Source organism: Archocentrus centrarchus, chromosome 3 (genome assembly GCF_007364275.1).
Source record: "Archocentrus centrarchus isolate MPI-CPG fArcCen1 chromosome 3, fArcCen1, whole genome shotgun sequence".
NCBI classification, from domain to species: Eukaryota; Metazoa; Chordata; class Actinopteri; order Cichliformes; family Cichlidae; genus Archocentrus; species Archocentrus centrarchus.
This window is the reverse complement of record NC_044348.1, coordinates 4,701,695-4,765,141: the sequence shown is the minus strand read 5'-3', so window position 1 is coordinate 4,765,141 and position 63,447 is coordinate 4,701,695. Positions and strand designations below refer to the sequence as shown.

At 39.3% G+C, this 63,447-nt stretch overlaps 1 protein-coding gene across 1 annotated transcript; it reads left to right on the top strand.

Annotated features, from left to right (window-relative positions):
* The first annotated feature begins 23,497 nt into the window (after positions 1 to 23,497).
* Positions 23,498 to 34,145, top strand: LOC115777384 (mucin-15). The gene is made up of 4 exons (XM_030725286.1): positions 23,498 to 23,877; positions 27,899 to 28,638; positions 30,878 to 31,048; positions 33,504 to 34,145. Exons 2-4 carry the CDS (start codon positions 27,918 to 27,920, stop codon positions 33,611 to 33,613), a joined length of 1,002 nt encoding a protein of 333 aa, XP_030581146.1. The 5' UTR covers positions 23,498 to 23,877; positions 27,899 to 27,917; the 3' UTR covers positions 33,614 to 34,145.
* Positions 34,146 to 63,447: the final 29,302 nt, after the last annotated feature.

The window sequence follows — 63,447 nt, the reverse complement described above, 5'->3', positions numbered from 1 at the left end:
GAGTTAGCAGTAGCAAAGACCACAGTGGTCGGGGAACTGGCTGCTCCAATTTGGGAGAAATATGGGTAAAAATGCAGAAAAACCACACAGTAGTATTGAGTCATATTTTGAGCAATGGCCAAGCTTGGACGAATTTTTTTGAGAGGTTTGGAATATGCAGGAGTGATGACAAACAAACCCATTTTATTGAGAAAAAGAAATGAAACTCTGCTGTATGTGCTTACAGTAAGTGGAAGATGAGAAAAGAAGGAAAAACTGCGCGATGCTTCACAATAAAATCAATCCCATTGTCACACAGAATTTGATCCATACACCCATACAGATTAGTATAAAGCATTGATTTAAAGTGCCTGATTATGAACACCACATCAGCCATCTTTGCAAACAACAGGATTAATCCAGTGCGCTGGGCAGATGGACATTTTTCACGATGCAGTAGGCGAAAATGAAGAGATGAGTCAGAATCGATATAAAACGGGCAGTTTGAAATGTTTCCAGATTAGAATAAGAACTGGTTTAAATAAGATGTGATTCATTTAACTGCGGTGAATCAGCCTGGCTGTATGTTGGGAGAGTTGATATGAACCATAGAATTGCTTGGACATTAACGGAAATGACTCACACAATATTGCGTTGCAGACTGGGTGTAAATCTCAGGCTGTGGTGGGGGAAGGCACAAACATCTCCACACCTACAATATGGCTCGATGGGCAGACCAAATCTTTATAAAAACAGCCACAGATAGATGGCAATTTTGGATTTCTGAACACAAACCGTAGTTGTAGATGAGTAAAAATCCAATTTAGATCAAAGAAGAGGTTTGTCTCTGTTTGGTCTGAGAGTAAGAAAAATAGACAACTCGGGACACGCCAATGTCAAGTCCAGAGTGTAATAAGATAGCTGCAACTGTGGCATGAGACATAGCTGCATACCAGCCTCCTGTGTTCTCTCCCATTCTGCTTGATGTGAGGAGTTAAGCTCTCCAGCTAAACACTGTGGCCTCAAGTGCAGGAGGATACATCTGTATTCCACATCTAGCCTGCAGCTCTTTCTTTCTTTCTTTTTTATTTTAAGCACAGAAAAAAAAAACACATACTCAAGCTGTTAGCACAGCAGCTGCTGTAGACATAGGCTAATGATGACTGGACTGACAAAATGGACACGGTCACTTAGAAATAACACAATGCACAGTGAGTTTTATGTGACATTAGAACTTCTGGTATAAGGGCCATACAACAGTAACAACAGGTTTCACTTCTTTTTTTTTTTTTGCTTTAATTCTCATTAATTAAGATCATCCACTTGCATACAAAATAGAAAAAGCTTAAACATCTTTATGCTTTATGCCATGCTCTTACTTAGTGAAACAAGTATGAATGAAGTAAGCATAAAGAACATTTAAAAAAACGGATCCCCTTTCATGACAAATCCTAGTAATAGACATATAAGTTTCATGAGACATGCAACATAAACATTTACTGTTGGAAAGAATGGGAAATTCCCTCCAATAGGTTTTTCAATTTCTTCTCCATATGTGCACTTTAACTTTATTGTCTTTGCATTAGGTGTGGAGCTGGTGCCTGTAGGCGATTGGGGGAAACAGCTAGCTCGGTTTGGTCCATAGGTGAAAGAAAAAGCTTTAGTGCTCACTGAAAAACTTGTTACACCTTTCTTGTTCAGTTGAACTTGAAGGGTGTCTGATACTGGCTTTTTTTTGGGCTACAAGCTACTTGTGTAACAGAAAACCCATGAGGTATCCTTTGGCATTGGTGCTTTGATGCACTGGCTGCAGTACTGTTTGATGCAGCGCAGTGACAACACTATTTCAAAAAGCAACAGTCCACATAAGGACTTTGTCAGCCTCTATTTGGGTAGATTTAGGAAAATATTGTCTTATGGGTTTTACATGTGCCAAAGTCTTAACCATGCATTTTGAAAAATGTTTTAATATGACATGTGATGATTTAGGTTCTGGTGTGACAAAGAGTCCAATAAAAATCTAACTGATTATTAAGACTGCTCCATTTGTGCCCCATCCATCCAATTTCTTCTGCTTGGCATTAGTGGGGGGTGGAGTCTGTCCCAGCTGTCACAGCCTGAGAGGTGGGTTACACCCTGGACAGGTGATCAGCCTGTTGCAGGGCTGACACATAGAGACAAACAACCATTTACACCCATTTACACCTACTGTACAGTCAATTCAGAATCACCAATTACGCTAACATGCAAGTCTTTGGACAGTGGGAGGAAGTAAGAGGAGGGAACCCCGCTCAGGCACAGGGACAACATGCAAACTCCACACAGGGGGGCTCCAGCCGGCCGGTGGATTCAAACCAGTGCAGCCCACTTCTCAAAGTTTCCCATCATTACCTGAGGCCGCATCAGTATGTCTCAACATAGCTGTTCAGATTGTGAGTGGACAGGGTGTGTGGGAATGTGAGCTGAACAATGTCTGGTTGGTATTTTTCAACCTCCTGAACCGTGCCTGTTTCTTTTACCTCGGGGAGGTTATTTTCCATGTTTGCTTGATACTTGATCCTGCTCTGCGCTGACAGGGATTGTACCAGACTGTGTCCTTCCGATTTCAGGCAGTGACCTCACGAAGCAGTGCTGTATTTTACATTTTATGAGCTTTGTACAGCCATGCTGCAGGGTCAGGGGGCCAACAGGTGCTGAACTGCAAGCCTGGCCTGTGGACTCGGTTATTGTTCTTACAGAGACGGGAGTTGTTATTCTTGACCGTGGAAACAATGGCAGATTTAAAAGCAGTCTTTCTATTTATTACCTCTCCAGAGCTTTACAGTACAGACATCTCTAACTTGTGAAAAGAGCACCCAGCCTTAGTTAAAATCCAGTCCACAGGCAACTATAACACTGCTGTTAGGAAAATGCTATAAATTAGATTTTTTTAAGATTCATTCTGTTTGCCTTCCACTTTATTTGTTGAAATACACATGTATCAAAAATCACACATCTGAATATATTCAGAGGAATTATTATATGGCCATTTTTTTAAAAAAAAAAAAGGAAGGTTAAAGTGAAATTAGTGTTTAAAATCTAACAGAAACCGCGGCTGTGCTGTAATGAAGCTCATGCCCTTACTGCCGTGGAGCAGGGCTCCACAGCATGTAATTACACAAGAAGACTTATTAGCCTCAGGAAAAGGTCACAGATGGTGGGAGTCTGCGCAAAGAACTTAAACTTAGCTTTTACACCCGTGACTAGTTAACACGAGGAAGTGCACTTGCGGTTTGTGGCATTAATTGTTATAAAGCCTCAAATTACGCTCAAAGAATCATTTAGGTGTGATTGGAGGGAATAACAGAAAAGATATTTTTTTTATTAACTTCTCATATTTTCCCCTTATTTCTTCTGTGGTTAACAAAGGAAGCGCTTCAGTAAAGGTCAGAGAACATTTAGAAAAAGGCTCCGAGTTGGATTTCTTCAAGATACCCTTCGGCAGGTGTGAGTGGGATCATTGTTGAGCTGCTAATAAAACACCGCTGCTGCTGAAGTGCTTTGATTAGAGTTGCTTTCGCTGCGAGTAGAGTTTTTAAAACTTTCACAGCACAAAGGAGTTTTTGAGTCCCCCCTTGAAACTCATGCCCCATGGACACTTACTTTTAGTGTGGGTGCATGCTTTCCACATGCTGTAAGCAGTTTGTGTGGTAGTTGGCAAGACAGCTGAGCCAGTGCGGTAATCTTTGGATCGTGCTGCTACATGAATGGTGGCTGAGGCTCTGTGCGTATCCTGACTGTCTGTCGGAGCGCCAGGCCACAGGAATGAATCCATTTGCGCCACTGTCTGCCTGTGAATGACACTATTAATGCTCACAGTGTGCTTTTTTCTTTAGAATAGAAATTAAGCTTCGGAACATGCGCTTCAAATGATGACCCTAAAGGGAGTATAGGTGGTGTTTCTGATATGCCATTTGGGATGTTTTGCAAAAAAAATTAAGCCAGTTACTTATTTACCTTTCTCACACATGCATGTTAAAACAACTGTTATAAATTTACTATAAAAATTCTTATTATATTTTTCAGTAGTGTGCATCCTGAATTTCAGACAGATGCCGGAAACAGGAACGGCATTCCTAGCCTCCAGTCTGACTGCCTGTACTAGTCATTAGGAGATTTCATCAGCTATTGAGCAACTAATTAAGCCATTCCTTTACTGAATTAGTTGGCTGATGATAAAGACGTTATTTATTGTACAGGGCTAGTTTGTCCAATATAAACAGTTGCAGGAAAAAGGTTTGTGAACCTTTTTGTTTTCTGTACTCCTGCCTAAATATACCCTAAAATATCATAAGACTCCAAAAATTAGATGAAGAGAACTCAGTAAAAGTGATCCAATGTCACATGAGTGAAAATTTACATAAGCCTCTAGGGTTTGCAGTAAATTTGAAGGTAAAATTAAATCCAGGTTGTTATCTTACCAACAATCATGTGTGACTGGGCATTATGTTTTAATAAATTAAAAAGAAAACGATTTTATCAAAGTGTGAGCTTCACAATCCATGATTTAGAAAGTGCATCATGACATGAACAAATTAGATCTCTAAGGACTTCACAGAAAGAAAGAAAAAAGAGTTGTTGCTGCTCATTAGGCTGACAAAGTTTAGACAGCAATCTTTCCTTTGGACTTCGGCAATCCACAGTGTACAAATGGAAGAAACTCAAGAACACTGTTTTCCTCCCTAAGGACAGAACACCTAATAAAAACAGTGTAATAACAAATGAAATAATCTGGCAGGTCACAAAGCATTTGGGTAACTTCTTGACAAGTAAAGGCCTCTCTCATATTGGCTGATATTAATGTTCATGACTGCATTGGATGGCTACAAGCCACTGATCTCCAAAAACAAGAGGGCTGCAGTTTGCTAAGGATCATATCAACTGACAGCTGTTTAAAAATTCTTTGGGCTCGTCCACATGTTGAGGAAGGAGAAAGCTGCATTTAAGCATAAGAACCATATCCTCTCTGTGAAACACGGCTGGTGACGCCTGGTTTTCTACATCTGAGTCAGGATGGTTTGCCAGTATTGAGACCAATGAATATGAAATAAAACCAGCAAATTCTGGAGGAAGCTGAAATAGAATCATGCAGCAAGACAGTGACTGTCAGCAAACAAGTCCTTCCACAAAAGAAAGGTCAGAGAAATAAGGATGTTTTGAGTGGCAAAATCAAAGGAAATTCAATAGAAATGCTTCAGAGTGGCCCGAAGCATGTAATTCCTGTGAGGAAATGCACCAACATGGGAGAATTGAAGCTTATCTGTGGGCTAAAATTCCTCCAGAAGACAAAAACTGTAACTTGTAACCAGGCAAATGATCAGGTTCCATCACAGGTCATGCTATTACCTATAATACAACTTACATAGCATGATTTCATTTTATGTTTTAATCATTTGAACCACTGACTACAGTTTCATCTCGTAGTTACATAATATTGGTTTGGGATGAAAAACAAAACAAAACAACACTACCTGTGAACAACTATAACCATATATTAGTAATGTTTCCTACATTTTAGTTCCATCTGGGCGTTCAGCCATTTAGTGTTCAACTCTGACTTTAACATCTGTGCTGCAGCTCCCCAGAGTTTACCCACTGTGCCCGCATCTTAATAAACCCACTTATATGGAACGGTCATTTGAGTAATTTTATATCAAGCTTTGTATCTCGTTCAACACATTGTTTTATTTACTTTGCAAGTTACCATTTTATATGCCGTGTCCTGCTTTATTGACACTGCGGCTTCTGACTTCTGTCCTGTATTTTTTGTTCTTTTCTTATTTCTGTTTCGCTTGAGGAGGTTATTTCTATAATACTGTCGAGAAATCAAAGGAAAACACCTTTTTTAACCGCGACTGTAAACACATTTTGGTGACACACAGCGCAGACTGTAGTTTTCAATGCAACTATAAAAAGGGGCGTATGAGGTAAGCATTGTGGTTTTGGTGTCATGAAACAAAGCTTTTCCAGTTCTGTTCCACCACAATGAAGAGGTGCCGCATACGCAACTCTTTCCATTTGTCACCATAACTCTGAGTGTCTCAAATGAAACTGAGCCTCTGAGACATTTCCTGGACACATTAGGTTATAACCTGGCAAGTCAAAGGAACATTTATGGAGAGTGAGCTAATCAGTGTGCAAATATTCCTTGACATGAACACTGAGGTATTGTAGAAGAAGATCAAAGATTGCGGCGAGGTTAGCCGGTGGCCTTTTTTTGTTCTGCACCGTTGTAAATCTCCAAATAACTGGCAAAGAGTTAATCCTCTCTGGCTTATAACACCTATTAAAATGCTGATGTAGGCTCAAACTTAGAAAAATCATGAACATCTCTAACACTGCTGGGAGGCAAGTGCAAGATTTTTTTCCCCATTACCCAGAGAAGTCAGTTTTAATGTGGGCAAACATCCTGAACCACAGAGTGCTTCAACAGTCTGGTTACATATTAAAGGTTTCTTTAAATAAACACATTAAATTGCTAATTATATATGTAAAAAATATCTAAAACTAGATTTTTCTTAACCATCACTCATCTTATGTATTTTATCCAGTTTCCTTTAAGGTCTACTTTGGGCTGCATGTGTATTTTTTGGAGGAAGGTTTCCAATAAAAACTGGATGCGGTAGCGTTTCATCTGCATTTGGCCTAATCCTGACATTTCTGGATATTACCGATGTAACTGCAGGAATTTCATGAGGTTAGGTTGCACATGTGACTTTGTTTCACCACATCTTCACAGATTCAACTGTTATTTTGTTCTCCTGACAACTGAGCCGGAGGAAGCCCGTGTTTCTTACTCTTCCACTTGCAGAAAGTGCTTTCATATAACTTGCTTTTAAGTCGGTGCAGAGTTTTTCAGTAGGTGGCAAGCTCTCTTCTTCATATTTGTAGGAAACCTGCTTTGGTTCACCCAGACACTCTAATAGAGATTGCATTTGGCACTTTTCTCCACTTTTGCATGCACATGTGCTGAATTCAAAGGGCACTTGGAAAGTGTATCCTCCGCCAAGGTCAGCGCCAAGGCAGCCTTAAAGAAAGTGATCCAACTCCATCTCAGATTTTAATGGCTTCCTGTGTTGCCCGTGTAAGCTCCACATCTCTGCCAAATGTAATGAATTCAGTGTGGTAGCTTTGGCGTAATCTTGTTGATAGACAAGAAGGCAAACAAACATTAATTATCACATACCTGATATGTTGCAATATAACATTGCAGCAGATTTCCCCCTTTTTGTAAGCCAAACAAATGTGAGAATAAAGAAGTCAGGCTTTCCAAGAAGTTATGCAGCCAAGAAAACAATGCATGCAAAAGAGAGAGAGAAAAAAAAAAAAGAGAAGCAAGTCTTAAGATGCAAAAAGAATCCCTATGTGACATATATGTTTTATCAGCAAAAGTAATGAATTGCATGGTGTATATGCTTATTTGACACCTACAGGGAAATGATTTATTCTGCTTGACTTTAAATGCTTTCTTGCTCAGAGAAGAACAGAACAGAAAGTGACGTGTGTGAAGAGAGTGAAAAATCTTACATCAAGAACTTCCAAGTAAAGCATTCCCAGCACGGATTGGACACACTGAATGTCCAAGAAATGTCAAAGGAACAGTGGAATTCAGCTGAATCAATTTCTTAGAGCATCTTTCAAGATATTTTCTCATAGGTCAAAAGCTGCTTGCCTGTGATGCATGATCCCATTTTCTGTGCCTGCGTCCTCTATCTGTCTCACTGTCTGTGCGAGTCTGGATTTTTAGGGCGGCAGATGTTTTAGCTCATGACTGGATGGTGATGTCATTGCTGGTGAAGAACTTAATTCTTCTGTTTTGGTCCGAGGAGGACTGAGCAGCTACGCTGAGGATGCCAGATGTATTTTGAGTTCTAGTTAATCTCCGTTCTATTTGAACTGCACAGCCATGTTTTATTCCTAATTTGTCAGTGAAATATTATAAAAGCATTCAAAAAGGATCTGATGTAAGACTGAACATTATAAATGATTAAAGATACAGTATAAGAAATACTTTAAGCTACTAATATAAGGTGTAAACACCTTCCAAACAGTTTAAGATTAGTTTTAGTTGACAAAACACAGACAAAGCAGTGATGCTTTAAAATGTCACGCTGCAGGCATCCCGTCCCAGCTTATGTCAAATGTGTTTTATTGGATGGGGAAGTGGGACTTTGCAGGTCACTGGGGTAAACTGAACACATTGTAATTTTTTTGGAGTCATTTAAAGCATTTGACACACTCGAATGAAGAAGTGTGAGGCAGTGAAGCTGCTGCACTCAGAGATATTGTGGTGAAGCAGATTTTGCTTCTTTCTGCTCTGTCGTTCTCTGTGCAACATGTGCAGAAATATTCGATCATTAATGTAATCGAAGCCGCTCAGCCACCAACAGCTGGTTTTAGTGACTCTTACAGTTACAGTGTAACTGACATTTTGTAAACTGTGACACGCTTTCATCAGGACTGCATATATGATTTAAGTGTTTCCTTTTTTTGGGTAGTATATAGATGTAAAGTACTTTGGGCTGCATTTCTGTATAAAAGTGAATGTCCTTGTGCTACTTATGTTTATATTGTTCTCACACTGATTGTTTGTTTCTGGCAGAAGGAACAACACGTAAAGGCTAATTTGACCTTTTTTGTGGTTATTGTTCTAGTTGTCACTCCTCACACTGACCCTGGATCCTTCAGGAGTGCTGCTTCTCTGCTTGTGCATGCCCTGGCTGCCTCAGTTCACCAGTCTGACTCCACTTCAGTCTTTAATTCTTGATTTGAGGTGTCATCTTTTTAAGCAACATTTTTATGGATGCCATTTTTTTATGCTGAGGATGTGTGAAAAGTGTTTAAAATTGACTTTATAATTAATACCTTGGGCCAACTCTATCAGCTTTTTGTGATTTGTAATTGCTATCATTATCTGATCCGGTTCTCGCAGTTTCATAAATGTCTCCAATAAAAATTCAAAGGATTCAACCTTTGATGAAAGTATGTTTAGCTTACTGTAGCTGCACATAACAGGAGCAAAATAGATTTTTAAATTGATGCACTCAGTCCTCTGTGATTCAGCATATTTAAGTCATATTATATGAATGTGTCCCATAATTCTGCTGGCCTGTGTTTCAGATACTTTACTTTATTCTACTACTTCTTTTGGCCGCTTTCTACGCCTGCTGGTTGGTAACATTTCAAGGGGCTGGTTCAAGCGGGGTTTCACACTGTCCTAGACTACTGTCTAAACAACAACCTGACCAAACCATCGTGTAAGTGGAGAGGTCAGTCTGTCACCGGTGGTGATCTACTGCCTGTGATCACAGGTGAAGTTGCTGGTTGATGCTGACATCTAGTGGTCGACAACACATCATCAATATCTTATCACTGCTGCAGGGGAAGACAATAGCAGAAGTGAATTACATAAGCATAAACCCCCCCCCCCCCCCCCCCGAGATGTTAAAAAGGTCAGGCCACTTTTTGCCCTCCCACACAATTCTGTTTACAGTGGCTGTTCATTATATTGCAATCAAGAATATAATAACTAAAAAGCTGCTTCACAGAGGGTCATCTCTTGTGTTGAATGTTCAGCAACATTGGTGTAGGTGGGTTTCCAGTTTCAGGGGTCATTTCATTACTGTTACACTGTCTTACAAAAAGGGATTAAATTCTGCACTTCAGTGTAAGCACACAAATGGTTTCATTAAGTGTTGTGTCAAAATAAACCCGAATAAACTGGTAACCCTGAAGATGGATTGCAGCTTGTGCTGCGGGCAGAAGTGCACAGGTACAGCGGATCAAATGAATGCATAATGTCTCAGAATTACAGACTTTTATTTAATTATATATTTTACCTGTGTTCAGAGTTGCTACTGAGTTGTGATTTTTGTAAATTATACATTATGTATTATGTATTACATTAAAATCAGACACACAGGTGCATTACAGTTTGTTACAAGGCTTAAAAATCCCACAGAGACATATTATGAGTTAGTCATGGCTTTTATCAGATATTAGTCACTGCCATTGTTCATGTTCAACATCCAGGCAGCATCACATGATCCTCTCAAACTGTAAGGTTTTGACAACTGACATCATTAGTGGGATGATGATAAGTGTATATATGAATTATTACTCTGATAGTTTCCATTCTTGGTTCAAAGCTCTCTTTGTCATGTGTAAATAACCTGGAAACTGTCGGTTCCTGTGATATGCGGCTTTATCCTCTCTTATGTCACATCAAGCCCATAAACATGACAGAGACCATTTTCAATTCTTTGCTTTTGAACATCAGATTGTTTCTGGGATGGATTTTTTTTTTTTAAAGTTATCTTTTAACTGTCTTGGATGTCTTCTTGATACTTTGTCTCTTGAATGATGGTTCAATAAACGCTGTACGAGAAGAATGTCCTTTAAAAATAGTGCTAGGCGCAATCATTCAACATTAGTTTGCTTATTCAAATTTATCAGTGCCCTAAAAAAAAGAAGAAGAAATGATGAATAAACACAGATAGCATTACAGATGATTTTAGTCACTGTCACTCAGAGCCTGAGATAAATTGCAGCACTACAAATATCATGACTTCATAAAGGCGTGTCTTGTTTCCTTGAGAGGGTAGGGCTTTTTTTTTTTTTTTTAGAACATATAACAATACAGAAATACTCAGTCATTGTTCTGGTATCCAGCATCTCTGCTCATCTACAATACACTGATGTTATCCAAAGCAGTAGTTGTGAGAAAGAATACATGTCATTATGCATCATTTGTTTCCCATTAGTAGTACTTCCTCTGTCAGGCAGCCACATATGGTAAGGAAGTTGGGATTTTCTGCTCCAAGTCAAATGAAAGCATAAACAGAAACCTCTGCTGTAAATCAGCTGCCATTACACATTTTAAAAATCAATATAAAGGTATTGCTTTTAGCATGCCCACAGAGAGTTACGGCCCATTTCTAGCTATTCAGACTCTTTTAGCTCGTTGTTGTATTTTTACAGTAGATTAAAATTGTGGTTAAGTCTGATCTCCCACTGAGCTACATTCTACATAATACTACATTAGCTTTAAGCTAACAAACAAAGACAATTGCAATATGGTTTCTCAGTTCAGAATAGCCCAAAACGTGAAGCTACAAATACAAATCACGATCACGTCAAATCACAACAACTTTGCCTTCCATGCCAAAAAAACAAACAAAATTAAATTAAATAAAAAACTGCAGGAGAAATCACACTGAATCAAACGATCCTACAAACTCACAAAAGACAAAGCCTTGAGCCCGGGGAAAAGTACATCTGACACACATCGAGGTTGGAACAATGACGTGTCTGGCTGGGAGACATAGTTATAAGCTTTGCCATCTTAGCTCACTTCATATTAAGCCATCAGCGAGAAGGAACCAATACTGGCACCTGTCACACATCCTGTCTATAAATAAACACTGATGAGACGGCACACTTCATATATTATGGAAAAATAATCATTTAAGACAACAGACAAGAGAATTAGAGTTGCTTACATGACCTTTTCCATTTTATTTTTCATCTACTCTTTAGCGCCATGTGAGAATTACTTTTAAAAGATCCACTTTAAAACACTTTTGATACACGGCCATTAGATCAGTGGGCTAAATATAAGCGTATGGCTCGGTTTCATGTCTCAGCTGTATCAGTAACAAATGAAAAACGCAGACAAAATCAGGCAAGCATGAGCAATGCTGAGGTTTTATTGGTTATCGCTACAAAATTAACTCACAGGCTGGTTGTCAGACAAGAGCAACCAATGATTGGGATTGCAAGATCCAGGACTTGTGAGGGAGAGAGTTAAGCTGACAGAGAGAACCGGTGAGAAGGGTGGGGTTGAAAGAAGACTGGGTGCAGAATGAAAGACGAGTCTGTTTTCATTCCTGTGGCATCAAATATTGTTTTGTCAAAGGTGCTGGCTGCTCACAGATGTGCCCGATGTCTCCTATAGTGTCAGTGCCACTTGCTCCCAACCTGCACTTTAGGACTCTTGTTCAGACCTTTGGCATCATGATTTAAATGCAACGTATGCTGCTATGTGTCAATTTTAAGCATCTCATGGGTTTTTTTGTTTTTTCAAGCCAACCAAATAGTTTTTAGTGCTTCATCTTTATAAGTGCATAAAAGCAAATGTGAAAAATGAAACAACAAGTGAATGCATTAAGTGACCAGTGCCAAATAACACACTGCACAGCAGGGAGATGCAGACGGCATATGACAGAATAGCATCATTTTATGCCCACAGATGAGAATGTGTTGGTGAAGAAGATGCTAAACCCAGTGCTCCAAAATGGTGACACATTCTGGAGACAAACGAGGAACGCAACCGCCACCCATCCTGCCTCATTGTTACTGTTTTAGACAGGACTATTATCTCCAGGCACCCAACATTGCTGTGTCCGATGCGTCAAGGCACTGACGCCAAAGGGCATCTTGTACGTTATCAGGCGATAGCAACGGAACCTGACAAACAGACAGTATTTGACACCCTGGGATGAGAAGGAGATGAAAAGTCCGAGGGACTCTGGTGGATGGAAAAGGCAGAAAAATAAATTGGACTCGGAGCAGATTGTGACATTTTACTACTGCCGTGAAAAACAATTGTAGCCACATCAAGCAGCAAGAATAAAAGGTTTATTAAACCTTCTTTGCACTTAGTGTAGGTGCATTAATGACGAACCAGTGACCCGGTGCAGTCACCTGCTAACCAATCACTGTACACACAATGAATAAGTTCCTTCATTACAAACCATGTCATCCATAACAAATGGGTCAGTCCTTCCTGCCTCTTATCTTATAGAAAAAGTTGCTCTCAACATGTTTGTGAATAGGCCACAAACCTTAAAACTGAACTGCCTTTGCTATAAAAGCCTCTCAGTTGTGGAATTACCTGCTGGAGATCAGGGAAGTTCACATTCTTATTCTAAAATCTATTTTAGACCTGCATTTTGCTCATTATACTGTGTATTTCATTATTTGTGGTTATGTTTTGTAGCTGCTGCTTATTTCATTCTTTGTATGTCATTAACTCTGTCCTGTGGTTTGTACTCCGACTCCGGAGCAGCATGTTATTTCTTTGTGGTTGCTGCCCTGCATTGATATTCTACTCTGCTTTGATTACGTCATATATTTAAACACAATACCTGCGGCTCGCTTGTAATATAAACAACAATTGTTATTGATAGTTTTCTGCCTCAGTGCTCGCCAACCATTGCCTTACTTTAGCAAGCCTCTGAGTACGATATGCACCCAGGAAGCTGTTTTATAAAATTATACTTAAAGGTTTTTTCCTTTTTATCCACTGCCAGTCTCATTTGCATCAAAGATCATATTTACACATCATGTAGCCTTTTTAAAAAAAATTTTTTTTTTATGCTTCATCTTTATTCTCCTCTCCTTACTTTTCCTTTGAAACTGGATTGGCCAGTTTCAACAATAGGGGCCGCATCCATGAGCTGGGTTTTCCTCATAGAGTTATCTTCAGGAGCTATCTCTCTGCTTCTGGCTATGGACGTTAAAATGAAATAAATATCTTTATAGCCTGGTACAACAAAACTATTTTCTGGGTAATTCACATCTTAAACAGCTGATTGAGTGTGGTATTTTGCAAATCACCCATTTTATAAAGGTTTAAAGTTCATTATTACACTAAAAAGACTTTTACTTAGTTATGTCAAGTGTTTCCATGCAACTGTGTTTAGTAGCTCCCAAGAGTTAACTCTAAAAGACACTGCATTATCCTGCCAAAACATTTTGGAGTGCACAGCATTTCATTGCAACAACACAAATAACTGTTGTAAACTTACCCCTCCCCGCAACAAACAAATAATAATAAAAATATATTTTCTTCAGTAAACTAAACTAAAGAGGATTCTTTAAAACCAACAATAGTGATATGTCATATTTTGAGTGCATGGCTACTTTGTTTTACAGATAGACACACTTTCCTTACCCACTAGCTCAGGAGTGGGCAATTAATTCTCCCAAGGGGTCACATGAGAAACTGGGACTGTTGCGGTTGGCCGAACCAATAAACTGAACTCAGTTCTGGTCAATACTAATTTTATGGTATGGCCCTCCACAACATGTGGCCCCTTGGGAAAATTAATTGCCCACCCTGGCACTAGCTGTTTGCTTTGCCTCATCTCAGCTAATTCAAGTCAATCCACTGGACTGACTGCAGTGTTGGTTCTTTTGGAGCAGTTTTAATTCAGTCAGGCTACTTAGCAAATAATACAACTTGCTGTGAGGCACAGCCTGTCCAAGAAGTCTTTGTACATTACTCAGCACTTGTGTCTGTGTATTGCACCTGTACAGTTTATGAATGCAGCATGCTAATCAGACTTGCAAGCGTTAGCTCCAAGCACTCCAAGTTCTCACCCAAATATGGTTACTTCTGGTACCAAAATGCAAAAATGGTAAAGGCCAAAATGTTAAAAATCAAGTCTTCGAAACAAGACACAATCTAATCTAATTTTTAAGTTTAAATTTAAATTCTTTGTATTATTATGGTATTATTAATAAACTCTTGGTTAAAAGCTTCTGCTGTAATTCAGGAGGACAACTACTTGAATGATAAGAACATTTTGTTTTTTCCAGAAGCTGCTAAACAACCCAACTAAAAGGAGAATAACTGGATGTACACTGTACTGCCAAAAGTATGAACTTGAGTGACATCCCATTCTTAATCCACAGGGTTTAATATGATGTCGGCCCACACCATACCTGTCAAGTTTTGTATTTAAAAATAAGGGAAATTTTTTCCGCCGCCGAAAATAGAAGTTGTTATTTGACGTCATCACCCAATTTACATAAGTCTTTTGCATGTAGTTCGAGGCTGTAGGAGGGAGGAATATCATCTTTGGAGAGACAAAAAGTGAAGAAAAATATGTTTAGAACTACAAACGAACTTTATGAAATAACTTCATAAATTCAATACTTTGCCTAGACACAGATTACATAAATCAATTTTTTCCTGCATTGTTTAATGTTAGAATATCAAATTTAATGAAAACACTTATGTGGGGTGCGATCCTCCTTTTTCTGGGCCACTGTTGCCAACTTGTGTAAGAAAACACACTGTTGGCTGTCTCAAAAGTTGATAAAGGCCGAAACGAGGTCCAGGAATGGGGCTGGAGGGAGTGGGTAGGCGGGCTTGGTGTTGAGTGAGGTCCGGGGGTTGGAGGGTGGAGTCGAAGTGAGGTCTGGGTGGTGCCAAAGTGTACAAGGGGACTCAGTATGAAGAGTTCATATACACAAAAAAACAGTGACAGCGGAGGATTTCAAGTTTCTGGTCTATCTCCAAAACTTGCTAGTCCCTAGACGCTTTTTGGAAAAAAACAGTCGCTGTCTTGGTATGCTGAAGCATTAAGATTCACTTTCTCTGGAACTAAGGGACCGAGGCCAGCTCCTGAAAAACACCCCCACACCATAATCCCCCCTCCACCAAACTTTACACTTGGCACAATGCATCAGACAAGTACTGTTCTCCTGGCAAATGTCAAACCCAGACTTGTTCATTGGATTGCCAGGCAAAGAAGTGTGATTCATCACTCCAAAAAACACGTTTTTACTGCTCTAGAACCCAGTGGCGGCCTGCTTTACACCACTGCATCCAATGCTTTGCAATGTGCTTGGATGGAGCTGCTTGGCCATGGAAACCCATTTTGTGAAGCTCTCTATGTACTGTTCTTGAGCTAATCTGAAGGCCACATGAAGTTTGGAGGTCTGTAGCCACTGACTCTGCAAAAGTTGGCAACTTCTGTGCACTATGTGCCTCAGACCTAGCTCTGTGATTTTGCGTGGCCTACCACTTCGTGGCTGAGTTTCTATCATTCCCAATTGCTTCCACTTTGTTATAATACAACTAATAGTTAACTTTGGAATATTTAGCAGTGATGAAATATTAATGACTGGACTCGACCACACTGGAATTCACTGAGCTCCTGAGAGCTGTAGAAGTTTGCATGCCTAGGTGCTTGGTTTTATACAGCTGAATTAAATGATTTGGGTGGGTGCAAAAAGACAAACTGACAAAGGAAGGATTGTGAACCGGCTTTGTTTATTAAGGGGACTAATTAGTGAAGTGGAAGCAGGTGAGTGGAGAGGCGGAGAAGATCAGGACATGCGTCTGGTGGGAGAAAGGAGGTGGGAGTGGCTGATCGAAAACGACAAGAGCGTGATGAGGAAAACAGAAACCCAGAACAGAATAAACAACTGAGCTCTAAACAATGACATGTGTCTACTAGACCTGTTGACATGCAGCAGTACCTTTATATTGCTGTTATATAATATGCATGACGCACGTGTTCAGCAGCTTTTGTTATTTAGTAAGTGCAAATGTAGCTGTAGCCTCAGTTCTGGTTGGAAAATAACATGAGGCTGAAGTGTTTAAGTGATCATTTCTGTTGTATTTTTAGCTTGAATAATTGATGCTTATACAAAGTTGTCCTTTGGCTCCATGCAGAGAATAACCTTGCAATTGGCTGCATTCCAGCTTAGCTGTTTACATGTGCCTTCAACACCCTGTAACTGACTCGCTCAATGTCCATTAATAAACCAGATTATTCTTGTGCCACCTGAGGTGTGCACTTGTCCACAAACACGACACTTCAACAGAAAGCAAAGGTGAAAAACACGCAGCCAGATTTGTAATTTGAAAAATAAAATTATATTATCCAGCATGGTAATTTGTCTTGGAAGACATTTTGCACGCATTAAGGAAATTATATTTGAGGAGTCTGGGATGTCTGCATGTCATAGTGACCTTGTTTAACATTACCGGATTTTTGCATGAAGGATTACAGCACATGCTGTACTCCTCTGTTTTTCACTGGCACCATTAAAATGCACTTTTTATTGAGCTCTTGACAATCAAAGCTTGTGAGCTGCTTTTCTGTTGTTAAAGATAGTCACAAAAAAAAAAAAAAAAAAAAAAAAGAGATCCAGGAAACTCCAAAATAGGCCCATAAAGCCTTTACTGACTGTTCATTATTCAGCCAGTGTATTTTGGGCCTGAGTCCCTAATGAAGGCCGTGAGGCTCACATGTGTTGAATACACAATAGGGTAGAATAAAGCTATTCCTATCGTGGTATAAAAATAGGAAATGTTAGACTGTGTACAGTGTATATCAAGGTGTAAACCTAAAAGATGTCAAGGCAGAGCCATTCAGCTTTCCCTCCTGCCTTCTGGATCTTACTGTTTTCTGCTAGACATAAACCTGAAGGAGATAATTCAACTCTGACAGCGAAGTATCCCCAGTGCTGCAGAAATGCAGCCCAACACTCTCTCTCTCACACACATACGCGCACACACACACACACGCGTGCGCACACACACACACACACACACACGCGTGCGCGCACACACACACACACACACACACACACACACACACACACACACACACACACACACACACACACACACACAATTCACCTGTTCTTTGTGGGCTTTAAGAGGGTATCATTAATGCTTTTTTGTGAGTTCACAGCCATCAAACAGTCGGGCACAGACTCTAATCAAGCCCAGAGAGAAAGCTCAAAGCCACAACCTGGCTCCGTCTGGAAAAACAGCTTTCCAGCATTTATTTTAAAGGCTAACCAGAACCAGAAGCAACGACTTTTCAGTTAAAACTGTAAGGACTTTCTTTTCTAACACCCATTCAACTAACACACCTATTCCACACTGAACACCTCTTGAAAGCTTATTAAGTATGCAGAAATGTGTCAGGCAGCTGTAACTGCAATGCCACAAACATGTTTTGTGATTACATGTCCTTTGCTCAGCTCAGATAAAAGGCAATTTACTGAAAAACTTTCACTTTCATGAACTAAAAAAAAACATAAAATCCTCATGAGGAAATGGCGCAGGATTTGACTTGGTAGAAATTATGCGCTTTCTTTATAATCAACTGAGGAAATAAGTGAGAGCATGCACAGTTTGGCTTTTTCATTATGCCTCTCCAAAGATTTGCAAAGTGTTTTTGTTCAGACTGAGCCACAGAATCTTTAGCACACAGGGAAAACACTCATCAAATCTAATGTGTAACAGGCGCGTCTGAGAGCTCCGTTTCGGAGAACTTACTGGAAACAAGAATGTCGTTTAGACTGCATGCATGAAACTTTAATTCAGAATTATACTTGAGAAACCGAAATGCAATTTTAACAGCTGTAAACCGTAAAAGCACAAAAACACAGGGCTTCGTCAACATACCTTTTAACAGACCTAATCTGAAACTAGACACCGACAAACATCCGCGGTTTGATCTGTTTTTCTGTCTGTCTAATCAGAGCGAATTAACCTCAAATGCAATAATAGCTCGAAGGATGCTTCAAAGACTCAGATAAGTGCAGACCCATTATGGCAGTTTGGCTGTTATATCCCTCTTGCAGCCATTTCCCTGAATGACTCTCTCCAGTACAGCAAAAGCAGCCTCAGATCTCTGAACAAGCTCGTCCATGTTCACATATTAAGGCTTATTTTCTTACATCCTAATACTGCTGAAGACATTTCAGATGATGCCAGTGTGAGCACATCTTTATGTAACTAAATTATTAATCCTACAATGGCAAATTATAACTCTGAGTTCTCAAAGTGAGCATATTGGTGTTGTTGAGCGATTTCACTTTTACGTTCAGCACTTGTCTGCAAAGCTTTTGTCTATCTTTAGTCTGGAATATTTCAGCAAACGTCATCTACATTACCACATTTATGATCTTCCGGGTACTGGGCTGTCAGTATTCTGTACATAATTGTAAATTTACATTCAGTCTTTTTTTAAATTATCATTAAAAGCGTGTGCTATACAGCATATATTACAGTGATGAATGGCAACACATTTCCCTTTTCAATACTAACTAGAATTTATGCAAGAACATGTAGCGCCTGCACAGAAGCATGCATGAATGAATAGATTTGGTTTGCTATGTTTGCAGAATCTGGTACATGGATGATCCATACATATGAATGAATACATGGATGGGCCAGATTTATTAAAATAAAGTTGAAAATCCTTTCCCCACCCTCATTATTCATTCTACTATGGAGGTGTTTGACAAGACTTTTTAATGAAGAAGGATTCTAACTTAAATTTATATAACTAGATGTATCTATGGCAAGATAGGAGCTGGCTGAATCCTCTCCTATACTTCCTTTCATTTATCCAGGCAGACACACCATCCTTTGGGATAAGACAGGTGGTGTAGTCTGAAATGATACGGTGTTGAAGGTCATCAGATTTGAATAAAAACACATTAAAAAATATCCTAAAACCTAACCTAAAATAAATGAAATAAATTTTAAGACCATTTCATGAGGGGTCCGAATGCTTGATGGGATCAAAAATGAAGAAAACAGACATGCAAATCAGAATCAGAATCAGAATCTTTATTGTCATTGTACACAGAAGTTGCACAACGAAATTTAAAATGCATTCCTTTCTAGGTGCCTCAGACAATAAATAATAAAATAATAAAAATATGAGTGATAAAAATGATTACTAAAATACAGTGCACAATAGTAAATTAAGACAAATCTAGCCCCAATACACACACCAACGCACGCACACAGTCAGCACTACCACCCCACATCACTGTCCAAACCACACAGAGTTCAGTTCAATGATAGCCCTGGCATAAAAGCTGTTCCTCAGTCTGTTTGTTCTGGCCTTCATTGTCCTGAAACGTCTGCCTGATGGCAGTAGCTGAAACAAGGAGTGTCCAGGGTGTGAGGGGTCCTGGAGGATGTTCTGTGCCCTCCTCTGGCAGCGGGCATTGAACAGTTCCTGGAGGGAGGGCAGGGGACAGCCTATGATCTTTTGAGCCGTGTTGATGATTCGCTGGAGTGTTTTCCTGTCTGCTGCTGTGCAGCTGTTGAACCACACGCACAGACAGTAGGTCAGGATGCTCTCTACACAGCAACGGTAGAAGGACACCAGCAGATTCTGGGTCAGATAGTTGCTCCTAAGAACCCTCAGGAAATGCAGTCTCTGTTGGGCCTTCCTGACAATGCTGGTCGTATTGATACTCCAGGTCAAATCATCCTGCAGATGTACTCCCAGGAACCTAAAATCTGAAACCAGCTCCACTTCATCCCCCTCGATGAACAGAGGTTGAATGACATGTGTTGTCCTCCTAAAGTCTACTACCATCTCCTTTGTCTTAGTGGTGTTCAGGATCAAGTGAGTGCAGCATGAGAAAACCTTAATGTGAGGTAAACATATTTTCAGTTTTAACTGATCCAAACTCATTCACTTATTGTTTTCTGAGGCTACTGAACATTTCAGCAAAAAAGGAAGAACTCCAACTGGCCTCCTGTCGACACCGGGGGGAAAGAATGTGTCACGCTGGCATCTGCTGCTTGCGATCACCCTTCCTTCCATTTCTTGTACATATCTGATCAATTATAATTTGATAGACAGTGTAAAGCACCGACGGACATGAAGCAATATGTACAAAGCAATGCTAATTAGATCCGCACAGCCCTGGGAGTACTTTGTTATGCTTCTGTTATTATCACACTGAGCAGAATTATGTTGGTATTTGTTGAATTGTGAGCCAAAGTAATGCAGTTACTTCTTTATCGAGTTGAGACACATTCTAGATTCAGCTTGAAATATCACACGGTATTTTGTAGCTTGCAAGTGATTCCAAATGATATTATCAATAAGATGCAGACTCGCCAGCCACTTCATTCGGTACACCGGTTCACCTCTTGTCAGTGCAAATATCTAATGAGTCATGTCGACATGCTCAGGACTACCAGCTGAAGTGCAAACTGAGCCTTAGAATGGGGAAGAAAGATGATTTAAGTGACTTTGAATATGCCAAATGGACTGGTCTGAGTATTTCCAAAATTGCTGATCTATTGGGATTTTCCCACACAACCATCTGTACGGTTTACAGAGAATGCCTTGTTGGTTTCAGAGGAGAATGACCAAAGTGCTCCGAGCTGATAGGACGTCAACAGTAACCCAAATAACCACACTTTAAAACCAGGGTATGCAGAAGAGCATCTCTGAATGCATCACCTTTAAGCAGATCGCTTACAGCACCAGAAGACCACACCACGTGCCACGTCTATAGAAGACTGGAAAAATGTTGCCTGGTCTGACGAGTCTCCGTTTCTGCCGGGAAACATTCGACTGGCAGGATCAGAATTTGGCATGAACAACATGAAAGGATGGATCCATCCTGCCTTGTATCAGTGGTTCAGGCTGGTGGTGTAGTGAGTAATACTGGCTAATACTTTGGAATGTGGTGGAACGGGAGAGTCACATCACAGATGTGCAGTCAACAAATCCACAGCAACAGCTATGTTGACGAATGTTTCCAGCACCTTGATGAATCTATGCCATGAAGAATTAAGGCACTTCTGAAAGCAAATGTAAGCCCAACATGGCACCAGCAAGATGTACCTAACAGAGTCCGGTGAACGTGTATCTCATATAACAAAGATGATTGAAAAAATGTCTTATGATATGCTGAATTATTTTCTCTAAACCTATTTTGTCTGACCAGCATAGTTAAATAACTTTCATAGTTCTACCATAGTACTAATAAATTAGCATCAGAGCTGTCAGTGTATCACAAAATATGCTGGATTAGGTGCTGACCTGTGCAAATGTGAGTGATTTGTATGCTTAGATTCTCATCCATCAAGAAATGCAATGGCAAAGGTTGTTAATGCTAAATGTACATTTTGATTATGTATTTTTATGAGAAGTGAAACCAATTTTTGACATTATTTTTGAAATGTTATTTTTACCGGCTATAACTTTTGAATAGCTCTGCATTTGGAATCTAGTAAATGCCATTGCCCTCTGGTCCCTCCAACTGTGTTTCTAATCCACATAAGGTCAATGTTGAAACTTATTAGATGCAATTTTTATACAAGCATCTTATAAATTATTCTGAAAGAAGCTGAAATTTTAGCCATTGTAAAAATCGGGCGATCTATGTGTTGCTTCTCTCTGCCAAGGTTTATTGATTTGATGACAGTGTCAAATGAGTCAAAGACAAAATGTCCTAATCCTCCACATACAGGCGTAACTATTTGGGATGCAAATGTCTGAGAGCTAAGCGCTGAGTCCAGTTAGAGGGTTTCACATGAAGAATTGTGTAATACATTCACTGCATTTTTTAAAATTTTTATTCGTGCCTTATTGTAATCCTGAAGACTGCTATGACTTCAGTTCTCTGCTGTTGTTTCTGTACAGTTTCACTGCCAAAGATCAAAGAAAGACAGTACTGCTGGAATCCATGAAAGCATGGGTATTGGGCATCGGGTGAAACTTCAGTATTCACAGATGCACCCTGCCTGTGGTAGGAATCTCTTCATTATGCATTTACCAGGTTTCAAAGTGCCCTAACTTTTTTTTGTTTTTAAACTTTTCATGACTTTTGCACTTTTGTTTTATGCTGACGTTTGAAGCCTGTTTATCCTCTGTTCAAGATTTAGGCATTTCTATTATTCATGTCCCTGATGAGGCTACATGATCCCATTAGCTTCAAACACCGGCAGGCCACATGAGGTGACAGCGACGAGCTGTCTGTGCAGAACTCTGTGTGCTCAGAACAGAGGGCCGCTGTTTAACCTCATCTGTGGCAGTATATCAGCAGCTAAACAATGATCTTCAGTGCATGATTTTAAATAAAAATCATTTGGTTATGATAGCAAAAACGCATGCCTACTGTTTATGACTGCTAATGTGTTTGATCACTGGCTTATAACATGTAAAACAGGTAGGAAGTAGTAAGCTAGACCTGAACAGATAGACTGGGGATGAAGTGGCACAGCATTACCCATGAGCAGCACCAAACATAACCTACTGTACTATGATCTCATTTTATTTATATTTTACAGAGATTTCTACATAACCCGATGAGGGCTGGGCGTGTTATGTGTAGCTGCTTGACTGTAGAGGGCCCCGAGGTGAGTTTGCAGTGGCTGAAGCTGTAAAAATATCCAACGTAAAGCACTTGATTCTTGAGTATTATTGGATATTAGGTATTCTGTACTATGCTCGCACTGACTGGGTGTATTCAGGATTTTCTCTTCAGGAGAACTGGATGGGCTTTCAAACTATTTAATAGAAACCCGTATTTTTCAGTTTCATTAACTAAACAAGTGCAGCCACTCCCTGTTCTCAACTCACCAAAACACACCGGCTCTGAGTGCCACTTCACCTGCCTCACTCGTCTGCATAAATGAATTCAGCCTCTGCATGACTCACTTAACTGAGGAATGAGACAAAAAAACAATCCCGGCACATTTGACGCACCTGAGAGTTCACAGAGTCACACGTCACCTGGTAGCCTGATATAGACCAGAGACAAAGACATGATGAAACCCGAGCATACCAGCCTCCTTTCTGTTACCATGACGACAGCAGCAAGAAAAAAAAAAAAAAAGGCCGCAGAGGACCTTTGGTTAAAGGCTCCGCCCACATGGGGAAATTCACAGATCTAACCTGGCAACCCGGAAACCTGGCAAGCAAAAATTAATATAATCAACTTATTTTGATGGGAACATGAAATAATGAGATGGTAGCAAATCGACATTCCCCTGACCCTCTTTACTTGTCCACCAATTCATTTCCATCCCCGTCCTTTGTGGCCTTTTCACTGCGTGCAACTGGATGCGGTTCAGGGTGTGTTTCTATCGCTGGCAGGTGAAGAAGCAGGTTGAGCAGGTTCTTCCCTGAATGCCACTCTGTTGGGCCCTCCTCCCTCCCTCCTTCTCTTCCTTCTCTCTCCAAATCGACTGCTGATTCACTCTCACATGTTGGCAGCTCACTGAAGAGATTTTGTTGCCTGTGCACCTGTTCTCATCTGATATAGCCTAAGAATAAGGTAAGGATTTACTGAGGGAGGATTTTATTTTTTTGTCTTTCCTTTTCACAGGAAATGTGTGAGGCTAAAAGCTGGAGGGAATATGCTTGATAACACTGTAACTGTTGTTATAATTATGAATACCCCCCCCCCCCCTTTTTAAAAGAAGAGTAGCATCGCATTTTATAATATTTTGATTAGTAAATGTAACATTTACAATTACACTTAAAAAAAAGGGCTATACCCTGCAGGTTTTGCTGTTGCTTCCTATTTTGAAAGAGTAAAAACAGAAGATTCAAAACTGAAAAGCTTTTCAATTTGAAAGTAAAGACAAGATGGTTGCTAGGTGCCATAATGTCACAACAAGTGACATACTTTAAAACTTTACATAACCCAGGCAGGGGAATAACTGGTAGCCAGTTTTACAGTCAAGAACCTTGGAGCGATGATTTATACATTTAAAATCTGTAATGGATCAACTTTTAATCCAGTGTATCACACTTTGCTCTTTACCCAGTCGAATTTTAATCAAAATCGGGACTAAACACCCGAAGGTATTGATAAACAGAAGCAACAAAGAGAATTATTTTCCCTCATACACTGTTGGGCAGATTTATGAGTAAAAAGGCCTCGCCTAATCTGATACTTATCTAGATGTACTGTGAACTGTATTTAACCAAGAGGACGAAGGACGAAAAATACAGAGATGCTGCCTGAAGCTTTTGCTGTCCTCAGAGGTTGCACGACGCAGTAACTGTTCCACATGAATGTAAATATATTACAGTATATTGAGGGGTAATGATAAGTTTAATGTCAGATAATTAAGAAGGATAAGCTGTTGTCAGATGTTTACAGGAATCATATTAGTGTGTCTTACAGCCTACGTGAGTGGGACTGCGTGATGTTTATGAAGGCATGGCTGACTGAACTGTTGAGGTGATAGCTTGTGCTCTGACAGGCCGGCATAGTGGGAGCTTTTTTTTTTCCAACAGATGGCTTCTCTGAGTGTGAAAGGTCAGAAGTAAAATTCTCTCCCTGTCGCTGCGTCTCCTCTGCCCCGTGCAGACTCACTGGTGGCTCTGTAATTTTTAAAAATGCCCCAAGAGTTGTTCTTCACAGCTACGTATGGCATCAAAGTGGGGGAATGTGGCATAGCTGGTTTGAAATCACACAGCTCACATGTACCATACAAAAACACAGCAGCGGCAGGATCAGCCTGTGGCAGGCACGACTCAGTACAGGTCAGCTACAGCATGTGTTTTTTTGTTTTTTTTTAAAGCAAGTTGAAAGTCGCCAATTACACTCTGGTCTTTGCATAATGAAAAATCATTTCCCCACTGATTGTGTACTCATTTACACAGTGAAAATATAAAAAAAACCCAACAAACGCTGCTGAGCTGCCTGTAAAACTGGTTCCACATTAACTGGTTTCCTTTACACAGACTTCTCAGACGCCCGCAGCGTAATTAGACTTTTATCCTCCGCAGAGTGCTCAGTTGAGAGCTGTTGTCTTAAATTGATGGTGTGTTGTGAAGACACACAGACAGGAAATATGGGAAGAAAGAGGGAGGATGAGAAATTTACACGACATCTGCGTTCAAAAATTCATTAAAGACAAATTAGTCCGTCATTTAATAAACTCCAGTTTCTTGTTGTCACCGTTGCAGTGTTATGATCCTGCCATGCTGCTGGACTGAGACACTTTTGTGTTGATCGACGAACACGAACAGCTCGATTGATCTTGCGTTCAGGCCGCAACAGCAACAACCCACACGCTTTCCATTTATTTCTCTCAGAGCAGAAAAAAAACCACCATCACAAAAATGCAGTCGTTGGATGATAACAAGCTCCGGCTCATTGTTTAACTGTGCAGTTCTATTTAAAACTTAACATAAGCGGTTTCAGAAAATCCAGCCTGTGTTTAAAAGATAATGTATATACATGTTGTTTGATTGAATAAAGAGATCACCCGTCCCAGTGAGTTAAAAAGAATTCCCTCCCTTGATGTTTTTAGCTGCGGCACTTTTGTTGAATAGTTAAAATGAACATATGCCATAACAGGTAAAACCAGAAATATGAAATTCCCAGATTTGCATGACGAGCCTTTGTTGCTGCCGGCTCCAGCGTTACACACTGTAGACTGAGCCTCTCGCGCTGATTATAACAAGCATGACTTTGGAACAAAGCAACTGATCAACAAAGTGACTCACAGCAAGAGTGCCCCGTAGGGATTTGCAGTCATTTGTGTACTGGAGTGAAGCCGAGGGGAGAACACATAGCTCACAGGGCACTCTCACAATTCACGCTGTCAAAAAGCCACAGATCTCACCAGAGATTGTGTTGGGGTTGTGCAGAATTGTATAGGGGATGACTGCATAGAAATTCACCAACTAGCTCCTGATGCAGCAGCCGAGGGTGCCGTGTTGTCAGCCCTCTGCTGAGCGGCCCTCCGAAAAGTTGGGAGGTGGCACAGAATTTGAGGATTTTCATTATAACTCATGTCAGTGGAGCTGACCTGCACCACTAGAGCAGGTGTTTTGGTAGCTTTTTTTTGGGGGGGGGGGGGGGGGGGGGGGGGGGGGGGGAACAAAACAAAAAGTAAAGATGCTTTGTTGCACACTGAGTCTTTCAGCGCGGCCACGCAGAGTTTGAATTCTGTGATGAACACACATTTAACACCTGTGGGTCTTTCCCGACGGTGCTTATTCTCAGCAGGTGGTAAATAGACTTTTCAGACACTTGAAGGAAGCAGTGAGGAGGAAATGGCAGAAAAGCTGTTTTTCTTCTTTTTATTTGAATCAAAAATGCATTTTGTGCCCCCCCCCCATCTCTTTATATTTTTAAAAAAAAAAACAAACAAAAAAAAAAGCAGCAACACGAAAGCAGCAAAAGAAATACACCAGCAGAAAAATACTGACTGAGAAAATGTCAGTCAGTGCGCCATTTAATGAAAGGCTGGTAAATTATAATTATTAAATTGTTAAAATGATAACTGATTCTGCAATTTAACAATATAGAAGATGAATAGATAAGAAAAGGAGATCTTTTAATTATTATAATATTATTCACATTGTCACTGGTTTGGAACAATGTAACACAAATGTCAGGCAGCTTTCCCTAATTATAAAAATAGCACATGATATATTAATGAATGACAGATCTTCATCTTCAGTTACCGCAGAGCAGTTTCTTAGTAATTAGTTGATCTGAGCTGCTTCTTTCAGATGATATTGACATTCTGTGTCAATATCATCTGTATTGTCGAGATACAGCTGAGTTAGACAGAATAAAATAAAACATAAAGTTCTTACTGCTGTCTGGCACATGCACGTTAACACACAAAACTCAACAAAACCCAACTCCAGTTATGTAAGTGTTCTGAAGCTCACACATTATATCACACACACACACTTTATTAGAGCGGCAGGTTTGCACAGTCATCATGAGATTTGATGTCAATTTGGGAAATCTGATGACGTTTTGCTTTTGAACGTTTCTCGACTGTGGAGGAAATTTAATCTGCTGAACTTGATGCTGTGATGCAATCAACAGCTTTCAAAGAAATGAGCGAGACGGGTTTATAGAGCAAATTGCGTGTTGGTGACCTCGGTGTGGGAAAATGAAGCACTAGCCAGATTTTCCAGGAAAATTGTTTATATATGCACTTAAAAAACAAGTTGTCCTTGTGACAGAGGTTACGCAGCCCTCAAATAAACACTGAGCTTGATGTCACATGATGGCGTCAGATCAGGGTCAGCAATCAGAAATATGGAGGCAAACTGTAATTTTGACTCTGAAGATGCTGAAAGTATAAATCGGTACATATTTGACGGACAGCAATATTCTGCAAAGGTATTAAGGTACCTTCTTGACCAAGTTTAAAGATAAACTGATGTCTTTATAACATTTGGCCTGGTGGATCTCATCACATTTTCAAATCTGAATCTGTCCCCTCTTTATTATGATTATTATTAATTAAACAACAATTAAAAAGTTTGTATTTAAAGAAATGAAATAATCTATACTCTCTCATGTGTTTCAGAGCGACACCAAAAGGGAAAATGAGACTTTTAAAATTGACAGCTAGCCTCCTTCTGCTTGTCCAAGCATTCCACCTGGCATCATTCCAATATACAACCGACTCTCCAGGGAGAACGATCGATAAGAGTTGGTTGCGTGCACGAGGCAAAATTCCAGAAGGAGGTGAAAATGCTACGGTTACTCAAGGAAAGACAGAGTATGAGGGAGGTGATATGGAGTCCAGTAATGATTACAGTGGGACAGCATCTGGCTCAATGGCAGTATATTCGGAAGAAGAGGAAAATGTGGTTAGACAGCAAAAGAGTGCAAATGAAACATTTGAGGATCTGAATGTCACCACTACCACCCTGTTCCCTGAATTTCAAAATGGTACAGTCAACATAACCAAACTGCCACCTACTACAACCGCAGATGGCACAAACTCAAGCCAGATCAACACGACCGGCTTCCCAGATTATTCCAATCACACCAATTTACAGTCGACAACCCTGGCTCCAGAGAGCAACTCCACAAAAAATTTCACAACAACACCAGGGTTAACCAACAGCACAGGCCCAACCAACACAACCACTCTCACCACCACAGCGGCACCGGAGGGAAACGGAACTTCGCCTACAGAAGTGTTTCCCCCCGAGATCCCGAAGACGAGCCGTGCGACTACAACTGCTGCTGCTCCGAACACACCCGAGAAGGTCAACAAGACAGACAAAGCGGCGGGATCTGCGGGCAGCTCCGACAGAGGTACTGCTGCAGTTTGTGTTGCAGTATGTGGCGCACATTTGTGCATCTGAACACTTATTTATATTTCTCCCTAGCAGCGTGAGGCAGATAGAAAATTGGAGAATTTACTGTTTGTGTGAAATTTTATGATTTCTAACTGACTTGGGTGATTAATGCAGTTTGACACATCAAAATAACATCCATAAGGCAGCAAATGAGGTACTAAATACTTAGAGGTGACCCCTATGCTCAGCCCTCATGAGGAAAATATTATCATATTGTATGTTAACAAATTGCTTCTTTATGCCCTTTCCCTGACCCATATTTGCCTGCATCTATTTTCCCACTGGAAGAGGACAAACACCCCCTTTTTTTTCAAAAGCAAAGGTCGGATTGGGTTTCACGTCCTATCGATGTGGCCACTCTGTGCGAAGGAGTCTGTTACAACCACTTTCTCAGCAGAACAATGAAACCCTGTTTTAGTTGCAATGAAAACCTTTAAAGAGACAGCAAGGGACTGAGGTCATAGATACTTGTGCCGCCTCTGTGCAGGGGCGTGAGACTAGACTTTGGTGTTGACCACCAGATCAGGAAGATAAGACTGGAAAAGAAATGCATATTTCTGAACAGGTGGGTAAGCCAATGATAGACCATTGGTGAGAAGGGGGAAAAAAAGCCTTTACAGAGCTGGCACAGAGTTGGGGTTAAAATAAAACAGCTCGTGGACAGATGTGACAGTAGGACATAACACTAACAGATGATGGCAATAAACAGCGTGGAAACAGATGTGGAACTGTGAGCAACACGGAATAATAAAAAAAAGCTCCATAGTTATCATGACAGGCGCAGCATGTGCACAAAAGCTATACAAAAGCACTGAGTGCCGAGTCCAGAGTGTGTAGCTTTTATCTGACATTAACAGACAAATAGCCCATCACTTCACTTAATCAACTACAATCTACACAGGCCTGGTAGTAACTCTAAATGCTTACATCTGTTTACCATTCTCACCATCTTACTTGAATGTGTTTAACTTTGTGCTAATTTTGTACCAGATAAGACAAAAATGACATTAATGTGGTAAGTATTTAGCTGTGAATAAAAGCCATTACCTTATAATGGTGTAGATGTGATGAGTATAAATCATAAGGATTCATACTAGGGGTGTGCCTTGCAGATAAATATTAACCTCACGGGGGTAAGAAGTCAGAGGATTTATAAAGCCGGTCAGATTCATCTTAAAGCGAGCATGTGTATCTGTGCCAAATTCCACAGCAATCCAGCCAGCAGATGCCGAAGTGCAGGACCATCCAATCAGTGAACAACTCTCCGAGCAATTTCAGACTAAATCTATTTGCATATGTTTGTACATTTTCTTGGTTTACATTAAATGGTCGTGAGAGAGATTTTGAGAAAATGTGTTAAAAGCTGATATGCCTCACAGTCCCCTCAAGTGTTATTACATATTTGTTAGCCATTCTTAAATGGCGAGCAAGCTAACCAGGAATGTTTTCCCAGCAAGAGCAAAAAAAAATGACTAAAATATATGTTTCCACCTTCATTTTATCATGTTTATGAAATATAGAATAGAATAGAAATATACTCGGTGAAACAAGTCTTTTGGCTCCGCTTGCCTTGGATTCGGGGTAAATTGATCCTAGCAAGTGAGCCATTTGTAGATAAACAAAGTCACTGAATTATTTATGTGTGAGTCCTGATGAAATACCAGTGGAGTATTTCTATGTCAAAGGATATAAAGGACAATTCTATCGCTTTCAAAAACGCTTACTGCTGTTGCCTTTAACACTTAAATGAACAGTAGAAATGTATATACTATATTTACATAAATACTTATTAGTAGGGTAAAAAAAAGCTTTTAATAGGCTAGTTATTTTTCTACCTTAAATAACTGTTTCAATGACAAATTGAATGAGTTATGCTATTCGTGTAGCATTCAGCCACATTTCACCATATTTAGATTATGATAACAACCTGCTGCCTTAAAATATTCAAATGTATTCGAGAAATTATCATTATTTTGGCGTGTTAATTGCATTAATTATCACAGCGTAAATGATACAATTCGGAATAATTGTGATGTATTGCTATGCAATGCGTTACCACTGCAAACACAATTTGAAAACCACATTGTAGCCATAATTAGCTGACAATTATCACTCAAAGACTGCAACCAATGTAAATAATTTGCTGACAAATTATTTATAACTCCATCTCACCCTCTCTCATTTCTCTGCTGAAGGTTTCGCACCACATCCCCTGATCACTAAACGGCAAGAAGCGTGGGGCGCTATACTGGGAACAGCCGTGGCTGTGGCATTTGTGGGGCTGGTGGCCTGGATCATCCTCAAGAAGAAACAACAGAAGGGTTTCAGTCACAGGAAACTGGTTGAGGAGTTTCCGTCTGAGCCAGGTATGCTCGTTTTAATCAGGGTTGTCAGCCTGATAGCTGTCGAAAGACTCTCATATTTAATAAAACGTCTGCCAGCAGACTATGAAATTATGCTGAGAAATGTACTGCTGAGATAAAACCATGCTAAATATGCCTTTGCCAGTGCTTCATAATGAGTCACTATAACTCACTTATACGCTTGTATTTAAGGTAAAGTGGCTGCTGGAGAGTGCTGCAGTCTGCTTTACAAAAAAATTAAAAAAAGTTGGGATGCTGTGTAAAATGTAAAGCATCCCACGTTTGAACATGCCGACAAAAGACAGAGGCATTGCTCTCTGCATCTGCTTTCGCCTGCTTCACTCTCTCCCCCATTTATATACACACACATACACACAAGTGCATAACTAATCCTGTTTTAATAAGGCAACCTTCTCATAATAAGGTAACCTCACCATGCAAAATAGGATCGTGTACTGTGATAGTTTTCCCCCCTCTAAGTTCATGGCAAGAAAGCAACAGATTACAAACACTTTGTTGTCACAGTTCCCCTAAACGCCCTCATACATAACCTTTCTGTTAATCTCCAATTAAATTAATTAAAGTGCACACAGGTATGTGCATTAGCCTGGTGAATAGATGGGTACTTAGCCAGCAAACTACTGTAAGCTTAAAAATGTACCTGCATATTCCAGAGTCTCATTTGATCTGAAGTCATACACCCACTGCATACAATACTTTCTCCAACAGTTTAAGAGCAACAGGGTGGCAACTGAAACGAATGCACTCTTGACAAGCGTGTTGGCAACACCCAGCTTTACTAAAAGAAACTCCTCATGAAGCAACGGCAAATTTACATTTACAAAGTGAAAAGGAAGAAATTGCTATTACAGTTGCTCAGTGTTATGTAGAGCGCTTGGCAGTCCACCAGTAAAATGACAAGTCAATAGGACTGCCTACTTGCAGCCCAGTATGTAAATTATGCGTTTAATGCAAACAAGCCCACGAGCTTCATGCGCAGAAATTAATGATTTAAAAAAGCTTGTGAGAGGCTGGAAGTAGTATGACACTGTGGGGCTGTGTGTTTGTTTTTTTATAGCTGTTATGATTCAATAACCTTGTTAATACCGCTGCCCATGGCTTCAAAGCTACAGTCACAGTAATTTTCTGCATGCAGTGTCTCTATCTGTGTGCGCTAAGCTGTCATCAGTTGTACATGGGAACCAGAGACTCTCAGGTTAAAGGAGCATGGCTGACCTCGCAAAGACCTTGTTTTTCTTTTTCAGGATTTCTTTCACTGATAGAAATATCAAGTGCTCAAATGATCTCAGTGTTGTAGTTAATGTCGGTGTTGCTGCCTCCCGCAGGTAGCAGGCTGGTGACGAACTATCTCATTAAAGCAGTACAGTAGGTTAAACTAGCAAGCCAATGTTATGGATAAATGGTTAAAAGAGTTAAACATAACTGAATACTTATCTTAATCAAATTGCTCGAAGCAAATTCTAATATGAAAATAGTCTTACTTACGTAGTAAAAGAAAAAAGAAAAAAGTGACTAATTCAGAACAAGCAGACCTAAATCCATCATTTAGATTAGATGAAAATTTAAAATATAATTTAGGAATGACTTCTTTTATATAATCAAGTAAGCATTTTAAAATAACCACAGTTATATGCGCTGTTGATATATGAGATTAATCTTTAGAGCCTCTTGTCCACGTGCGAGTTGAGTAAGTTTCACCTTTAGCCCCAAATGTCGAATTAGCCTTGGCCTTGACAATGCACAATGCAGAGCACCTTCTCACCTTACATCCTCCTTCTGGACAAGCAAAACACCTCAAAAAACAACACAAGTAACATAAACCCAACATAACATTTTTTTTTTTTTAGGATCTATTACCTTTCCTTCTCGTGTTTTCCCTGTAGATCCTTAAAGGCTGGTGACATTATCTCTGTGATGCAGTTATTTTGTGTTTAAGTGGGACTTATGTCTTAGGTGTATCCACTTACCTTCAGTCTATCTTATTTATTAATCTGAGTCAGGTGTGGTGATTTTCTACGCGTCGTTCCATGCTACTTGTAGGTGAAGAGGAAAACAATTATTCAGCGGGGACAATAACAGCACATTCAGGAAAAGAGCTTTGTATTATTGATTTTTTTTTTTTTAAAGTTAGTTCAAAATGGGGTCTCAGTAAGAGAGCTCTTGCTCTTTGTTTCTAGGGGAACTACTGTGTAATGCTAGTGTGTAAATATATCAATACACTGTTGCTTTTTGTGTGCCTGGCTATCTCATGCTGGGAATAAGAGCATTACAACTGAAAAACCATAGTCAAAAACATAGAACTGGACCACTGACAGCAAATATTAGTCTTCCAACTAGACAAGGAAATTGGGCTACATTTGTTCCTTTTTGTTTTTTTTTGTTTTTTTGCAAAAGACAAACTGAATGCTACAAATGTTTAATATTGTTTAATTTCTAGTTCTTAGATTAGACAACAGTGAGCCCGTGGACTTGAAGTATGGGGCCTACTACAACCCAGCACTCCAAGGGGACACCATCCAAATGACCAACCTTCCAGGACGCCGCTGAAACTGCAAAATCTTGAACTCCCTTTCTAAAAAAGTCTGCCAGTTACGATTATTGGCATTCAACTTGCTGTCTAATGTGGATTTTTGTAAATAAGACAGTCTGAGAGTGGCACGTGTGGATGGGAATTACAAAGTGATTTATGTAGGTCTGTCAGCCCTAGATGATACTTATGTCAGATTATGTATTATGCTAATCAGATTTGCTATATTTAAATAGGAATCACTAAAGGCACTCCATCGGAAGTACACCGCAAAAGCCAAAATGAGCTTTTAGCCATTTGTGTGTGTTGCCAAAGGGAATCAAATGAAGTCTTTCCTAGTGAAGAATTTGCTTTGCAGTCAGGGAACAATGCTAAAAATCAAAGCTATAAGTTTTGGCCTTACTTTTTAAACATGTTTGTGCGACTAGTACCAACAAAATTCACTTAATGACAAGCAAAACAAAAACATTAGCATAAAAGCACATCAGCCTAACAGAGGAAAGCAGAATGAGGTTCCAGCTGATGCAAAGTGTTTGGAAGAAAAAAAAAAAACAGCACTGATGTCCTGCCGTCTAAATAGCAGATGACACAGCTGGTCTATTGAGGCCTTTGCAACAAAATTCAGAAGCCATGGTGAACAATAACATTATCCATATCAACAATCACATGCTGTTACAGCATAAGATAGGCAATAAGCAGTTAAATTCAAACTGCGCTTTTCAGATATTCCACAACTGGCAGTCACAGCCAGAGTCGGAGAATTGAACCGTCAAAGCCAAAGACTTGAGTTTGTTTTCTACACTAGCGACGGAGGTGGAGGGAGGCTGGGTGCTGCTTTGGTATTCATAGACTGAGATTTTGGTATTCAGGAAGGGAGCTGTGTATTTGGTCTTAGCACTACTCAGTAGCAACAACTATATCAACATAATATACTGCTTAAATCTTCTGACCTCCAGGTGTCCAAACAGAGATTTGAGTTTCTCATAGTGACTCTATGCATCTCGAAGAGGTAGATAGTGTTAACCTGCAGCATAACTACAGAAAATTTAGAAACAAGCTATTTTCATTATTATTATTTTTTTTGTTTGTTTTATTCTTCTTTAAGTTTGCTTTAGCATAAACACTGTTTCTTATTTGACTGTTTCACTATGGTTGGATAATAGGCAGAGATTAACTACACTCTGTGTGTATCTAATGCATTTGTACAATAAAATCTAACAATACTGCTCATTTCTACACTTTCTTGATCATATTAAAAACACACTTGTGTTTTTTTTTTTTTTTTTTTAAAGAAAATACACATATACTGTATACATGTTTCAGCTCTCTCAGTCCTTTTACTCATCATTACCTGAGTGACACCAGCACTCAATCAATACGCACCCTTATTATGATTGATGTACCTCAATGCCTTAATAGTCAACAACTATATATATATATATGCAGCAGGCATGTAAGGTCTACTTCCCGCCTCACTCTAATTTTACACATCAATCATTGCATGCAGCACTTTACCTGACTCAGAGAAGGAAGTTTTGCACTGCATCATTAAAGAATTACAGTAATCACTTCTGAAATAAGGCAACACAGATGGATTATGGGAGAATTCTGCATGGGTTACGACTACGTGTAAATTATATGGCTGACTTACTTAATAAACAACCTTCACAGTATGGTCTGTTGTGTGAGTTTGTACAATGCCTTCAAATGTGTGTAAAAAAAAACCCCCCATCTATCTATCTATCTATCTACTTTTTATAATAAAACAAGCATTTACATACACACACATAACATTCAGTATTAATAACGTTGGACAAACAGGGGCTTCTTTCTTTCGTCACAAAACTTGCTCAGCCTCTTTTAATTAACAGCAATATTTTAGGATGTGATTGTTTGGCAGGGTGCTCAAATCAATTAACTGAGGCTAAGTCCTTGATAAAGAATGTGTACATATTTCTTTGGGTGGTATTGGAAGGTTAATTTATACTTCCAGCTGAGCCAAATGAATTAGAATGAAATGAAATGATTGCTATCTAAATTGAGGCCATGTTACTTTTTATTGGCTAAACTGAAATTCTTTTTTTTTTCTCAAGTTAACTTGCAGGAAATGAGTTTAACCTACAAGCCAGGCCTGCTGTAATAACTCAAATCAGTGTCTCCTTATCAGATGAGCCTCTGTAACAGGTTAATTGTCAGTGGTGCATTATGCTAAAGTCCTGTTATTTTTATTTAGCACAGTCATCGACAACGGGGGCGGAAAGACAAAAATCAAAGCAGACATGTCTCGACCAAACACGAATATTTCTATCCTTCCCAGGAGAAAGAATTTGGTTGCTTCTTTTGTATTTTAAAAGGGCACCATATTTATTTACAGTGGCAAATGGACTGCATGCAAGGTGCTTGTCTTCTATCAGGAGCAATTTGTAGTTCGGCATCTTGTCCAAGGGCACTTCAGCGTTGATGAGAGGGGTTGGGTGATTGAACTACCCTGTGATTGGTGGACAATGCACTCTGCCACTTGGAGCCTTGAGCTGGGACATTTTAGTGTTTAATTCACTTCACTTCAATGTGCCTCATTAGCTCAACCCACAGATAGAACGCAATTACTTTACTCAGATACTGTATTGAAGTACAGTTTTGATGTACTATTATCAAGTATTTCTATGTTCTGATACTTTTTACTTCTACTCCACTATATTTTAAAAAGAGAATACTATATTTATTTTAACACCTTATTAATCTACTAAATCTAAACTATTATGAAAACTAAAGTTATTTTCCATTTGCAGTGTACAAAGATAATGATTTATTGCATCTCATTGTGCAATGTTTTTTTTCAGCATCACTTCAAGTACTTCAAAACAATGTTGATGCTACTTTTTTCTTCTAAGATTTTTTTTTTTAATGCAGGACTGCGTCTCAAGCCTTTTGCATACTCCATTGTAAAATTAGTACTTTTCAAAGTAGACATTGCTGGATCACTATGCAAAGCGTAATTGAATATGGATGCAAACTCTTTTGCAATGTAAGAACCAGCTTGTTAGAACACAAACTTGCCCAAATCTTTTCTAAGCTTATTCTCATTGTAGTATTTAATTATGATAGAATCTGCTAATTTCACACTACACCAATATATGCCACTTGGCCACAGAAACCCAACCATGAAGCTTCCAGCACACAGTTTTTATGACGTTATAATGCTACTGAGGTTACTGAGTCAGCAGAGTGTTGGCCACTTCCAAGCACTTTACATGGTTGGCCACTTCATGGCCAAGTAGCTGTGGTTCCTAAAGACTTCCACTTTACAGTAACACCACTTACAGCTGATCTTGGAACATCTTGGAGGGAAGAAATTTTACAAACTAACTTGTAATGGTGACAAGGGTATTACAGCACCGTGGTCAAATTCAGTGAGCTCTTTCTTTAAGAGCCCGTGTGACCCAGCGCTTTAGTCCATATAGTGTATTTCCAGCATCCACACAGGTCGATGCTGATATTGCAGTCAGGAAAACAAACAAGATCCGAGTCACTCAGTGTACCTTTGATCTAGCTTATTTAAAGTTGGCACAATCATTTTCTGTCTTCCTCTGTTTCTTTGATTTATCCAGTTACGCTCTGCTGACACTAAAAATTCTGCTTCTCACAAAAAAAAAATTTTTTTTGATGTGAACCCTATTAATTATTTACATTGGACACAATACAGTATTACTCCTATCTGTGATTTAAGAACTTCTTATTTTCATGTACTCCGTGTTGTGATTCAAATCGTGGGGTAACATAAAGAGTATACAACTGATCATGTGCCAACTTCACAAATGAACAGAAATGTTTAGACCAAAGTTGCCCAAGTCCAGGATTCAATAACACAAAATGTATTTAAGTAACATGAATATAATTGTTCTTTTTTTTTAAAAGTGTTGGGAAACAGGTGTAATAGTCTACCTGTCAACTCCCAGGTGGAATGCAAACTTGACACGGTGATGTTTCATCTTTTTGAATGTTCACCACTGAAAGTTAAAAGATGTAAAGGTGAACTAAGGTTAGTAAATTTTGATATCTTGAGACGCTTTCCAAGAGATGAATCATAAGATGACAAAAATATCCTGCTGTATAATTCAGTGGCCTTTTCAAAACATACCTGCTTTGTGACAGAAGCATAAACATGTTCCATCCTCACAACTCTACATCAAATTAGGAACTTGCTTCCATGTGAAATTACCACCAGTGACATTAAGCTTAGATGCGGTTTTCATAACTATATTCAGGAAGTGTGTTATTTAGTTTGAAAAGTGAGTCAGTTTACATTTCTCAGATTTCCTGACATAAAAAATAAGCAGGGTCTGAATTTTAGTTTTACTTTGAAGCTGTTTCTGGTCTGTTATTTTTTTCTTTACAATAAGCCACATAAAGTAGATCCAACATGTACCACACATCATGGTGAAAACGTGCCATTATTTGGAATAAAGCTTTAGCACTTCCAAACAGATCTCATATTCCCAGTTTTACTTAGTAACTTGGAAGAATGGTGAGGAGAGGTGGCATATGGAGGCTGATGTGCAGCTGTTGTTTCCGTCTAGGTTGCCAAACCTGGCACACGAATCCACAGAGATAAATCCTGGAGTAAGAAGGAACAGCTTAAACTCTAGTTTGACAAAATATTCAAACACCTGAAGCTACAGTACCTGCCACTCTTGGGGGAATACGGCTCTCTTCATTTGGTGAATCTATAAGATTTATTTCTTAAATATAATAAAATAAATGATTAGTCTTAGTATAGTTAATATAATTAAGTTATTGAAATAAATGATGGAAATGTGTGTTTCCAGCTTCAGTCTTGTTCATTGCACATACGGTCATGTTGTACTATTTATAATTCATTTTTTTCCTCATTTATTTTCCTCAAGCTTTATGCATTAGGCATTAACACATCAGTCTAACACTTCTAAAAACATTCTGGAAGAGCTTAAAAAAAAGCATTCTACTCAAAAGCTGACAATGTGAAGTTCAGCATGCAAAATCACCACAATGCTTTCTCATCTTTCGTCTTTGGGGCTGTGTTTTTAAATGATGCAAATCAAAAAGGTTTGTGACCCTGCTCATCAAAAGCCTTCTCCATATGCATTTCTAAACTGCTTCCTTCTACGTTCGAACCACCTGCACTCATGCAGTTTGCTGAATCTTCTCCACTGCGTCAAAACACAGACCAAAACACCAACCTTTCGATTTGAATTTTATTTGGGAAAAGAGGACAAACTTGTAAGGAGACAGACCTGGTAGAGTGGGTGGTAAGCAAAGATTATGTTGGTGTGGCCAAAAAAGTCCTTTTTTCAATCCTTGTGCCAAATCCTCCCACAGATGCCTCAGGTTCAGATGTTGTAGGAAAACTCGGCACTGACGGTGTAAGCCTGGCGTATCAATGGGAATATTTTAGTTTGTGATGCTGTGGGGCTGAAGCAAAATGTATGAGCTGAAAGTAGCATCCATCAAAAAAAAAACTAAGAAAAAATTGAAAATTGAGTTATTTTTAATGTGTGGTTACTGGCATGTTCTCTGCCTCTCGTTCAGCTTGTCAGGGTCACGGACCCCTGAGGTCAAATGTACAGTCCTTAACTAAGTAAATAAAAATGAACAAGCAAACAGATGCAAAACAACACAAAAAAAGACAAAGCCAAAACAGACACAGAGGATGCTACTGAGGGGTAGATTACGAATGAAGTCCAACACAGTCAGGCTTTCTTTGTGTTAGCTGGCTCAACAAAACCTAAAACCCTAGTTGGATATAAGGGGTATCACAACGGTGGCTGCTAACTTTCTCAGTTAAGCCAGGCCTTCTGCTCACATGAAAATGGGCATTTTGCAGGTCATATGACTTTTTCTTCCACACAAAATGATTCCTATGAGCGCCGCCTACTCCAACCAGAGACATTATCAGATGATGATAAAATGGTGAGTGAAGTTCTTTAAAGAACATTAAAAAAAAATATACCAGTAAAATGCAACATTATTGCAAATAAGACAAAAGATTAATGCTGCAGAAAATCGTTAATCTTGGGCTTTATCGCATAGAGCGGTAAAATAAACATTTTAATTCCAGTTAATTATTTTACTGCTGATTGGGTTTCTCAGCGCTGCTGTTTATTTCTAAGGTACAGCTGCACATTAGGAACTTTAAACTGGATCCATTTAGATGTTAGACGTTACAGTCTTGTAGCCTAATAAAGGAGACGCGAGGATAGATTTAGTTTGTCAATAGATCAAAGTGAAATTAATTTCTTTGATTAAACAGGTATCCTTGGTGTGTGTTGTGTTCTCGTAGCTGCGATTCCAGCAGTGTAAAAGAGACTTAGCAGCAGATTAGAATCATGCACAGCATTTATACATTCCCGTGACAATGTGACGCTACATTCAGTGGTTTTAGTGAAGTACGGCTTAACAACTTAATTCAATTCAATTCAATTCAATTTTATTTATATAGCGCCAAATCACAACAAACTGTCGCCTCAAGGTGCTTTGTATTGTGGGTAAAGACCCTACAATAATACAGAGAAAACCCAACAGTCAAAATGGCCCCCTATGAGCAGCACTTGGCAACAGTGGAAAGGAAAAACTCCCTTTTAACAGGAAGAAACCTCCAGCAGAACCAGGCTCAGGGAGGGGCAGTCATCTGCCGCGACCGGTTGGGCTGAGGGGAGAGAAAGACATGCTGTGGAAGAGAGCCAGAGATTAATATCAATTAATGATTAAATGCAGAGTGGAGTATAAACAAAGTAAATAAGGTGAATGAGAAACAGTGCATTATGTGAACCCCCCAGCAGACTAGGCCTATAGCAGCATAACTAAGGGATGGTTCAGGGTCACCTGATCCAGCCCTAACTATAAGCTTTATCATAAAGGAAAGTTTTAAGCCTAATCTTAAAAATAGAGAGGGTGTCTGTCTCCCGAATCCAAGCTGGAAGCTGGTTCCACAGAAGAGGCGCCTGAAAGCTGAAGGCTCTGCCTCCCATTCTACTCTTAAGTATCCTAGGAACCACAAGTAAGCCAGCAGTCTGAGAGCGAAGTGCTCTGTTGGGGTGATATGGTACTATGAGGTCTTTGAGATAAGATGGTACCTGATTATTCAAGACCTTGTATGTGAGGAGAAGAATTTTAAATTCTATTCTAGATTTAACAGGGAGCCAATATGGGAGAAATATGCTCTCTCTTTCTAGTCCCTGTCAGTACTCTAGCTGCAGCATTTTGGATCAGCTGAAGGCTTTTCAGGGAGCTTTTAGGACAGCCTGATAATAATGAATTACAATAGTCCACCCTAGAAGTAATAAATGCATGAATTAGCTTTTCAGCATCACTCTGAGAAAGGATGTTTCTAATTTTAGAAATATTGCGCAAATGCAAAAAAGCGGTCCTGCATATTTGTTTAATATGTGCATTGAAGGACATATCCTGGTCAAAAATGACTCCAAGATTTCTCACAGTGTTACTGGAGGCCAAAGTAATGCCATCCAGTGTAAGTATCTGGTTTGACACCATGTTTCTAAGATTTGTGGGGCCGAGAACAAGAATTTCAGTTTTATCTGAATTTAGAAGCAGGAAATTAGAGGTCATCAAGGCCTTAATATCTTTAAGACATTCCTGCAGTTTAACTAATTGATGTGTGTCATCTGGCTTCATTGATAGGTAAAGCTGAGTATCATCTGCATAACAATGAAAATTGATGCAGTGCTTTCTAATAATACTGCCTAAGGGAAGCATGCATAGTGTAAATACAATTGGTCCTAGCACAGAACCCTGTGGAACTCCATAATTAACCTCACTGTCTGAAGAAGACTCCCCATTTACATGAACAAATTGGAGTCTATGAGATAAATATGATTCAAACCACTGCAGTGCAGTACCTTTAATACCTATAGCAAGCTCTAATCTCTGTAATAAAATGTTATGGTCAACAGTATCAAAAGCTGCACTGAGGTCCAACAGGACAAGAACAGAGATGAGTCCACTGTCAGAGGCTCTAAGAAGATCATTGGTAACCTTCACTAATGCTGTTTCTGTACTGTGATGAATTCTGAAACCTGACTGAAACTCTTCAAATAAACCGTTCCTCTGCAGATGATCAGTTAGCTGTTTTACAACTACTCTTTCAAGAATCTTTGAGAGAAAAGGAAGGTTGGAGATTGGCCTATAATTAGCTAAGACAGCTGGGTCAAGTGATGGCTTTTTAAGCAGAGGTTTAATTACAGCCACCTTGAAGGTCTGTGGTACATAGCCAACTAATAAAGACAGATTGATCATTTTTAAGATTGAAGCATCAATAATTGGAAAGACTTCTTTGAACAGTCTAGTAGGAATGGGATCTAACAAACATGTTGCTGGTTTGGAGGAAGTAACTATTGAAGTTAACTCAGAAAGATCAACTGGAGCAAAAGAGTCTAAACAAATACCAGCAGTGCTGAAAGCAGCCGAACATGAAGAATAATCTTTGAGATGGTTATGAATAATTTTTTCTCTAATGTCTAAAATTTTATTTGTAAAGAAATCTTACACATATAAAATGTCCTCACCCAGCAGAGAATCTATATTGCACTTAGAGCATGCTATGAATAACAGAATCAGTGAAAACGTGGTGCTTTCAGCCAATTTTAAAATGAAAACTCTGAACTTTACCTGCTCCCGACCAGGTTATGTGGTCAGCACAAGTTACCATGCTGATTTAGCCAGGTTAAATACAGACACTTTTGCAGCACAAAAAACTCTGACTTTAAGCTCAGTGTAGCTCGTTACACGCCTGTGACCACAGCTCAACATTGCAGACTCCTCTAAAGACTGATGTCCGAGTTACAGACTTACAGATTATAGCTCTCATCTGCAAAAATGTCAAAAAAATGCTCACCCTGAACTTTTTCTTAACAATGGGTGAAAGCAACACATATTTACACTCCTTAAGTCATTCTAACTATGATTTAGCATATTCAAATTATTATTATCATTTTGTCTGTGTACTCCTTTATACAAATGATATGCAAGTTTTTATTTCAGTGAGCTTTAGCCTCTTAGAGATGCGTGTGTGTTTAACACACAAATAAACAATAAAACAATAAAAGAAAAAATACTATGGCCCTGTACTGTGATACCCAGGATATCTTTCTGTTATCTGGATTCAGTAAGCCCCATTGGCAATCAAGATAACCAGTCACATGAAACTGATAATTAGTTAACCCAGGGTTTCCCGATTTAGGTACAAGTGCATTCACATGAAAGAATTACTGATAAGTGTACTGGCAGCAGAGCGGCTTTCAAAGACAGATGAAACTTTACTGAAACTTTACTATGGGAAAAAATATGAAAAATATGAAGAAGTTAAACAGAATACAGACTGAAAGTAATGCAGCCGCTGCAGACAAAGCAGTGGTGTGTGTGTGTGAGTGAGTGTATGTGTGAGAGAGAGAGAGAGGAAAAGCAGTGTAGAGTAATATAGTATTAGAAAAGAGCTGCTATATTAAAGTTTAGCCGATTTGAAGCCAAAATAGAAAGCCAGCAACAATGCAGACTGTGTGAGTTAACAAACGTATCAGTATCACAGCTCTATCATTAAGACATCTGATGGATTATTATCGAGCATTTCATTAAATTGATGTTTAAAGGACAGTTTTAGTTTTTATTCTCTCAGCTGTAGCCTCAGTGGTGTTTAGCAGTCTAAGAGTAAAGAATAAATATAAAAGCAGAATTCAGACGTTGGCTTAGTCTACGTGTGAATTTGATATATGGTCAGCAGTATACTGTAGGTTTCCTGTTTTAGGATCATACTGTATGTTGATGCTTGTAGGACAAAAACGTTGTACAATTGTTTGCATCCAACAGGAGGAAAAAAAAAAATCAAGGAATAAAGTTGCATCTAAAAATCTGAATTTAATACTGATGCTCATCAGGGACACTATTAAAAAACTTTAGAGCCTATCATCTATACACAGAGGTCAGAAGGATCTTCCATTAATGGTGATGCTATTGTCCAGATAATTGATTGGTCAGCAGATGGTGATTTCATCGCTGATCTCTAATCTGGAGCATAACCTGCTGCAGAGCAGGTAAGGTTTGCAGCATAAGTTACCGAGGTGATGTACCCAGGTAAGAAGTTAACCACCCTTGTAGTACAAAAAAACCCAAATCCTGATGTTACGGACAACTGCTGATGATAAAAAGGTGAGTTTGATATATAAACTGCAGTTATTATGGAAAATATTTGATTAGGAGTTAAAGACAAAAATTCTTTCTATTTGTGCCATCTGTGTTTAAGGCAAGTCCATGGGGAATTAGTATAATATTCTCAAAGGTATGTTACAACAACATACTGTATGCATGTGTGTGTGTGTGAAAATATTGTTTTGCATTTTAAAGGCACACCTACACCTCAGACTGTTGTGATATGAAAGAGATTCCTGGGGTGTATATGAAAGCTAACTCAACAGCTTATGACACACAGAGAGAAATGAGGCCAAACAGCAGGTTAACATTCAGCCTCTGTCGCTGTCTTCCTGCACAGGTCGGTTGCTCTCTGTAGCTTATACATTACCCATGTGTCTAACAGGGCATTGTCTGTCAGTGATCTTTCCACACTGGTCGCTGCTGCTGTTGGGTCACTGGAGGGGATCGGAAAGGTCAGCATCTGCCTTTAAACAAATACGAAAGGTTTCCAAATATACAGATGAAGCAGGGGAGTGATATTTGCCTAGACGGGCAATGAATATTGAGGGGCACCGAGAAAAACAAGAAGGATTTTTATTTCACTTATGCAAACTAAGATGCCTGGGAACGGTTGGAACAGCACAGTGGTATTCAAAGCCAATGCATTTTTTGGACAACATTCAGGCACTGCCGCTAGGTACAGAAACGTTTGACTTTCACTTAGCCTTCACTTCACTGAGGCTTACTGACATTAAACTTACATTTCCTGATGGTACGCAAATATACAAAAATAACCAGCGAGTGTAGAGACAGTATGTTTCCTCCTGTGAATGCAGGATTAAAACTGCAGTTGAGTCGCGGATAAACATCGAGGGTGAAGGAATAACTAGCAGCTCACTGCAACTGCTCATGAGGGAACTAATTCATTCAATTCAGGTGCAAAATTCCTTTCCTCGTGGAAATTTCTGCTACTGCCACTAATGAACACATAATGGTTGTAAATAAGAACAAAAGGACAGTCAATAATGTTAAAAAAACAGAGAGGAATTGCTGATTTTCATTGACAGCTTCCACACATGGGTTTAGATCAGCTAGAATAAGAGAGGTGGACAATATAATACAACAAAGTGACAAAGTATGTCTGTACAGAAATGTAGTTTTTTCTTGATTTGTTCCAAATTACTGTTGAAAAAATAGCAGTAGCTAAAATAGCAGGAGGAATTACAGTTGTTCTTAGAAAAACAGTGGGTAGAGACCAGACAAGTTTGGACCAATTTGGCTAAGGGGTTGGAATAGGGCTGACACCTCCAGACTGGGAAAATATTGACAGCAAACTCAAAATAAATAGACTTTGGGCATGGAAAGGCTTTCCCTGTGAAGGAGTATTATGTGCTGCAGAGAAACCCTGATGGAGGCTGCAAGGCTGACCCCCCCCCTCTCTTAACATCCAAGACTGAGCAAACTATGAACCAGTAGCCATATGTGGCACACCCAAAATGTGGGGCCACTTAGCAAAAAACAATCACTGCCTGTCATTTGGAAGCAAAGTTCCATCTGTACAGTTTGTTTGTTTGGCTATGAGATCGTAGTTGTAGTACTTACGAGTAACAGTTTGATTTGCCTCAGACAGCTGGGTCAGGCTCTGCAGGCTATGGTGTAGTAATGTTGTGTTATTAAGGGCCTCAGGACCTTAAAACCCTGAGTCTTGTCTTGCAGGAAGGTTGCTGCTAGTTTATGTGCTTTACACTGTACTCAAGTACCCTCTACAGTTTAATAGAAAACAGGTTTTAATGTGAAGACGTTTTAGTGCCTTAAATACAGTTGAGTTTCAAAGAGTACAAAGCTGTTTACTTGAATGTTTATTGATTTGTGGCTCTAAAAGAACATATGTTGCACATGTTATACAGAAATATGTTTTATGCTAATAATGTGTGTTTAATTTGCTTAATTTCAATATCCAGTACAGGTGGAATGAGGAAGAGGGGAAGGAATGGTAAGTGACCAACAGAGTCATGTAACTGACTTTTTGTTGACCCATCCCCAAGTTTATTTCAATAGAACAAAATTACAGTTACCTCAAAGCACTTTACACTGTAAGATAAAGTCCCTACAATATTAGAGAGAAAACCCAAAATGAGACAGTCCCCTACGAGCAAGCACTAGGCGATGGTGGGAAGGAAAAATGGCCATTCAACAGGAAGAAACCTTCAGGAGAACCAGGCTCACGGAGGGGCAGCCATCTGCTGCGACCGGCGAGATGTAAGGGGCACTGATGTACAGTATGCAAAGGTAAAAATGTATGGCATATTCCCAAGGTTCAACTCTAAAAGAATTTTTAAGAACCTTTGATCCACCTGTACATGAACCTAAAACAACCAGATAATGGGAGCAAGCCCTGGAAAGGTGTAGTTGCAAAGATATGAAAGAACCCACTGGCTGCTCTACAGGAAGAAAGAAAGTGCCAGCCAACGTTTGCATTAAAAGGTAATAAGTAATAATTGTGCTTCCAATCCACTTAGAAGCTGTAAGGCCCCATAATCATAACATTTAGTAACCAAAGATTATGTAATATCAAGCTGTGCTTAAAAAATGGTGGTATTGGAGAATGTTTCTTGCTTCTAGGCTGTTAGTGCATCATTACATTAGTTTTACCTGCTTTCAGAAAAAGCTTAGGTCACAATTCACAGAATGGAATTTTAATGGGGTCACAGGCTAGGAGGCAAGGAGGCTTCAGCAGGGACTAGTTGTAGGAGATGAGCTGGTGTGGACTGAATCACCGCAGATACAAGATCTTGACACGATGTGCTTTGTTCAAGCGCTTTATGAAAGATGCTAATCAAATTTTTATAACCCAGCTTTCTGAACACAGTCCTCATTAGGACGTAGCATTTTTTTAAATAGCAGAATCAAAGACCGTGCAAGGCACTGAATAAACTGAAGAAAATGTTCAGATTTTCAAATCCCACCTTTAAAAATCAGCAGAAAGCAAGATAAAGTGACCAGTTTCAATGTTTTTGCATTTCTTTTTACTTTAGGTTCTCAACAAATAGAAGCTAAACCCTGCCTTGAAGTTTACTTTGGAAATTAGTGATGAACGCAGGAAGTCACTCTGCCTAGATCAGCACAACGCAAGATATTGTACTTAGAATTTATTTCCCTAAAAAGAGTAATTTGGCATATGTCACCATACTCTCTGTTATAATAAATAAGAGCAGACATGGATCATTGTTTTTATGTCCCTTTGGAATTGGTCTTGACAGAAAGACAGCTAAAAAAAAGAGGGATATTATATATATGCCAGACTACATGATCTGTATAATGAGCCTAATGATACTCAGGATTTGTTTGCTTATTATTTTGCCATATCTTCTTTACATGCAATATTAGTGTAGTTTTCAAATGTAGTGCCCACATGGTCAAAGTGGATGATAAGAATAAAGCTTACCCATAAAATGAAAGTTAGCTCATATGGTTTCCCTGCAGTCTCCTCTTGTGCTTTTTAGAATATCTTTAAAAATGGCAAATTATAGTCTTCTGAACAGCTTGTGCATCATAATCCAAGGTTTTTTTTTTTTTGCAGGCAGATGTTTGCACTGTGGACCTAAATGTCCAATATTTGCATCATTATTGCTTGGATTTTCCTCAATAAAGATCTTTAACTCGACTGCCAACAACAATCTGGAAGAAATCGTAGGATTGTTTACGGAAGATTATATCAGGGAGGCTTGAGAAAACAGGTGGTAATATGACGTAAAAACGGCACACTGTGGTGGCTCATCATGATGGCTCTATGTACTTTTAATAAGAAGAAAGACAGAAAACAAATAATGCGCTCATAGTCACACAGGATTTTAACCCAGTTCTCACTGATGAGCGGCCTCTGCCTGAGCCATTGCACCACGATACTTTACTGCCCCAACTGATTTTTTTTTCTCACTTTTTAATTTTATTTTATAGTATTTTCCTGTTCTAGTCTGAAATTTAGCAAATCTAACCCATGATGGGCCAGAGAGGCCAGAGAATCTAGATTCCTCTCAAACCACTTGATTATCCTTTTTTGACCAATAATCTTGCCTATACCCCAGCTTTAATGAGAGGAATACTTAGTCCTTGTTTCATTGATCTAAATAGATCTAAAATTTGTGATTTTTTATACTGGTTTATGGAAAAACATACATTTAATGCACGTACACAAAATAACCTCTTTGCCTTGGTGTCTATTACTGGACATTTACTTTGCAGGAGAGAAAACTATGCATAATATTAAAGGTATCGTGATATGTGGAGTCAGTATGTCTGCAAGTGAACTGCTAATGAACAAAGACGACTGAATTAATTCAGCATTTAATTGGATGGATTTTAAGGCAGCGTATTCACAGGCAGAGCGGTCACAGGTCGACAGCAGCAGCTCGGTGTATTTAAATTGGGGCAAACCTGCTGTTTTGGAGGCATTCCAGCTCAAATGCTGCAAAACGGGCAGATTAGAGAAAGTAATTCTACAGTGAGGAGAGCCAATCAAGACTAATTCTTGTCCAGCTTTTTGAGTTAATCTCAAATTGACTGTAAAAAGTGCATTTCGAAAATGTAAACATTAAATTTTCTTTTTAGCACTTTACAGCACATTAAAGGAAAAGCAGCTACAGAATAAACCTGAAAGGGAAATACATCTCATTCTATGGATAAATTAAAAAATAGATGAATAATTATCATTCACCATATTTAAATTGTTGTATGCAATCAGCCTTTCTGCAAGGATATGACTGCAGATAACCATATTTTCTTACAGTCTCAGATATGAGAAAATGTACAGTCCTTTTATTTAGATGTAACACCTGTCTGTGTTATTTATTTAAGAAACATGATTTATTATTATTAGTAAGTATTAATCCCCCATTCTCCTAAAGAACTAATCAGTAACTTTAGATTTAAAACATATTTTTAACCTCAAAACCCAACAGCCGATAAATAAAATAAAACAAGACATTACTAATTTCACCATTTGATTGAACTTATTGGGATAACTGTTAGATTCATAAAGCAGAGGATAATTGAAGTGCATATGACATTTTAGCATTAGATCTAAAGTATATACGGTTATTATAAAATGGTGAGCAATAATAGGAACTTTAACAAAGAGAAGATAACTGAACATGAATACAGGGCTTTGATCCATTAGAACCTCTGGCAATTTCTCACAGAGAAGAATGTAAAAAAGACAAGTGGATGCCATGACATATATGTTTCCACATTAGCAGTCAGGTGCTGCTAATCAAATGCACTGGACTAACTGATCATCAGCCAGTGTGAGCACCTCTATAAAAGCAGAAGTCTTGGCAGTTTGCTGGTCTGGAGCATTCAGGTGTGCGTTAACACAATGCCACAATCTTTCCACGAGTGGATGTCTCAGCAAATTCACTCCAAGGTCAGACCGTGCGATGCTCAGTGAAACAGCAAAAAAAAAAAAACAAAAAAAAAACAAGAGTCTCAGGCCTCAGTTAACATGTTAAATGTGAAAGTTCATGACAGCACCATTAGAAAAAGGCTGAACAGGCATGGCTTGTTTGGAAGGGTTGCCAGGAGAAAGCCTCTTCTCTCTAAAAAGAACATGGCAGCGTGGCTTAGTATTGCAAAGTCACGTCTGAACAAACCGCAAGACTTCTGGAACAATGACCTTTGGACAGACGAGATTAAAGTGGAGATGTGTGGCTATAATCCACAGCACCGTGATTAGAGAAAATTGAACATAGCATATCAGCACAAACACCTCATACCAACTGTCAAGCACAGTGGTGGAGCGTAACGAAGGTGTCCAAGTCCTGTTTTGCAGCCACATGACCTGGACAGCTTGCAGTCAGTGAGTCAACCATGAACTCCTATGAACACCAAAGATTTCTAGTCAAATTTGAGGCTTTCTGTTGGCATCTAAAGCTTGGCTGAAGTTAGACAGAACAGGACAATGACACCAAGCATGGCAGCAAATCTACAACAGAATGGCTAAAAAAGAGAAGAATCAAGGTGTAGCAACGGCCCAAACCTCAACCGGATTGAAATGATGAACTTAAGAGAGCTGTACATGAACACATGCCTGCAAACCTTATTGAACTAAAGCAACGCTGTAAAGACGAGTGGGTCAAAATTCCTCCACAACAATGTGAGAGACTGATAAAAGCATACAAAAAAACTATTGCTTAACTTGAAAGAAGATTCTTGCACTTGGTTTTTCACAGGACTGAATACAGTCATGTGAAAACTTTCTTTGAACATCACCATGTTAATCAAGCTTGCTTGCATTAGTTAACTTACATAAGGCAAAACTCCCGACCATATGGCAATGGTGATGACCAAAATGCTAAAATCAAGGCTCGAATTTTTACATGCGCTTGCATCCACATGGCCACAAGAAGCCACTTAAACAGCACTCATTTTAACACTGTTCAAAAATCAACCGCTTTTGTTGTTTTTCTATGGAGGTCGGGCTTCTTTTTTATTTACTTATTTTTCTGTCAAAATCTGTTGATAAATGCACATTTCTGAAGACACATCACTGAGCCCAAATACATTTTAAACAGGAGATAAAAGCAACCCTCCTTGTTACAAATGGGGTGCAAGACAGAGACTGCAGGCATCCCCCTGCCGCTGAAAATGTGTTGAACCAACTAATTTGCACCTTGAAATGAATCACTGTAAGTTCACTTGTGAGATTGTAGCTCTTCATTGTGTTGACTTGCTGCTGGCTCTGTGCTTATGCATTTTTCTTCTTTTATGCTTGGTCCTCCTGACAATGTTTGTGGGTTTGGCAGATAAGCAGCCTGCAGAATACAGAATAAAGCAACAGATGCTTTGTGCCACTCAAAGTACCTCTTCAACAGTAAAATGTTATTTCTCTGCTTCACCCTCTACTCTAGCCCTCCCAGCATAGATCATACACATGTAGACACACACACACACACACACACACACACACACACACACACACACACACACACACACACACACACACACACACACACACACACACACACACAAACACAAACAGGCTGACAGAAGATCTGAGGCATGAGAACTGCAAGGCTAGCAAAAAAAAAAAAGGCGCCCCCAGTCCTCTTCATCTTCAAGTAGTCTCCTCAGCAGCACAGCTGAATCTGAGCCACTATCATTTTATTTTAGTTTTTTTTTTTTATCTTTTAACAAACTTTAAACATAGTATTCTTCTTTGCAAAACAATCTAAAGTGGATTCACATTAATGACCAATGAGCAAAGTCACGCTTTGTTTTAGGTGAAATCGCAATCAAGTTTTTATTCGGAGCGATAGATCCTGATAGTCTGAGGAGATTTCTATGGTTTCTCGAACATAATCCCCAATTTTTCAGTATTTTTCATGGAACATTATTAGATCCTGTTAATATATTCAGATTGTATGTTCAGAATGAGTGACCAAATACATTTATCCTGAAGCCTGATGGAAACCAATACAGGGACGTGCCTTTGCTGTATTTCCATTATGCCATGCAGCTTTAAAGTTCAACATTTCTCAAGGGGTGGCCGGGTCAGATTTGCACCAAAGCAAATTTCTTTGCAAAGTAGAACCATATCTTTGAATTTGCCCTAATCAACTGTGATGCACAGAAGGCGCATACCTCAGCATCCCGCTGAACAGCTCAATGAAAAATGCGGCAACGTATCGTACAGAGTGAACTCATTGGGGAGAATGTAGAGCAAAAGTAATCAATTATCATGCCTCCTTCCACATTCCCATTGCAGGGGCCCCTTGATTATTTAAGGGAATTAGCTATCGATCAGCTAAGTGAGTCAGCGGGAAAGCCACCAGCCGTCTAGGCGGTCAGCAACAATGCTGGTGATTACACCCCTCCACTACTCTTCAGACAGCTGAAACAGAGAGAGGCTGGTTAGGCACTTGCCACTTCCCACTTGGCATCTGACTTTAGACGGCTGGGGAGGGATGTAGAAATTAACAGGTACTAATTATGTATGGGAGTCAGGCTAGCTCAAATCAAGGTCAACAAATGTTAAGGAGGTATGGAAATCTCAAACCATATGCCAGACTGCTGCAGTGAAGTGTATGCTGAGCTGAGTCTCCGCATGCTCCCAGTTCATTATCACCATTATCATGCAGGATGTCTACATTCACGCCAGAGCAGCCAGCCATGGAGTTTAGTCATTAAAAGAATACATTGTGCTTTACACAAGTGTTGTTGCTGAACAATTTGCAACAATGGCTTCATGCAAAGAGCCATTTGTCCTCAGAAGATCCCATTATGTGTCCAGCGGAGCTGTTGCCAGTGTGAGCCTTCTGGGAAAAGACACAGCATCTCTGATTTGATGGTGTTTACTTGTGGGTATAAAAATTCACCCTTTAAAAAAAAAAAAGAGAGAGAATAAAATTGCTACAAAGGCAGGGAAGATGAAATAGAAACTTCGTAAAAACAATATGTGGAGAAGACCATATTAGTGACTGATATTTTTGGGAACTTCACTAATCATAAAGTACACAATGCTGTGCCTAAGTAGGCCATGTACAAAAAAGTTATTTTAATGCAAATAACTTTCAAATGACACACTTTCCTGACTACCACAAACATTTTTTTGAGCTTTAATTAGTCGTGCTGTGGAACTTTTTGACATTGAGGATTCGGCGCTTTCAGCTCTAATGCGATTTCACTAAAAAAAAAAAAAAAAAAAAAAAAATCATGGTCAAAACAGCATCAATCAGCCTTTTTTCACTTTGACGCTACACCAAACGAATACATATAATCAAAGCACAGCGTTGATTATGTGCAAGCGACTGAGAATAAATACCAACTTTTGAAGCATTATGGACCTTTCTAACTTTATTAATTTGTTGCTTTAGTTTAAAATACATTTTCAACCCAGAGAGAGGGATGGCAAAATTTTTTTTTTTTTCATCCTTGTGAAGTGAGAGCTTCTGGAAGCTGAAGGTCACATACTGGCTAATTATCTAGTCATCAGCATGACAGTAAGTTAATTCAGGGGAATATATCTACTATGTGGATACCATTAGTCTGGTTCCTCATATGCCACCATCCTACAGCACAACTCTTTTGTGGGGAAGCTTACAGTCTGGCAGATAGGTTCATAAAGAATTAGTGTACACAGCTAATTTAGTTTCCTAAGTTTTCCTTCAAAGGTCAGCACTTCTAAGTCGGTTTTCTGTAGAGCCAAAGCATGGATTTGTATGTCAAAAATTAACACATTTCAACTGAGTGAATGAACTGATACTGGCATTTCCAACAAAAAGAAGTGATTTTTGTCCCATATTTCACTAGTTGAAATAATGGAATAAGGGGTCCATAGATCCCATCTCCTGATTCTTTTCTCAAGAATTGGCTGAGACCAAACCAGAAGGTTAAAGAATAAATAATAGTAATTTTGCATTTCTCAGTTAAAAGACAAAACACAGATTAATCATTTCTACATGTATGAAAATGGAAAGGAGCAATATCCTCAAAGTCAGCACAACAACCGAGCAGAAGCTGTCTATTCCTACAGAACTTGATTTGCACAGCTTTCACTGTGGCTCAAAATGCTTTGTGATTGTTTTACTGATACTTCCAAGCAGAAATGCCTGAGACAAGCAGCATCGTGCCACCATTTATCATGTGAATGCTGAAAGCTGGTGCTGTGTGGGGAATGATTGTACACACGACAGTCTGAGCTGATTGCAAAGCAGCCACCGCAGCAATTGCTGACACCGTGAGATGAGCATGATGGCTCCTAGAGTGGCCACACATCACCAGCGGTGGGGATTTCACATGAGCTGTTGCAGGTAATTAATGTTTGATTGTTTTATTTTGAAAATCACACTGTCGTATCCAGGCGGCAGAGCTCAGTTTGGTTTCTGCTAAAGTCAATTCCTTTAAAACACTCTGCCCTGCATGTGGTGAAATAAAGACACACTTTGAGGGGCTCTTGTGGTTTTAGGTGACACATAGTTAACAGTTAGTGCTCATGCCTCCATTGATAATTGATGTCTTGCATTATTAGCTCCTTTCAGTGCCAATCGGAGATCCTCTGTGTCACTGTGCGTCTCTAGGTCCCAGTGCTCCTGCGGTGCATATCATGCTATAACTGAGGTGAAAAGCTGATTAAAATCTGCCACAGCCTAATGCACCGAGGACTATGAAAGTTATTTGGGGCCTGCAATGCAGAGGTTGATAGTCTTTTGCCAGTTTCTTGCTACTCTTTCTTCTCACTCTGTTCAGGTAATAAAACGAAGAGACAGAGAAATGTCTTTCATGGACTTAAAAGTGGGAACTTTGGTGCTATTCTGGTGCAAAGACAGGTATATCTGGAGACACAGGCAAAGACCAAAGCCATTTTTCTTTAGACAGGATGTGATTACATGCTGCATTACAATGCAGCTCATTACTGCTATGGCGAATTAATTACATGCCTCTCAGCTGAACTAAATTAAAACCTGGTTGGCTGTGATACTCAACAGGAAGACTGATAAACAAGGCTATATTTGATCACTGACTGTGTAAAAACGAAAGGCTTGTGGAAGCTAAAGGGATCAATAGAAACCAACAATAAAGCGCATTTGGTATACATGTTTTGAGAAAGTTGTTGCCAATAATAATAATAATATTATAATAATACTTAATGTAGCCCCTCACTTTTTACAAAGTCTGAAACAAGTCATTGTAGCTCCTTTTCCTCTCACTGAGCAATTTTCTTCTAACTTGCAGCTCTGTGGAAACAAAATATTTAAATAGCAGGTGGGAGGGGCTGCTAGATCTGTATTGCAGGATGCAGGATGTTGAAAATAAAATAAAATTAAACAAAATTAAATAAAATTAAAAAGCATACACCCACTTCAACTCATCTATGTCTTAAAACTCTAAAACCTACAATCTCTTGACTCATTTTTTTTGGTTTGACTTAAAGCAGTCTTAAGTCATTTTAGGAAAGCTGGCAACTCAGACCCTAAAAACTGAGCAACATTAGTATTCATTTGGAGTCATATTTGTAAACAACTGAATGATGTTAAGCTAAGTATTTATTGACCTTTTATCTCTGCTCCGATCTCAGATATTGTATCTGTGATCTTAGCTGCTAGTTTCTAATTTTGCATGTTTGCCGTCGGTTCATTTGTATAACGCTGTGTAACATGCAGCCCTTTCTCACTGTTATCCCACATCTTTGCAGGAATGTGAGATCATCAGTAAATTTTGAGCCAAATCTCTAAATGATGGAAGAAAAAAAAAAATTTTCTTGCATAAGAAAGATAAATTAAAAGTAACTGCAAATGAATAGATATCTGTTATAATGGTGTAACTCTTTTAAACATCATATGTCAAGTAAATGTCACATCTTTCTAAAGCCAATTCGGTCTTCAGTTTGTTTGGCTCTTCATCTGCTAAATTCTAAAGTAAGTTCAATAAAGCTTTTTCATGCTGCCTGTTGAAACTAGAAATTAGTTTGTTAAGGGAGGATTTTTCAGGCTGTATTAAAATAAACAATGAACCGAAATAGCCTAAAAGGCCTAAAGTTAAGCACTACTGTCTCAGCGTTGGACAAGTGATTAAAAACTCTTGCTGTGTAGCTAAATGTAGTGCTCTGTGTGGTAATGTGAAGAAGATAAAGATCATTTTTTTTGCCTAACCAGAGTAACAAGAACTTCTGCATCAGTGGTTTCCAGTCCTTTCTGGGTGAAGGTCCACACAAGTATATAAAGAAGTCAAGGGTAATTTACAAGAGGGAATAGACATTTTACAGTGTACTGACTTCATTTTTTATCAATCTATCCATCCATTTGCTTCCACTTATCCCATGCAGTGCCAGCAGGTTAAGCAGGGTGTCCTAGATGTCCTTTCCCCCAGCAAAACCTTTCCTCCCGGGGGATCCCAAGGTGTTACCAGGTCAGACAAGATATATTAACTCTGCAGCAAATTCTGGGTCTAGCCCAGGGTTCCCTCCCAGTTGCACATGCATGGAAAAATCTAAAAAAGTGAGGTGTAGCAGCAAACCCCCTTCTATGAGTTCCCTACAGATGGCTCAGCTGCTCACCCTATCTCTAAAGCTGAACCCAGCCACCCTACAGAGGAAACAAAGGTTTTCTGCCTGTATCTGCAACCTAATTCTTTGGGTCACTCCCCAGAGGTCATGGTCATATGTGAGGATTATAAAATAGACTGAATGGTAAATTGAAAGCAATGCCCCACCTTCCCATCACTCGTGAAGAAGATCCTGAGATACCTGAAATGCCTCACTTGAGGTAACAATTCTCCTCCCACCCATAGGGACCACTCCACCAGAAGGACCATGGACTCGTACTTGGAGGTGCTGACTCTCATCTGACTACTTCACACTCGGGTGCAAATTATTCCAGCATGTGGTGAAAGTTCTGCTCCAATGAAGTTAACAGAACCAAGTCATCACCAGGCAAAAAGTAGAGATTCTGTCCTTGGATATCACAAACATGACTGTAGATAAAGGGTGGCCCCCAGGGGAGTGAAGCATCCATGGAAAATGTGCTTGTCTTTGCGTGAAAGCTGTGAACACTTTGCTTTGCTTGTGCATTTGTCAAGAAAATGCATTTGTGGGCTGAGCATCAGAGCTGAGTATGCGGGTTAAACCCATGAAAAACTTGATAAATCTTCTCTGCCAAAGGCAAACAGCTTATTGTGCTATTGACTCTTGTTTTGAGCTTCTGGTACCCCAGGTGCTGACAATCAGACTTGTCATCATTGGAGGCAATCTCAATGCAGAGAGATTCTGCAACCAGTGGAAATCCCGTATCTCCACAGTCTGGGACTGAACTCTATCCTCCAAGATGATATCGCTAACTGGCAGTTTTGGAGTTCTTGGCCAAGGACATTTCAAGCATGCAGGAGCCAGGGATCACACTGCTATGCGAACAATGCACCTATGCAAAGTTGTCTGAACCCGAAGTTCAGTTCCTAAGTTTTCAATATATCAGCCTATACAGTACAGAAATCATCTGATTGGATGATTCTCCTCATATACATTCTGCATCCTCGTGTGTCCCACATGCTGGCCTTTGCCAAAGATGCATTCTGCTTGTCTGTGTTTGTCTCAGAGGAACAGAGAAGACAACATCTCTTCTGCACCTTGTGCATGCCAGCATAGCAGCAACACATGCTTCCCATTCTAAATCTGTATCCAGCTCTGTGTATGCTATTCTAAATCAGCCAGTGGTACTCTGCTGTCAAGACGCAGCCTGCTCCCACTAGATTGTGCACACTTTCTCCAAGATCCAAGACCCTTTATTTCCATAGCAACCATGAATCAAAGTGCAAACGCAACATATGTACTATGTGTCAACTGGGCTTACAGCAAGAAAAAATTAAAGCAACATGCCTCCACAAGTCCATTGTTGTCTCAAGGCCTCTTAAACAAAGACTTTATTTTAGTTTATGTTTCATAAAAGCCGCAGTCTGAAATGTATAATAATCACATACTGTAGAGGAAATGAAATTGTTGATTTATTGAAGAAACATCAATATTTTAAATTGATTCCATAAACAAACTAATAACTGGAATTCAGTTGTTCTTTTGTATCTATATGTAATGCCCATATATATCTTTGAGGCTGTGATTTCTTCATTCTTAAATAAAGAAATCACAGCAATCGAATGTTGCATTTTTCACTTCCACTTTTGAAGAGATTTTCTTCTCTTTAACTTGGCTGGTTGGTGCATGAAAGCACTACCATGAAAATGTATTGTGCTGTGTTAGATTACTAAAAAAAACATGGCAGCCTCTTGTAAGGGAAATAAACCCAACAAAAACAAACTTGCCCTTCAGTGCTACTGAAATTTAAGGCTCTACATGGTACCTTTTAAAGTCCTGCCATTGATGCTTTTTAAGTTTATTTCAACAAAGTCTCTCACATTGCAACTAATATGCAGTTTAAGTTAGTAAAATAAGCTAAAGCAGTGTGCTGATTGGGGAGGCTGTATTTACAGATCAGTTGCTACAGAATGCAAACTTTAGTCTCCCTTATTGATATAAAGTGCCCAGCCATCCACCCAGTCTCCACCCCATTATTTTCTGCTTTGCTAGGACCCACACGCAGCATTGGCACTGAAAATTGGCAGCGTACATACATAAATAGATTCTGGGCTCCCCTAACAGATATCCCATTAGTTTACCTTTTACAGCCAATACATCAAACAGCAAGGGAGCCCAACTGTCTAAAAAAATGACATTTTATTGTAACTTCAGCATATCCAAGCCTTTGGCTAACACTCACTGTTGCATTCTTGACAACAAATCATTTTATAAATGCTGTGAGCTAAATTGTGGTCATGTCAGCACCAGCAAACATGCTCTGCGTTTACTGATTTAAATTGGTCCGTCTTGGATGAGTTGTATGGAACTCCAGAAGGGACACAAGGTCATGTTTTTGCCCGAAATCCCGTTGAAAAGCTGGGGAAAACACTTGTGGTATCTGAGTGCCCCCAGACATGTGCATACAGTTTTTTTTCTACACAACAGTGACACAGTGACTAATTACAATTTTATACAAAGCTCCACGGTACAGTATGTGTATATGCATATTATCCAATACTTTTGTCTACCATGAGCTGTACAGATTGGATGTGACTTTTTTTTTTCTGTTGTTGTTGTTCTTCAGGTGAAGGTTTGTGAGCATATAAAGTTTGCTGAAGTAAATTGAAAAACAAAAAAACCCTGTCCTGTCATTGTTTTCTATAAACTTTCCCCTTCAATTTGGTTTCGGCTCCTACGTGAAGATAAAAGGAAGGTGGCAAAGTTATTACCCAACTCTGACTTTGTACATCAGTTTAATATATATAACACCGAGCACTACAGGGCATATCTCACAGTCCTGTTTGAGCAGACAAACAAAGACGTGCTAACGGCTGTCAGCCAGGACACCAGATTAAAACAGCTGAAGTAATGACTGTGTGTTTAATCTGTACACACTGCAGTCAACCAACAGTCTGTGGCAGTAATAAAGCAAAGTATTAATGGTATATCATCTGAGGTAATGGTTTATTTCCACAGTTTATTATATCAACAGTGATATTATTCCTTTCTTTGCTCTTGATCAATCCCAGCCATGCTTTGCTCTTTGCTTTGCTTGTTTATCTTGTTTTACTGGGCTTCCTGCACTTGAGCTTGATTTTGCCATTACAGTGTTATCGTCTGGTCATAATTTATCGATTTCAAAGCACTTTAGCTGAACTGCATGAAATAAATCGCTAACTTCATAATTGCTGGGTGTATTGCGATACCAATGTTCTTGTTTTATTTTTTTTCCCCTCATGAGATGATGTTATCCAGTGCTCCCTCTGAGTTAGGTAAATGTACTGTAATAAAGTCGACTGTTCATTTTGTCGTATGTTTTACATTTTAGCGAGCGCAGCAATGCTCATTAAAAACTGAGCATGCATCATGTTTGTGTATAATAATTAACAAATTCAGAACTAAGGTAAAGCATATCTGCTATAAGTCAGATATACTTACACCTCGTTGCATAACAATCCATTGTGTATAGATTTGGGATCCCCCCCCCCCCAACATCAAGGCAGCCAGCGGTTTGCACTTCATTTGCATTTTTCTGAGGTGTGAAAATCAGCTTGCAGGACCTTGAAACTTGCTGCAATAACTGTGCATAATCCATTCTAGTTGAAGTCATGTCTGCTTTTACAATTTTACCACTTATTGTTGTGTTGTAACTGAGCAGAGATTTTCAAATCAATTTGCACTCACTGATACAAGGCCACACAATCCACACAATGATAACCTAACGCCAATAGTGGGAGTAATTTTTTAACTGATTGATTACCCATCTCAAACAGTCCTTTGGAGCATTTTTTTTTTTTAGCTCTAAAGAAATGAATAGATGTTGATAGATGCTTTGGGATGGGAAGACATGAAAGAAAGAAAACTACTTTATCAACAAATAGCTGTTTTTTTTTTTTTTCATACTCAGTGCACAGAGGAGCTCTTTGGAGTCAAGGGCAATGACAGCTGCAAATGAGAAAAAAGCCTATGCACACTGAACATTTAATAATGTTTAGCCTTCATCGCAGCATCAAAATAAAAATACAGACACTTAGATAGAGCACAACACAAATGAATTATAATGTTTATAGAGGAAGGTGGAACTAAAGCCAATCAGGCAATCCATGAGAAGTCATGGATTGCCTGATTGGCTTTGTTGAGATTTCATAAATCAGAACTCTAGGATTTAGGATGCTTGTGTCCAAAATCGCTAATCTGCCAGGGCTGCTGTTGTAATGAAGTAAGTGTCCATAGATGCAGCTCCACTGACCTTTCAACAGTATTTTCCTTCCAACTTTGTCTGCATAGAACAAGACTTTTTGAAACCTGTCCAATATAGACTAGCTCCTCCACACAGTAAAACGCACATAAAGCAAAGCACAATTACTCAGAAAAGCTACATATAAAGCTACATATTTGTTTTTTTGAGTTTAACTCCTGCGCTAATCAGTGCCAGCTACTTAAAAAGAATCCAGTGTGCTGCAGTATGTAGCTTTACATGGTTTTCTGAGGAATATACATTACCGACATTTCAGATTCAGCATTTTTCTCTTATAGTTTCCAGTTAATGCAGTCTACATAAACACATACACAGGGTAAATACAAGTGGCAAACAGCAAAATATGTATTGCCTCAAATTGCTTATCGATTGCATTTACCTTGCTGGAAAAGACTGAAATATTTCATAATTCTGTTTGAATGTACCACATTGTTGATCTTGCAGTCCTGCAGACAAGGATTCTCTGTCCCTCATCATCCTCAATTATTGGCACATCTCCATTTTATGGTAGGCCTCTCTGTGAAAGTACTCTTAGCAGCTTGGTTGCCAGCTAGGTGGGTGGAATATATGGGAAAATATAGCCAGAAACTTAAAACTGAACATTTCTTCCACCTGTTAGGTTGTTTGAGTTATAGTCCTCCTGATATTGTCACATTCACAAAATAATGCAGCAAACTTCATCAGGAAACCTTTTTCTCTTTAGCACATACATACAATGCATTAGCTAAAAACCCCTCCACAATTATCAGCGAGACTTCCCTGTTATTAGTTAAAAAGTTAGCGCTGCCAGTTCACCTGACACCTTCAAATTTTCAGCTCAACTCGGCATCCTCTAACTTAATGGAAATTTTGAATGCCTCTGTTAAATAGTTTGAGTGCCTTTTATGGACTGTGTGATATATAAAAACTATGAATACAACAAATGCAGTACTACGCAAAAATCTTAAATTTACCCCACATTTATTTGTATTTTCCAAAGAGCCAGACTTGCCCAGAAATGGCTTCAGTAGAAGCGTGGCTATCGAGAAACTATTTTTAAAGAAGAGACACGTAGTAAAGGCTGATTATGTTAAATTACTCAAGAACTGTACTGAAAATCAGTGGTAACGAGTCTGGTGAGGTGATGAATCCAAATCTGAAAATTTGATTCACATCAGTATGTACAGAGGAGGTCAGGAGAAAGGTACAACAATGAGCGTGCACAGCTATCTGCCACACACTGCCAATGCAGTAAAAGCATACCTGGATAGAAAAACACACAATGGAACATGATCAGTCACTGGCCTCCCCTGAGACAACAGTATAAAGAAATGAGGGGTGGCTAAAGACTTTTGCACAGCACTGTACATGTATAAACATCCACTTGCCCATTTATTAGGCACACTTGTAAACGTATTGTTCTTCTATAGCACTTTTCTGCTCTATTTAAGCACTCAAAGCACTTTTATACAACATGTCTCATTCACACACAGTCATACAATTTTCTACATCTAAGCACTTTCTAACATTCACACACATTCACACTCCACATCGGGAGAAACTGGGGGTTTGGTATCTTTCCTAAGATACAAACAGATTTGAGCAGCCAGGGATCGAACCACCAACCTTCTGATTAGTAGATAATCACTGGATTCTTTTTAATCACCACCCAAAAGTCTAATATTAGAGGCATAACTGAACTGACTGATGTACTGATTTGATTTTATGGCTGTTGTGCTGCATTAAACTGAGAAGAGGGAGTATTATTTTTGTCCACAATTGTTAGAGATTCCTGTCAGTATAACACAATATAACTCCACAGCATCACAAACTTCATCCTCCAGAATGATCACATAAAACAGTTTAGACAAATACTGAATATTTTAACCTATATATTGGAAAGATTTATTGTACTAGACTGCATTTATCTTAGTTAGATTAACTCGACAACTCTGCCCAAAGCTACAATAACTTTGTCTAATGCTAAATTCAATATAATTTTCATATGAAACGCTAACGCTCACTGACTTGGGACTACCGCACAGGGCTGATCTAAGAAGAGAAGCGACAAGATTCCCAGTTGCTCAAAGGGATCAAAGTATTCATAAACATGAAGAATATACGTAACATACAGAAAGTCATAATCAAGCCTCCAGAGTAGCCATCATGGCGCCAACGCGTCCATCTGAGCAAACAAAGCTGTCATATTTATAGCAGCGAGTGTTAATATGTAGAGGCTTTATCTGGCAACAGTGACAACAAGAGATGTGTGTATTCTATTCTGAAGGTAAAATTATGCTGCTGGGCAGGAGTGGGTGTTTATCACACACAGCTGCACATAATGTTGGCCTGAAGGTCCATCTCTCCAATGACTGAGCTTTTTAACTCAAGGACTAACAGGAATGGGAAAACTGAAATTGAAGGCAGATAATAAAACTGTTATGCTGCCATGGACAGGGGAAAAATATTGATGGAAGCACATCAGAAAAAAAAAAAAAGTGCTTGTGGCAAGTTAAAAGATGATTTGGAGTTTGAATGTTTGACAAAACGGGGAGGAGTGACCTTGAAGGAGCTAAAGTCAATTTTGCACCTGAATTTGTATTTGTATTTTGCATAAGGTCTTTTTATGCTGCCACACCACCATTTTTCCCTGAATTACGCATTATCTTGGCTCTGTCCGGTTGTGGCTTGCAGCTACTACCTGTATGTGTTTTTCATTTAGCTGCTTCACAAAAACACGCCTTCAAAAGCAGCTCGTCTGAACAACAACTATGGTTGTTGTTCAGACAAACATATTTCATTCCCCCATGCATGGGAAAATGCAACCCTAAAGAGGTTCCTTTAGAGCGGGAAACTTTCTTGTTATTTCTAGTTATGTGTAGTTCAATATTCCAATCATTAGACATTATGCTTCTTCAGTGTGCAAAGCCAGGACTGCACACAAAGCAGGAAGCGCCTGAACCTGCTGTGGGATTAAAAGCAGGCTTTGCATAGCTAAACAGTAGATCCCTTGAAGCTGCCAGTCGTTTCCATGTGCCAACTTCATAAATCAATACGGACATCAAATGTGACAGCTATAGATTTAACAACTTAGCCCAGATCTCAAAGAAGAAAGTTCACTTCACTGTAGTTGCCTTCTTTTCCTCTTTGGTGCCCTACCCCAGTAAAGCATTATCGACTGTGTCGATTCAGTTTGAACCGGAGTTGCTTTTCTTTCCCCAATCTCCACTCTTTGCTTCACTTTGAAATTATCAGGATTTGTTGCTCCCGCAGCTCCCTTTCAGTGGCAGCAGGGTTCTTTGATAATATTATAAACATGGTATCTGTTGCAGATCTCTTTCACATGCAATTTTCTCACTCTTGCATTCCCTAAACTTCAGTTA

What these genes read in the sequence shown, in the direction of transcription:
- LOC115777384 (XM_030725286.1), top strand. Translation starts at nt 27,918, where the DNA reads ATGAGACTTTTAAAATTGACAGCTAGCCTCCTTCTGCTTGTCCAAGCA. An exon ending in TGCGGGCAGCTCCGACAGAG is followed by an intron (nt 28,639 to 30,877) that starts GTACTGCTGCAG and finishes TCTCTGCTGAAG; the next exon opens with GTTTCGCACCACATCCCCTG. An exon ending in GGAGTTTCCGTCTGAGCCAG is followed by an intron (nt 31,049 to 33,503) that starts GTATGCTCGTTT and finishes TTTAATTTCTAG; the next exon opens with TTCTTAGATTAGACAACAGT.